The sequence below is a fragment of the Dioscorea cayenensis genome, unplaced genomic scaffold (genome assembly GCF_009730915.1).
Source record: "Dioscorea cayenensis subsp. rotundata cultivar TDr96_F1 unplaced genomic scaffold, TDr96_F1_v2_PseudoChromosome.rev07_lg8_w22 25.fasta BLBR01000162.1, whole genome shotgun sequence".
NCBI classification, from domain to species: Eukaryota; Viridiplantae; Streptophyta; class Magnoliopsida; order Dioscoreales; family Dioscoreaceae; genus Dioscorea; species Dioscorea cayenensis.
The window spans coordinates 8201-72755 of NW_024086553.1; the positions used below are offsets into that span (position 1 = coordinate 8201).

Sequence of the window (64555 nt, forward strand, 5' to 3'; positions counted from 1 at the left end):
GTGCTCCAAGACTGAAGTACCAAGTAATTCGGGGTTTCAATAATACAATAATGCTAAAAACTTCAGGGTTCAGCGTTGAACACTCTATTCAAAGGTTATCACTGATGTGTTGTTAGAACTCTCCACTTCACTTCTTTTTACCTAGCAAACTTTAATAGATTCACAAACAATTTCTTGTTGCAGGTGGCGGCTTCGCACAACTCTAAGGCAAGCCCCTTTCCCAGATGGCGCTCATCAAGCGGCTTTCCGCTTAGGAGGTAGCTCTTTCCCTATCTTTTACTAGAGTACAGTGCTTTACTTTGCCAGCATCTGAGGTAGCTTTTCTCTCATTACATGTGCATACAAAGGTATCCAGAGCTATCGAGAGTAGCTTCACGACTTCTAATAGGGGTAGTTGTTTTCATTTCTCATATTTTCTCCTTTTCAATAATTTCTTCTAAATTTTGCAAAACAAGATTTTCTGATTTAACTCACATGAGTACAATGAACTAAAATATACAAAAGTCACAGTCTAAGTTGTTACAATAGAAGTTGTGTTTTGTAGTGTATGAATAGCCAAAACGATTAAAGTGAAAGTGTCCACCTAACACATTACAAATGCCGGTCAGTAAGTCAAACTTACACAGTAAAAGAACAATGAATATTAAACCCTCATCCACACTAAATAATACATTATTGTCAGATGTGTGTGGAAAAATGAGCATCATGACAAGGTAAACAAAGAAATAGAAGGAGAGAATACAGGTAGCTTCTCGATTCAAGTGGAGAGTGCATTGATCATTGGAACCATCCAGTGCCTAGTTGTTGTCCTCTAACAATTGGGGTGGAGTCAAGGTCAAGAAATGACGAGTGAGCATCCCTTTGTAATTGAATATTGTGGGTGATTTGCAAATAAATCCTACAAAAGTATAAAGGAAGTATTAAGGTCAACAAAGATAAAACAACCAGACAAAAAGCGAAATCCACTAAAAAGTAGAAAAAGTAAGTGCAAAATAGGGGGTCCAACCCTTGCCAAAAGGCGAATACAAAGTCGAAAATAAAAATACCGAATAATAAAGAAAATAGAATAATGCTTGGTGAGCATCAGTGACAACTCGGGGATCGGTCGAGGAGGGTAGTGTGGTGTGGGTGGGAGGTGTAGGCAGCGGGTGAGGGATCGGGCGCGGTAGGGGCGGCGTGACAACAAATCTAATGCGTGCTCGAGGTAGGGAGACAAATTAGGCATGTGCTTCCATAATCTCCTGCTGGCCCCCTAGAGCTATCTAATCTTGACCCTCAGTTGTTGGATATCAAAACGATGTCGAGATAGGCCAACTGACACTTGTAGGTTGTTAGTAGCTGATGGGAGTGATAGTCGGCTGCCCAGGTCGTGTCATCTTATGCGCTTTCACAGATCTTCTCTAGGACGAGGATGCAGTGGGCGTTTGGGGTCGAGTGACCTCGGACCCCAGTCGAGTAACCCATCCTAATGGCTCTAGAGTGTCCATGCTAAGGGATGTCACTTCACTATCCCAGCTGATGACTAGTCCTGACAGCGTGAGTTGCATTCCTCGAATGAGATGCATGATATATGGCCTAGTAAAAATGGAACTCAAACGGGTGTGTTGTCTTTAATGTGTGAGAAAACTGCTGCGGTTAAACCCGAGATGAAATGGCGATGCTCCGTCAGTGCTAAATAGAGCAACTCTGTCTTCCCACAACCTCTATCTTTGTTAGCTTCTGTAGGCTAATGAGCGTGCCATCGCCTCGTGAATATACGTGTCATGTGAGACTAATGAGTACATGTGGCTTGGTTAAACCCTAGTTTATAGTTCCTCCCAAAGGCACAAATAGTTCTAAACTTGGTGACCATCTCCCCTAGGGGTAATCAATGATGGCCGGTCGTGAGTTACGAGTTGTGGTGTGAAAGCTTCGAGTGTGAGATCGAAAGACAAAGCAAAATTCTATGTAGCTCATGGTATGCTAAACTCCAAATAAGCGAATCGGATGGGAGCTTCCATATCAAAATTGGATCATACGATGATCCCATCTCAATAGTCCTCAAAACCTTGAATGTGACACCGCAATCGTATCCTACGCGATCTTTGAATAGTTGGCCCACATCACTGCCGGTGAAAAGCCTCCGAATCTCCTTGTCCAATCCCAATCATTCCAAAACTCACCAATCTGTGATCGTCTCGCTGATTGTTTTACGCCCTCGAAATGGATCATAATGTTCTTAGAAACATGGGTGGAAAAGAGTGATCTCAGCAGTGCACGGGGATGGCAAAGGGTTATCAGATCAAAGTGAGGTGCCATACTTTCCTTTACCTACTTCGTTGAGTCTGCGGTGCCCATGAGAGGTAGAACCTTCATGTCGAGCGCTTCTTTAGTGGTTAATCAGTTGCCCATTTAGTCTTAGTCATCCTACACAAAATAAACTTATATGATTAGTGTAGAAGAATATGCAAATTACCTAAAGAAGAGGGTTTGCTTCACGCTTACGGGAGGCTTATGGTAAATAAGCCTCACGGACACTTCTCCTTTAGTGCACTGACGAGTAAGTGTGAGCTCAAGTTCTAGCAGAGCTCAGGAATTCAAGAACAATGCTGGCAGAAAACAACAAGATGGCAGCCAAAACAAACAAACACCCAAATCTCACGAGCAAAAGTAGGAGATGCTGAAATAGTATGAGAAACAAAACTATATTCACCTCAGTGTCGCGTTGAGCACAACTACTGTGAAAAGCAAGGGAAGGGTTGATCCACTTAGGATGAGCAGAGGGACAGCCGACATACCACAAGGTAGCAGGAGATGACTAGCAGTTGGAGGTGGCGCGACGTGACAATTTCAAAAATTACTACAACCACCAGTAAAGTTTTATGTTTTGGGCTTATGGTCAGCTCGGCTTAGGTGCCGTAAGGGGAGCGAAATGTACTCATCAGAACTTACGGTGCATGGAGTGCACTCGTGGCGGTCCTAGAAAATTAGCCGGGGTTTCCCATGCTTTCACGATGATGAGGACATCATTCCCATGCCAGTTACACTACCTACGAAAGTGTCTTCTATTGATATGAAGAGGATGCATATCAAGGACCATTTACACAAAAGCAGTGCTAAACAAAGTCCAAAACCAAGTGAATGCTAACTTCAAGCTTATTCTTAAATTATATTGAAATGGTGGTGTTTCCAATTTCTTCTACTTTAATTGTGGTGTAGGATTACGGAGAGTGAGGACATAATTCGGACTTAGTCAAACAAGAGGATAACCAAGAGAAGCATTTGGAACTACGACACATGTGAGCCTCACACTCACGTGAATATCTCTTTTCTAGCTAATTTTATTTTTTTATTTTTAGATTGTTTTCTTAGTAAATTTTCGAAAATTCTAATTAGATTGATTCCTAACCAATTTTTAATAAGATAGTTTTCTTGTATACCAAGTTTAAGTTGTATAAATAGCCTTGTATACCTTCTCTTTTGAAAAGATAGAACTTTTGATTATTATTCATGAAATAAGATTTGTCTTACTACCATTGTTCTTATGAGTTCTTCAGGATTCACGAGATGAAAGTTTTAGCTTTTTCCTAATTCATGCTTTATAATTCCGGGCATTTTGTGTGGATTAGTTTTCGGTTTTGTGGTTTTTGCGATTGTCGGATAGTGGGTGGGAGTTCTTGAACTTGGATCTTCTCTCGTAACGTGCAAGTCCGTCCATCCCGGTTGTTCCACCCGATTAGTTATCCACTTAACCTAGATCCTCTGCAGTGAAGATCGAGGGCCATCATTTAAATCTCTTTTTCTTCACTGAGTTGGAGACCTATCACTGCAATTAAGCTCAAATATAAATATGACCTAAGCACAAAATAAGTGTTTAATAAGACAAAATGCATCTTTTCACTAGTTTCTGTTTACGAGCTAGGCGTGCGTGCACACGAATTGCACATGTTATGAAAAAGTCTCAACTCAAATCAAAGTGTCGCAAAAATAATACTTTTAGCCTTTTACCATTTACCTTAAAAATTGCCATGTTTTTGGATGCATTATCTCATTTGATCTACTGAGGAAACACTTGAGAGTAATGTAGTAAGGTCCCACGACCACCATGATTCAAGTTTCTCTTGAAAATGTTTCAAGCTAGAATTAAAAAGTAGCACCTGTCTCCCTCAAGCAGAAGGTAGGCTAGAATTAAAAATGTTTCTCTTTGTATAGTCTATGTAAGCACGAGAGTTCTCTTATAACATTTACGGGCACTCATCTAACTCATTTTATAATTCATTTAATGAAGTTTTCCTTTCTTTCTCCCAGTGGCTGACTAAATCAAAGTTTAAAAACCTTGTGGTCCAATAGACTCGATCCTCTAACTCAACTAGTAAATGACATGCTTTTCCCATAGACTGGCGACAGGCGAGGGTTCCTAACTATGTCTTGTAGGCGATTCTATAACCTAAAGGGTGTCATCAACCCTTGAGACTAATCTTTCCTACCGAGGGTCACTATTTTTCTCTAGAATTCATTTTCAATTCTCTATTAGAGAAATCTTCACTTGACCACTAGTTTGAGGATGATAACTGGTAGATATCCTATGAGTAACACCAAAGGTTTTTGAAAACCCTCTAGTTGCATCTTGCAAAAATGTGCCTCGATCACTAATGATTGCTCTAGGTGCCCCAAATTGGGAGAATAACATTTTTAAGAACCGGCACACACCTAGCATCATTAGAGGACAAGGCTTGAGGCCTCGACCAATCTCGAAACATAATCACTGCTACCAAGATGTATTTGTTGCCATAAGAACTAGGGAAAAGGCTCCATGAAGTCAATGCCCCAAACATCAGTGCAATTCATAATGGGATTCTAAGGCATTTTTCAAAGTGATGAAATGTTACTTGTTCGTGGCAATTGTCACAACATTGGATGTACCTTTGTGCGTCTCATGAAAAATGGATGGTCAGAAACACACCTCAGTACTTTTGAAGCAGGTTTTGTTGGCTATAATATCCTCATGCGAGTTCTACGGTGACATTACCTAATGATTTCCCACCTTTCAATATGTGAGACACGCTGTTACGATAACTTTGATCTGCACACACTTGAAACAAGTATGATCCTCCGATATATAATGCTTCACATTCGTAAAGATTTTCTTTTTAAGATGTGAGGTTATATCTTTGGGAAATACCTGAGCTACAAGATTTACAAAATCCGCAAACCAAGGTGTGTCAACTTTACCTAGTAAATTGATAAATGATGAATAAAGATGCGCTTCGAGGAAAAAGAGTTATTGGTTTCCATTTCCTCTCACAATTTCTCCTCCGGTGCTCTAGTGTGACGTTGATCAGCAGCTAAATTTTGCACCTCGCTTGTCCTTGGTCTACACATTGAACTCCTACAAAAGCAAAAACCCATCGGATTAATAGCGTGGTTTTGGTATCAGATTACGCTAAACAAGTAATGAAGTGCGGAATGATCTATGAACACTATAACTTTTGATAAAATAACATAGGGACGAAATTTTTCAAATGCAAACACAATAGCTAGTAATTCTTTCTCAGTGGTAGTGTAATTCTCTTGTGAGTCATTCAAAGTTTTACTAGCGTAATATATAGCTAGGTTGGAAGTGCTTGTCCCTTCTCTGTCCCAAAACAATCCCGACTGCATGATCACTTGCATCGCATATGATTTCAAATGCAAGATTCCAACCAGGAGCTATGACAATTGGTGATTTCACTAACTTCCCCTTAAGTGTCTCAAATGCCAACAAGCATTAAGTAGAAAATTTGAATGACACATCTTTTTAGAAGCTTAGTAAGGTGGCAATCTTCAAAAAGTCTTTGATGAGAAACACGGTAAAACACACATGTCCAAGGAAACTTCTTATGGTCTTATTTGAAGATGGGCGAGGTAGTTTTCTCGATAATATCAATCTTTTGCTCTATCAACTTGATCCCTTTCGGGGATATCTTATGTCCTAATACTTTCACTTCTGAACCATATAATGACATTTTTCACAATTTAGGATAATTATCAATCTCTTAAACTCTCAAAGCTGGTATTTGATCCTCCCCTCATAAAGCAAAAGTCAAGCTTCATATATATATATATATATATAACCATCTAATATTCAGATAAATCAAATTTATCATTATGTCATTTGTGTCTTAAGTTACACAAATGGATCTATTGCAATGTGAACAAAAAAAAAAGTTCCGATTAAATATTACTGTTTACGTACATAAACTTATAAGATGAAATTTTCAAATAAATTTTTATTATTCTATAATATTTATTAAAATAAATAAAATTCATTATTATTTTTAAATTTATATTTGTATAATAATTCAAAATATTTATTTTTATGTTGTCATTAAAGAGTATTTCTTGTTTTAATGTTTTTAAATTTTAATATTTATTTATCTCTTTTTAAAAATCTAAAAACTAGATTTGTATTTGAAGAAAGATATTTATTAATTTCTTACACTAAAAATATATAAATTTATATGCAAATTTATACGGTTGAGGAGTTAATATTTCATTCTTCTTCTAAGTCAAAAAATAGTGGTTTTGAATATGTGATTCGGTAGCATATTTTTTTAAAGAAGTAAAAATATATATACATACATATGGAGAAAGTTTTTTATCAATCTCTTAAACTAACCCAAATTATAATTTTATATATAAACATTTCCTTTTTTTATGATCTCTATAAGAGATGTATTTTATTTTCCCTTTAATTCAAAAACCAATATTAGAATCAGTGTTTTATCTATATTTAAAAAAAAAATATCATTTTATACCACAAAAATGTAATAATATGGTACACATTCGAATGAATAAATAAATAAATAATTTTTTCTAACATAATTACCATATTATTTTAAAGTGGAAAGTATTTAATAATTCCTCTTAAATTTGCTCTTTCACAATAAATTTCTATAGTTTTGAGTTACCTTAAAAGTCCCTCCTTTATTGGACGAAATTACTACATTCCAGAAACAGTGTTAAAGCTAGGGTTAAGAGCTGTGAAAATTACCACATTATCCCATGAGTGGAGAAACTTCTCCAGTCACGCAAAATGACAAAAATGCCTCTAATGTCTTGGGAATCGGCCACGATTGGATGGTTGAATTTATGAATGGTTGGGATTGTGAAAACCCTTTCTCCAACGGAGGTGTAGCTGCTCATCTTCAACTTATTGTGCAGCTGGTGGAGAAACTTTTTCCTACTCGTCAGTATTTTCTCGCTGACCATCATCCTTTGTCTTCTCTCGAATTCATTGCTCTCTTGTTGAAGGCCTTGATTTGAAGGTGATTCCGTGGACATCCTCCAGGAAAATCCCAGCCAAGAGTTGAGAACACATGCCTGGATCGGGCCTTCAAGCAACATGATGATAATGCTGTGTGTGGTGTACAATTTTAGTGTTCTGCTGGATGTTTATCTCCTCATAGCATTAGTCGTTTACGTGTAAAATGCAAGATTTTTGTGATGTGTATTTGGTTATGTTTCTCATTCTAGTTATCTATTTTTCCTATGATTATTATTTTTGTTTATGTGTACAATAAGGTGTTTGTGTTTTCGAGTTATTGACTAATTATGTGGCTTTTTGAAACTGATACGAAAAATGATGATGATGCTAGTAAATGCACAGTAGTTACCTTGCTCCTTTGGTGGAAATGATCTCGAGTTGAGAAAAGGAAATGAATCGGCGACATTGGGAGATACTCTGAGAATTCCTCTGGCCATTTGATTGATGTCACACCCGTGATATAGAAGAGAGGGTGATTGATGTCTTTAGCGCACATTTATGATGATCATAGCCGACGATTTCAAGATAGGGAGAAAGCATCTCTTTGCCATTCAAGGCAGAAAATGTGTCACTCATTCTTGGCCTTCTCTGCGATGGAGATATTGTATCCTTCAAGCACGAGAAAGTCCAATTCAAGTTTGAGTAGATATTTCTCAATAAGGTGCATAACCGTTACTGTGACAAAGAAAACCCTATTAAGGCTTGTATACAGTAAAGAATGTGAGGAATAGACATTTGTGAAGCTACTGGTGTTCTACTTGATGACCACTATTTTCTTCCCCCAATTTTTCTCTGAATACGCCAACATTCACAACAAGGTATGCTGATGATCTTGCCTCACTCAGCTGCTATGCTTAGACCTATGCCATTTATAGGTGGTTGATGGCCGATGTCCTAATGGCGATGGTATGTGTCTTGACTGCGATGTAAAACTACACCGACATGCTATTTGAAAAGGGTGTGTCATTGGCCCTAATTATCACGGTTCTATGAGGGTGACGACTAGTGTGAAGAAACAATGCCTAGGAAGGACACCACGATAATGTGTTATAGGAAAAGAAGTTTTCATAAAGGTGGCTCAATCGGGTCCTCCGTTGAAGTCACTTAAAAAGGAAAAGTAGTAAGTTTTATGTTTGCAAAAATACGCACAATAAGTTCATTCGTGTATATGATAATGTTTTAGTGTGTATTCTCAAGGCTTCTTATGTATACTAATGTTTATCTGTGTATAATAATATTAACCTGTGTATAATAATGTGCGCTTGCATTGCAGCTCTTTAAACTTGTTCCAGCTAATGATGAGGAAAATGCATTGGTTGCCATTGCTAGGCAGGAGTCACAGAAACAAGGATCTGAGAGGTCTTCCAAAGTGGGTGATAAAAAAATGACCGGGCAACGTTCCTCAACAACTCGGTCGACACATGTCCCCAATGGAGTCTTCTAGAAAACCAAGCTAAGAGCCAGCAAGGAAGCAACCCATGAGGATCCCCCCCCAATAAACTCTACGAAATTTGACCATCATCATTCACAGGGTGACAATGATGTGCGCACCCTATTGTAATGTGTATTGGCGGAATTTCATAAATTGTGAGCTTGTATAGACGAGTGCAACACAAAGGATGAAAGGTGGCAGATGGCCGAGTCAAGTTTACCACCGTCGGATTCTAATATCCAACAGGAAACAATGGATCCCGCTTCTTCTCCTTCTTCAAGTATAAGGTATAAGCGACTAGTGTTGTATTAGAAAGGCCGCTCTGGCTAGTATAGTGAGAAGACAATTGCGGATAAAGAAATTCCTCAACTAGTGGAGACAGAACTTTACCCGGAGGTTGACGTTCTACCACCGAAAATTTAAACACAAAGTTAGGAATTGGACACTATGAAAATGGCTGCCAAAGTTTCCTGATATTGAAGAAACCCGAGACAAAATACTGTTGATAAGTGCTTGTGTATAAGTAATACGAAGTATTCTTTTCTTACATTAAGCATCACTTTTATAAGATTTTATTTCTTATTCATGTGTATTTGTGTTCTTTTGTACATGTAGGGTTGAGGAGACAAAGTGGGATGAAAGAAAGCAAAAGTAGATCATGGACATGATTGTGGTGAAGTTCTTTGATCAAACAAAGGTGAAGACACAAGTTAGCTCAAGGACATGTGGGTGTGTGCCAACCTCCATTGTGCTCAAAAGAATACACGAAGTGGAGATGCACACAGGCAGTCACACTCATTTGTTCCGACTCGTGCAACATTAGCAAGAGCTTCATCAATACGGTTTCATTAAAGACACGATGTGATCTACTCCATGGATGTGTGCACATTCATGTGGCATCGTTGAAAAGAGCAAATTTGGGAGCATTTTGGCGAAGTATTGCAGCAGTTCACTGTAGTAAATTAATGTAGCAAAAGTACTGTAGCAGTTACTATTTGTAGCTCGTAGGAATCCGATTTCTAGAAATCCACATGGCCTTGTGGAAATTCCACACGCCCGTGTGGATGCCTGATTCCAGCCCCTATAAATACCGCATTTTAAGGATCTTTAAAGATCTTTTGCCCACCTTTGGAGGTGCTCGCTGCTAGTGTTTGGAGAGGCTTTGCCTAGGTTTTTGGAGTGGTTCTACGGCCTTCGATATTGTGTTCTTTTGGAGGAGAGTTATTGGGGAGCTTTCATCGGCACCGATTTGGCAAGGTGTTCCCTAAGCTTTACAAAGGAACCCTAGGAGAAGATGAGGTGGCTTCACAAGACCATCGGTGCGGACTACAAGGGGGTTTTATTCATGGATTGCATTCTTTTACATTCGATTTCATTGTTGATTGTATATTGCTCCATCGAGAGGTAAACCCCTAGTGGGTGCTTGGACTTGTAAACCCTAGGATGATTTTATTTCATTGACTCTTGTTTTGCTTCTTTAATTAATGTTTTAATTGAGTTTCAACCTTGAATGCTTGTTGAATTGATTTTCCCTTAGAGTGACACTAGGGTTGAGAATCTATCTTGGTAATCCTTGTGGATGAGTGACACACCAGGAGTGTTAGACAAAGAAAGGTTGGAGAGGATAGAGAGGGTGAGTCAAGAGATACCAAAATGTCCTTTTTCCCTTCCGATGTGATTTATCCTACCTCCAAATTCTAAGAGTTTTTTGCAGTCATGATAGAGTGAAATGCTAAGAGACAAACTGCACTGGGGTTTAGTTGTGCAAGCAACAAAGTGAAGTGTTGAAGTAATCCTTAGTGTTGGGGTTTAATTGTAACTAGGGTTCTTTCGCCTAAACCAAAGGGTTAGATCTATAATAGAGAATAGGTTTTATCACTTGGAGTCCATAGAGCTTCATGCAAGCCCACACAGTGTGAGGCGTCGAGAGTATCCCTTTCCGCCGGGGCATAGTATGAGGATTAGTCACGGTTGACCTTAGGTTTGGGACCGTGTGTCTTTGGATTTCCATGACTCATTAAACATCAATTAGGAGGCATAATTAGTAGTCTTGCAATTGAACCAATAGTCTTAGGGTGAGGAATATCCGGGTACCCCATTATCTTATCGATTGCCTCTCCTTGTCCCTATTGCGCTTTCCTTTTTTTTCTTTACTTTTATTTGCATTGATATTGTTTACTCACTCACAAATTGGTTTTCACACTAGTTAAATAGCATTACTTCTTGTTTCTGATCACTATTCCCTATGGATACGACTATCCACTCACCGAGGTACTTTATTACTTTGATAACCTGTGAACTTGTGGGGCACCCATGCAAGGGGTGTGTCAACTGTCTTCTACAACCCCTTACTGAAAATCCTATTACTAAGTCCCCGATCCTGCCCACTTTCACTGTCGAAGGGGGTAAAATTGAGAACCCCCCCTCCGCTAATGCGAGTAAAGCACCGCATAGCTAAGCTACACACAATTGAAGCTAGCCCTACCGAAGAGGCTTCCACCAAAAAAAAGCCTATGTGAGGAAGGCCCAACCAAAGAAAGCTACGCCAAAGGAAGCCACACTGAAGAAAGCTGCGCCGAAGAGAGCACCAACTAAGAGGTCCCTTGGTCTAAAGAATACCCTGCCGATGTAGGCCCAGTTTAACTGACGTTTTAGAGATAGAACTAGAGTCCTAATGAGCTGTCGACATACTTGTGGAATCCCTCACCGGTTTGAAGAATGGATCACCGAAAAACCACTCACTAGCAATAGTGTCATATAAGTTTCCATCATAAGCCAAGGTGTACCGTGAGAAGCAAGTCAAGCTGGAAACAAGTTTCCTCCCAGTAAAGAAGAACTATGCAAGCTTCAAAAGGCTGAACCAGTTCGAACAAGTAGCCATTTCGATATACTTGAACACTTGGGTTGACAGGTAAATTTATCTCTTTTAAATCTCCTATAGAAGAACAATAGTAATTAGCTTCTTCATATGTACGTTTACCATTCATGTTTAACACTTGTGTTAATGTTTAGTAGCACTATGTATTTTATATAATACATGTGTAATATACATACCACATGTGTAATATACATACCACATGTGTATTACAAAACTTTCCTGTGTAAAAATATGCTATAGATGTGTAATATAAATAAGTTATGTGTAGCAGTAACCTTTCTAGTGTAAATTGTGTTACACTTGTGTAACATTTGGATCTATTATATCTTGCACTTCACTAGTTTGGAGGGATGATTGCAGGACCCATGACAGCCTCTACATCTTTCTCAAAGGTAAAGATTAAGTCCTCGACGATGTCATTGATGTTCTTATCCTCATGATTCATGAGCAATTACTTACAAATCCCTTCGCATACAAGAAGCGTGCTATCGTCACGTGGCCTCTGGCTCTTGTAATACAGAAGATGCAATTAGACATGGACCAGGCTATATATATGATGGAGGATGTCATGTATGGCCACAAAGACACTAAACTTATTCTAATGCCCATCGTCCTGAATGGGCATTATCATTTTCTTACTCTTGACATACCAAATGAGAAGTACAACCACTACTCCCTTGAGTCGAGCATGTATGAATTAGATGCCATTGACATGGTAAGCCATTGTCCCATACTTTCTGATCACATTATCCATGTTATATACTTGTTACTAATGATGTGATATGAAATTTCAATAAGATCTCTTTAAACTGTGTGTGGAGATTAATACGAGCCACAACAAATTCAAAGATCTTCCTTTGGAGCTTGTGCGTAACTACCCTTCTAACACTCCCAACCCTCCCCCTCCCCCCAAGCAACTAGTTTTCTACGTTCGTTATATAGAGCAACTTTTGAATGGAGAAAGACTGGACTTACTATAGGGGGACATCCCATATCCGAGGTTGTGCTATGTCTCAAGGCTATTGTTCTATGGGATGCGCAGAAAGTAATACTAGCTGACGATGTGGCAAAGGAAGCTACCATAGAAGAAGACATAGCCAGAAGAAAGGAATATGACAAAGTGGAGATTAGCGCTGGGGAGACAGACGCTGGCAAGGAAGGAGACGTTGTCATGGAGCCTCTACTTGTGGCCAATTTTGCTGGGGAGACCGAACCTACTTGGGAGGAGAGAAATGAAGCCTGGGAAAAGGAGCCTATAGTCGCGAGAAGTGTTGCTGAGGAACCTAAACCTATCTCGTAATTGTGCCTGTAAACTCCAATTTTTCTGTAAATATGCATAACACACTCCCTTGCTAACATTCTAATGAAATATACACTGTTTAGGCACACAATTAGAAGCTAAATACACAAAAAGTCTATCAAATCATAGAGGAATAAAATTCTACAAGAAAACATGGGCATCAGAGACGAAAAATTCCGTCACTAATAGGTAAAATTTCTTTGGTGATAACTTTTACCAACGGAATATTCCGTTGGAAATTTCCGTCGCTGAAAAGCAAGTGGCTAATGCTATTCCGTTGGAAAAATTAATTCCGTCGGTGATATTAAACTATTACCAACGGAATTTTCCGTTCCTGAAGATGTTTATTAGTAATGGAAATTCCGTCCCTGAAGGTGTTTATTACCAACGGAATTATTTGTCACCGAAAGCATTCATTACCAACGAAAATTCCGTCACTGAAAATATTTATTACCAATGGAATTTCCGTCACTAAAGTGTTTATTACCAATGGAAATTCCGTTTCTGAAGGTATTTATTACCAACGGAATTTTCTGTCACTAAAGGTTTTATCACTAATGGAATTTACGTCACTGAAAGTGTTTATTTCCAACAGAATTCCGTCTATGATAGTCTTCATCACCCACGGAATTCCATCCTTGAATGTGTTTATTACCAACGGAATTTCGTCACTAATAGTTTTTATCACCCACGAAATTCCGTCCCTAAAAGTCTTTGTTACCAATGAATTCCGTTTGCGATAGTATTTTTTTTATATTTATATTATTTTTTTTTCTTGGTTCATTTCCTTATATTACATGTAATCAATATCATTTCACAAACTCTATATAATAAACAAAATTATTTATTCATAACAAAACACAAGTTCAATAGTATTGAGCAAGTAAGTTCAATCTTTCAAAATATCTAAAACATATTCATACACAAGTAAAACATGAATAATAGAAATCATATGTCAATGAAACTAGTTATGAAGCACCCAAGTTCTATAAGTCACTCTCTCATGATTCAAACTTCATCATCAGTGGTATCTTCTTCTTGGCCTCTATCACTCGTCCCAAATTGAGAAAATCCAGCATTCCGAGCAATTGTTGTAGGATTTAACATCTCAGTAATTTGAGACAAAAAAACCTTGATTTCATTCTGACTCTGCACTATATTTTTTTGAGAATCCTCCAAGCTTTGTAGTTTGTTCTTTACAACCGTCACTTCTTCTCGTAGATTATCAACTTCAGTGTTAGAATGTGGAGTTTGATCAACTTGTGGACTACAAGCCGTCGAGCATGCTTCCCCAATACTATTGGTAGGAGACAAGAAACTTTTTCCACGTGGTGTAGTTCCAAAGCCATTAAAGGAGATTAATTGGATGCATACAATGTTGGCAGTATGAGTTATACGAGAATGTCACGGTAGTGTGCGTGTTAAAAATTGAAGATTTTTCAACCAAAATCAACCCACTTAGAAAGTCAATTAACATGCCACCTAGACGGCAACAAGGATCACCTCCTCCAAGGTATGATAGATTGAGAGTAGAGAATTATCTCCTAGAGGAACAATTGCGTGAGGAAGGAGAAGCTCGAGCTGCTGATGCTGATGCTGCTGCTACTGTTGTGGACGAGCAAGGAGAAAATTCGAAAGTATCCCAAGAAACCTCAACCCCAACACTGACAGTTCAAACTCACGTATTAGTTCCACAGACACACCTAGTGGTGAGCATGAGACCTAGAAACTTTAGTACGATCATTGCATCTGAGTTGCGAGATATCTGCATGGAACAGTACCAGATAGAACTAGGGCACATGCCACAACTACGTAGATGGTATGGAGTAACCGGAGACATGGCGACAACCTATGATGATGCTCATGCAGTTCTTCAATATGGTGCGACAGTTGAGCAAAGGAATCGAAGAAGACGACACCAAAGGCAATAGGTTGAATTTAAGGCTTGTTTTGTAAGCATTTATTCTACTGGGACTACTGTTGTTGTTGTAGTTGTTGTTTTGTAGTCTTGTAGTCTTGTGTGTTTGTGGTTTATGTGTATTTTTTTGCTTAAAAAAATTTAGTTGGTAATCTTACAAATTTCGTTGGTGATAGTATAGAATTCTGTTGGTGAAACTACAAAATTCCATTGGTATTAGCATTGAATTCAGTTGGTGATAATGCTGATTTTTGTTGGTGATAATACAAAATTCCGTTGGTGATAATAAAAATTCAGTTGGTGATAATACAAAATTCCGTTAGTAATAGTACAGAATTCCGTTGGTAATACTACAAAATTCCGTTGGTGATACTATCGAATTCCGTTGGTAATACCCTAAAATTTCGTCTCTATGTTTTTCCAACAGAACTTCCAACAGAAATTATCACCAACAGAATATTCCGTTGGTGATAATATGAATTTTCGTCACTAATATGTTGTAAATTATAAAATCTTTTTCGTTGGAATTCCGTCACAAAATCCGTTAATGATATTGAATTTCACCAACAGAAATATTCCGTTGGAAAAATTCCGTCTCTAATGCCCATGTTTTCTTGTAGTGAAATGGTAAACACAAGATGATCATAAAGGTATTCAAATGAACCTATACAAAAACTAGAATGAATAAAACTAACTAACAAGTAAAAGATCAAACAAACACTTGGGTTGCTTCCTAAGAAGCCCTTGTTTTGCATTGCTAGCTTGACGTTCCTCTTCCTTACCTTAAGAAGGTTTGAAAAGAGTGTACCCCTCCTGAATATAGCTTGCATAGCTACCTCCCATGAACACAATTTTATCTTGCCGGTGATGAATTTTTTTTTGGAGTCTTGAACAATTTTACTTTAGGCCTTCAGAGAATTAATTTGGGTCGGGAATTGTTCAAGTTAATCAAAGGTGGGTCCTTGGATTGTTTGAACCTATTACCTACATTTTCTTCAATTCCCATAACCTATATCTTACATTTTGTTGGTTAATCAATTCCAAGGAAAGCTACTTGTTCCATTGCCTTGGGGTTTGCTTCTTTCACATTTTCAACTTGAAAGAGACATGGCTTCAACAAACTCTCTTCTACAACTTCATCCTCACAAGCATGTTTTTCCATTTAACCATTCATCATTCTCAAATTGGGGCTCTTCTCCCTCAATTTGATTCTCTATAACATCTTGTCCTTTCTCCCCCACTTTCTCATTGTTCTCGTATACTTCCTTGTCATTTCCAAAGGGAACTTCCTCAACAAGTTGCTTAGATTGTTTCTCTAAGTCATGAGCGGAGTCTTGTTGATTTTTTTATGAAATTTCAAAAAGCTTTTGATCTCTGTCTTCGATGATACGGATAAATTTAGCCAACACATCCTTTAAGTTAAAAATTTTTCCTCTTGAGATCTGCTCCAAAAAGGGAGCCACATCTCCATGAACATATCTTGCCAATAGATCTTCTAGGCTAGGCTCATGCTTTTGTGGTGGAATGCACTCTTCAAATCATAATTGTGGGTTTTTTCCATTGTTGTTGAAACACATTCCGTGAGAGTTGTGGTAGCTCCTATGATTTGGATGATATGTGTTACAGTAGGGATAACTTTGTTGTTATGTAGAGACAAATTTATTAATCTTTGCATTGAGAGCTTCAATTTGAATGGACAAAGCTATAATTACTAGTTCCTTGCACAAAAGAGTATAAAATTAGGTAAAATAAAATAAAATGAAACAAAAGAAAATAAATGGATAATGTGATGGAAAACACAAAGTGTACAAAGGAAGAATAAATAAGAAAGAAAAGAAATGGCTAAAGTGATCAAAATTCAAGTGTTCCTAATATCTCTATTCTTCTACGGCAATGGCGCCAAAAACTTAATAGAGACGCAAGTGTATGTGCCAATTGCGAAATAATAGTGTGCATAGAGCAAAATGTTGGTCCACAAGGAAAAAAGTGAATACTAGTAATAATCTTAACTCTAAAAAATAGTCTAAGTGATCGAGTAATGTGTGTGTGAACAAAAGAGAATAAAAGCAAGAAATATGGAGATAAAACTAGAGAGAAATCCAAAAAAGAAATGATGTTCGAGAATTGTATCCGTCTAGGGCTATGAATAACAAAACAAAGGTTGTCTAAGTATACAATCCTATTTGAACCGAGAAGCTTCCAGAATTATACTAAACCTTTCGAACGTGAAGAGTAACCGAATTAGTGCAGAGCTGATACAAATATCTACACAATAGCATTAACACTCTATGAAATCTCACTGTGAACTAATGACGATCTCTTGAGTAGACAATCTCCCTTATGGAGAAAGATTACTCCTAATCCTAATACAGAGTAGAGATGCGATTTATCCTTAAATATACTCTACATGATTGGAAAAAGCACAAAGATAATCATTAACTCACTCGGGAGAATTGACAGAGACGGAGTCTCCAAAGTATTCCCAGGCCTACTCATAATTTCCTCTAATTACGACATATCTATGCTAAGTGGGTATTTCTGCTCGTCACAAAGAACATCAAGTATAATAGATAGGGCTTTCATCTCATTAACAACCAAGCATTCAAACACGCAATTAGATTCAAATAGAGATAATTGCAAATAGGAGAACAATTAAATCATAAGATCCCACAACCAATGTCAAAAGACAAACCCTAGAGTTCAACTATGCCTAAACATCTAACAAATTAGCCCTCCATTAAAAGAGGGCAAGCATTCACTATACAAGATATAAGAGAGAACATGGAGAACATGAAAACCCCTTTCTCAATCATGTTGTAGGAGGATCGCCAGAGAAATCCCAGAGAAATCCTACGATCTCCAATCCCCTTGAATGTGGATACAAATCTCAATTTGATTAGATTCTTGAGCCCTAGATATTCGTCTCCTTTCAGCTCTAACTTTAGCTCCAAGAATAGAACAAAATAATTCTCAAGAATACTCTAAAAATCCTCATCATATTTATCTATACCAGTCTGCTTATAGGCTTCTTATGGATGTATAGACGTGCCCTTAAGGGAGTTGGAGAAGATGCTCACAACCCTTATGAGAACATTTATGATAGTAAGTCACGTTCGTAAGGTCTGGTGATTATATTATGGTTAAGCTTACAGTCGTAAGTGCTCAACTGTAAGATTCACTGAGCTGCTTCATGTGACTACTCTTAGTACATAAGCTGTAGTCGTAAACTCCTCTAGATGGTACTTATGGGCATCCTTATGGGTGTAAGCCTTGCATGTAAGGTCCTCTAGTTTGGCTTTGAATTCTCCTTACGGGCATAAACATGCCCGCAAAGTTCTCTAGAAAGTACTTACGACCTTAAGCTTGGCCTTAAGCTAGCCTTAAGCCACCCAGTTTACCTTGTCATTAGTCAAATGGTGCCAAGAGAGCTTCCTATTCTTTATTTAGGGTTTGTAATGTTCCTTTTTGTTCTCTGTCATCTATAAGTATTGCCTGAAGCCTGTTAATATGAAACACACTAGATTTAGCATCGAATTCAATAATATAATTCTAATACAAGCCAAATGAGTATACAAAATGATATGAAATATATGAATGTTGTACACTCATCACACGACAAGACCTTTCAACTGTGAAATATTTATCTATGTAACAGTGCACATTCGTGTATGTTTGCATAATCGCGACATATGCATGCTTGCATGGGAGCGCATGTACTTCCCATCTCCTGTAGGAGCACTTCCGGAACCGCAGGCTGATAGCACTATTGTGATCGTCAAACACTTCATAAGTATCACCATTAGATTGGCCCATCCTCAAAAAATAACTATCTTTGACAATTTGTTCAACCTTCTTGTGTATCTCAGGCCATAGGTATGTATCCCACTTGGCAAATAGTTTGCGATGTTCTACCAGAAAATTTGTAAGTTTAAACCTGCACGTTAATATGTGAAAACCCAATTAACTATGTGTAATAAACAAGAACAAAAAATATCACACATTAACATAGGAATATACACACAAATGTATACTAATACACAGATTGAAACCATTTTACACACTAGCATCGGAAGCTACACATGAATATATAGTAATAGACAAGACCAAACAACCTTAGTCGCTAACATAGGACTCTACATACAAACATTTACCAATACATAGAATAACTCACATATTGATGTGATCTAACCTTATGGAATCGACCATGCTCGTTACTGGTAGATGTCGTGCGTCTTTCATCCAAGAATTGAAAGACTCTGCTACATTGGAATGCATCTCACACCATCCCATACCTTTGAACAAATAGTTGGACCAATAATCAACGTCGTACTTTTGTAGCAACCAATCATGTGTTGCGGCCGATATAGATGCTAGTTCATTGACTACATCGTTGAACTCTTTAGATGTATAAGCGTACACAATTTTCACAATTACTACCTAGTATTGCTCTCTCAATGTTTTCTCGAGTCTACCATTAGCCTTCATGAAGCTCGCCTCTAAATAGTGCAGACAATAACCATGCGGCGATGAAGGGAAGACTCTCTCAAGTGTGCTCACAAGGCCCTTAGACCAATTTAAAATGAATGTAATAACTTTGTCATAGTTGTCTTAACTGTACAACACCTTCACGAGAGTAGCAAGTAACCATGTCAAATTCTCATTTGTTTCGTTGTTAACGATAGTGAACGCTACATGGAAGAAATGCTCATTGCCATCTTTGGTGGTTGCACCTAATAAAATCCCACCGTACTTGTCAAGTAAATGAGTTCCGTCAAAAAAAGTAATGATCTACACCCCTACTTGAACCCCAACAAACAAGCCCGAAAAAAGAAGAACGCGCATTTAAGCCGCTCAACATTATTCTCAATGATAACAACACTACTAGGATTCATCTCTGCCATTTTGTTCACATACCAGAGAAGTAAATCGTAGCTATTAACCTTGCTACCATGAATGGCGGCCCTGACAACCTCCTCCCCAATCCAAGCACACTTATACAGTAGGTAAGCACCATGGTCCCGCAATATGGCTTTCCATATGCCAATAACTCTATACAATGGGGCCTTCTTGAGTTTCTGCATTACACTGTGAGAGACCCATTTTTTGCTTGCTTTAGGGTGAGTTGTTATATCTATGCCTCCACCGCAAATGTGCGTTGCTTGTATTGTTTTCACTCTGAAGATGTTTATGGTTTCCTCTTTGGATGCATGCATGTGCCATTGGCAATCCGAAGCTGCTCACATGATGGTTACCCTTGTTTATCATTTTTTATAAATGTAAAGTCAAAATTTATCTTATGGCATTGCTGTGTAGGTAATCTTTGAACTAGTCTACATTGTCGTTGGCCTACTTTTAAAGTCGATCCATCAAATGTTTGTGAATACCAAGCTATATTGAGAACCCCCGCGGGAGGATATTAGAACATAAAAGTCTACACTTGGCATTCATGCTTTCTGAGAAGAAATCCCTACATGATAATGCATAACACAGACAATATCACTAACAACGCATATTATAGAGAAATCATAAAAACTATGCAGAAACATATATTCATACATAGTACTGTTGTATTTTAAAAACATAGAAATTGTACTACACATGAAGTAGTGGTACTACACAAGACACTAATTTAATACACATGAAAGCATTTTAATACACAGATACACACAATTTAAAAGTACTCATTATTGTATTACGATCAGATTTGGCCGTACTTTTTTTTCAAAAGGAGATGTGACATGTAGGAAAAAGTCCCTCCAACTTTTTGCTTTTTACACAAGGGCATTTTTGAAAATTCACACACACTAAACTGACAATTTCGATACCAAAGATTAAAAGAAATTGGGCTGGAAAAAGAAGAGACTATATGGAATTTGACAATATTAAAAAACTTGAAAAGAGAAAATGAAACTTTCTAGGAACTAGTAAGTAATTTTCACTATTTAAATTACATACATAAACAACCATATAATGTTTGAAAAATAAAATCAAGTTTATTATCATTTCCTACATAACCACTCAAACGAACGACTGTGACATGAGTGATACAACCGAGAAAAACATGAGAGTAAATGTTACATTTGCCCATATAAATTTACATGTTGACTTTTTCAAAAACAAAAAATTATGATATTTATTAAAGCAAATAAAATTTATTATTATATTCAAGTTAATGGTTGGCATATCGCGGATGTGATAGTCATGGCTTAACCAAAGAAGATAATTAAAAAGACTAGATATTTATTTATAATTAAGGAGGATAATTAAAATAAATTATTTAATGGAGAAAATAAATTATTTTATTTATAATAATTACAAAACTAGATATTTATTTATATTTAATTATTTTACATATTAACATATCATTACTTATATTAAGGGTATTAAAGTAATTCTATACAATTCTCTATCTCACTTTTCCCATTCTCAATATTTATTCTTTCCAACTAATTTTTTTTTCATTTTTATTACCATTATCATTACTATTATCTTTTTCATTATCTTTACCATTACTATTTTTTTTATTCCTATTTTGTGATCCAAATGGTTTCTATTCCGTGATCCAAACGGATTCTAAGTCACCATTATAACTGCCCGAACTATAAAGACAAACAAATGAATTTGTCCTTGTCAATCTCATTTTTTATTTTGTAACAAGAGAGGTGTGAATGAGGAAGAGATGGGATTAAATTTTACATTTATAAATTTACAAGATGAGACTTTTAAAAAATTATTATTTTATAATATTTATTAAAAAAAATAAAATTTATTATTATCATCAATTCAAATTATGGTTATCGTACTGCTGATGTGATTGTCATGTGACTATATTATCACTTAAAAATAATTATTATTATAGCTTGGACAATTATAAAGACAGACAAGAACCATTTCTTTTTAACAATCTCATTAATCTTTATTTTGCAACTTTAGCAAAATAATAATAATAATAATAACAATAATAATAATGCCGTTCCGCGCACAATAAATTAAGGATAGGGATGTAAGACTGAAAAAAAACATGTGATTAAATGTTACACTTTAGGGCCATTTAACCAAGTAGCCCCTTTTTTTTTTATTAAACCAAATGGCCCTAGGGCCATTTTAATTATCAAAATGGCCCTAGGACCATCACATCACCCATGTGGGTGATGTGATATGCTGACTGGGCGCTGACTCAGCGCCCAGTCAACGCTGATGTGGCATTTTTAAATAAAAAATCTTGATTTTTTTTATTTTAACCCCTGAATTGTTTTATAATCAATAAGTTGGCTTATTCTTGGGGTTTTTTAACCAAATTTTTTAAAAAAAAATTTATTAAACTTTTAAAATTTATTAAACTTTTAAATAAATTTTTTAAAAATATATAAGTGTGTTTTTTTAATTTAAATCCCTTATTTGTTTTATAATTAACAAATTATCTTTTCTCTTTGATTATTTAACCCAAATTTTATTTAAAAAAAATTATGTACTTTTTAATTTATTAAATAAATTAATTTTAAAGAATATATTTGAATATGAAAACACAAATTTTTTAAGGGAATAAACAAGGGAACTTAAAAATAATAAAAAAATACACAACATATGTGTTATAAGGGAATAAACAAGGGAACATATAAAACTGTGGTATTATATAGTTTATAATAATTATCTCATCTTAATTTAATTTTCCTCTAAATTATGTATTATTTTTTTTTAAGGATGAGTAATACTGAAGTAACTATGATTGTTTATTGGGGTGGACATTTACAAGAGTCTAATGAAAATGTTACTTATTTGGGAGGCTATAAAACTGTGGTTGGAGTTCGAAACAACAGTAATTTGAATGAGTTACAAGAAACAATTGCTGCAGCTATTAACTTCAATTTAGGCGACAATTATATGAACATCAAATGTAGCTGGCCTATGGATCGACACACTAGTACTATAATCAACATCGATAATGATAGAGAAACATTACTGATGTTGAGATTGCGTACACCAATATTATATGTGGATGAAGGAGGACCACGTGTAATCCCAACCACGACATCGATTGCGCATACATTGTAAGCTCATGGACTTATTACTTAATGAGATTTATATGTTCCCTTGTTTATTCCCTTATAACACATATGTTGTGTATTTTTTTATTATTTATATGTTCCCTTGTTTATTCCCTTAAAAAATTTGTGTTTTCATATTCAAATATATTCTTTAAAATTAATTTATTTAATAAATTTAAAAAGTACATAATTTTTTTAAATAAAATTTGGGTTAAATAATCAAAGAGAAAAGATAATTTGTTAATTATAAAACAAATAAGGGATTTAAATTAAAAAAACACACTTATATATTTTTAAAAAATTTATTTAAAAGTTTAATAAATTTTAAAAGTTTAATAAAAAATTTTTAAAAAAATTTGGTTAAAAATACCCAGAGTAAAGTCCAACTTATCGATTATAAAACAATTCGAGTGAAAACTGAAAAAAATCAAGATTTTTTTATTTAAAACGCCACATCGGTCTGGTAGGGCATTGAGTCGGTGCTATGCGATCAACAAGATATCACTATCGTGCCTTGGGGCCAGTTTTGATAATTAAAATGGCTCAGGGTCGAGGGCTACTTTGTTAAATGGCCCTACACTTTTACGTACCAACCTAAATTTTCAATATCAAAGTTTTATATTATTTTGCAACATGACTGTCATGAATGAGAACAAGATGTGATTAAATGTTACATTTAGCCATATAAATTTACAAGATAAGATTTAAAAAAAAAACTATTATTTTATGTTAAAAAAATAAAATTTATTATTATCTTCAAATTTATGGTTGCCATACTGTTGATGTGATTGTCATGTAACCACATTATCACAAACAAACAAACAAAATTAAAATTGTAGCTTAGGCATCTATAAAGACAAACAAGTGCTTTTGACTTTTTTTCAATCTCATTATTTTTTTATTTTTGTAATTTTTAGCTGATAATAATAATAACTAGGTAATGAACAAAATAGTTCCTATTAAGTTAAAGGTATTATCTTATGACTTTTGAATATTTTTTAGAGGGTCCTTTTTTTCTAACATGTTTAACATAAATGTAGGTGATATTGATATGATTAACTTTCAATTTTTTTAAACGAAAAACACATAATTTTAAGTAAAACTCATAATTTTAACTGGAAACTCATAATTTTAAACGATAATGTCAGATTTTAAGTGAAAAATTATGATCTTGATACGAAAACACTGCAATATTAAATGAAAACTATATATATTAAGCGAAAAATATACGTTGTAAGATAGAATAAACTAACGGAGTGAGCTGTATTAATTGAAAAGTAAACTGTTTGAAAAAAAAATTGTCTAGTAATTTCAAATGTCATAGGGTCTATTTCGAATATTTTGAAACTTTCATTGAGTTATAATTTATTTTTCTTAATAATAATAATAATAATAATAATAATAATAATAATAATAATAATAATAAATATGATGATAATGGAAGAATGCAGTTGCTCACAAAATAAATTAAGGAAAGGGATGTAAACCTGAAAAAAAAACATGTGATTAAATGTTCCAATCCACCTGCCCAATTTTATAAAATTAAAGTTTCTTAGCAAATAATAATAATAATAATAATAATAATAATAATAATAATAATGGAAGATGTGGTCCAGCACAAAATAAATGAAATAATGCTGATGATGATTAAATGAAGGATAGAGATGTGAGCTTGAAAAAAAACATGTGATTAAATGTTACAATCTACCAACCCAAATTTATAAAATTAAAGTTTCATGCAAGTTTTTACTCCCTCAATTCATTTTTATCTTTCGTGGTTAATCGAATCTCACATATCTAAAAGCTTAGTTATTTCATAAAATTTATAAATAATTATTTATATTTCTAAAATTATCCTTAATTTATATTTTTATATTCTCTTATATTTAATTCTAACAAGATAGTTGAATATAATGTTAAGTATAATTTTGAAAAAAATAAATAAATAAATACGTCTTGATGTTAGAAAATGACAGATAAAAAAACATGGATTTGGGATAGATAAAAAAAGAATGGAGGGAGTATTATTTCTATACTATTTATTCAAATAAAGAAAATTAACAATTATTTTGGACTAATTTAATGTAATAATTACAGTAAAAACTTAATTATTTGATTTGAAATGTAAAGCATTAAATGTATTGGTACAAAATATAAATTTATATAAAACATTTTTTTTTTTGAAAAGGTGGATGAACCACTATTCATTAAAAACAAGGAACGAGTACAGAAGAGGAGAAAACACCCAAGAAGGGGTACAATAAAAATACGACAAGGAGTGGAGGAAAGAACAAGAAGATACAGAAGACCAACCCGTAGAGAAAAGAACAATCCAATAGGGGTACAAAAGATACAATAGAACTAGATCTCGCTAGTCGCCCGAGGCAGGGGGCTCCACAGGGAGCAGTGAGGATCCGCGATCTCGGATGAGAGAAACTCCAAACTTCATTTAACCTTCGCTAGCGGCTCCTCAATTTTCGCCCTCTTAGTATCAGGAGCTGCAGAAAATCACAACAGAACCATACGCTCAATCTCTAAAATCAAAGCAGAAGGCGGGAGACAAATAGTATTAAAAATGCGAGCATTTCTTTCAAGCCAAATATTCCAAGTGATAGCCTTCACAAGCAAATCCCAAAAGTATAGCAAGGATTTTGGAAGAGACTAGCGCCATTCACCCCAAAGATCAAGAAGAGATCTAGGGATGCGACGGATCTCTAATAAATGACCAAAGAAGGTCCAAATATGGGTAGCCAAGGGGCAGTGCATCAGGAGATGCTCAGCAGTCTCGACCCCAGCATGGCACATCACACATGTAGACATAGGTAAAACATTACATCTACGCAAGGCGAGATTGTCTAAAGTCAAGATCTTGTTATCCCAAGATAGCTAGTTAAAGAGGTTAATCTTTTTCGGGCAATCACCCTTAAGGATGACATTGGTCTTAAGACAATGGATACCCCCATCGATTAAAAAGTTGTAGAAGGCTTTAACAGAGAACCTTCCATTTGGAGATAGTTTCCAACGCCTCTCATCAATCCCAGAAAAGGATTGGAAGTGGAGTGAGTTGAGCAGAATGCTTACTGCAGGCGAATCACCGAAGGTAAGGGGGGACCCACTGCTAACAAAATCATCGATTGTTTCTTCCCTAGACTGAGCTAAGAGGAAAAGATGGCGCCAAATGTCAGCAGGTGCACACCCCTTGACCCAGTTGTCAAGCCAGAAAAGAGTGGAGGATCCATTTTTGACAATTAACACAGAATTTTTCCTGAATGCTGGCAGGGAATGTAGGATACCATTCCAAAAGAAGGATCTATGTCTACATTGCTTGTGATATAAATTCCATGATAGGATACTTTTGAAGTAATTTTCCTTAATGATATTCTCCCCACATCAATGGCTCCCAGAGCTGATCTTCGACCACCATTTTCCAAGGAGGGCATTGTTAAAAGTTTGGAGATTCAAAATTCCCCACTCACCAAGCTCAGTAGGTCTACATAACCTCAAATATGTAACCAGTGGCATCATTGTCTATTTTGTCTTTAAGTATTATAGTATATACTGTAAAAGTTTTGTATTTTGTGAACAAATGACATGTGGCTACTGGGAATGATCATTTATGAACAAAGTGTTCTAAATCTGAATGGTATTTTGTATTCTACATACATATTGAATTTTTCTATAAGCTTTTAATTTCTGTAGGGATTTAACACAGGATAAAGCAATTTACCTTGTACATGTGGATTATTGCCTTATTTTAGTATCCAAGATGAGCACAAGTATTATAGCAGCTTACAGAGATTTATAGCTTCATTTATAAGCCAGAAAATTACAATAGAGAAAATTGAGGCCAACTTCACATTTGTATTCCACAGAGATTAACTTTGTTGCAAGGAACCTGCAAAACAGAGGAAAGGAATAGAAGAGAAGAAGAAGAGAAGAGAATGAGAGGAGAAATAAAGATTCGAGAGAAGAAAGAAGGATAATTTGGCCAAAGATGCCCTCCCTTTCATTCATGATTCCACTTATATGCAAATCATTACAAAATGGTAACAGAATTGAAACAAACTAATAACCTGGCATTTCAACAAACACGTTCTTTAGTAGAACATTATGCAAAACAATCCCAACCTTCTCAATTAACCTCTCTCCTAATTACATCATTCATCATTAACTATGTAATTAATCATTCCATTAATTACTGAATTCATCCCATCACACAGTCTTCATACATGTTGGGCCTCTTTCCATGATTCGAGCGCACACTCCTTCTCATAGCTGTGACAGTCCTACTGGTGGAGTTTGGGTTGTTCACCTCCTCGCATCAAACATTGTGGATGAACTCACCCAAAGCTCCTCCTCTCTTGATCGAACAAGGAAGAGGACAGTCGTTGTGCGTGTGATGGAACAGATTAGGGTTCGTGATGAAATAGGGGAAGAAAGGGCGGGAGTCCACATGGCATCCACGTGTGAACTTGTTTAGCTGAGTGTGTGTGACGTGGCAAGCCACGTTGGCTCCCCGTTACCGTCGTAAGGCGCGGTGACTAAAAAAACATAATAACAAATGTAAGTGACCAAATCTTAACTTTTTTTTAGGTGAGTGACTAAAACAGAAACAACCGCATAGGTGGGTGACCATTTGTGTTGTTTACCTTCTTATTATTATTATTATTATTATTATTATTATTATTATTATTATTAGTGAACTGAAATAGAAAGTTAGTCTTAAGTGGAGTTATTATTATTATTTTTAATATTTATAGATTTATTTTAATAATTTAACAATAGAGGGTATGTGTGGAAATTTCATTGGAATGGCGTCTCAATATGATAAACACGTGGCGCTGGCCTGATCTCTTGCGATGAGCTGCGCGATTGTAAAACTTAGCCTTCACACAATTACCTTATTGTCCTCATATGAATGCCATATTACACACAAATACATACTAAATAAGTGTATAAAATATTATAAAAATGTGTTTAATTATACACTTATCAGAGGATGAGGGTGGGATGGTTACCGACGATGATAGAGAGAAAAGAGTATGGAGATGATTGGGATAAATGAGAAAAGGGCAAACTAGGAATATGAAAAAGTGGGGATTTATTAGTCATTGTGAAACTTCTAGGCCTTTCTTGGTTAATTTGAAACTATAAAGGGTTGCTAATTAATTTTCCCTTTAAAAGCACAAGTAAAAAGTAAATTTCTTTTAATATAATTTTTATATTATTTAAATCATCTATGTATGTATATATAAACATAAACACATATTATTCAAAAGGGTCAAGTTTATCATCATACCTTTTGCTTCTTGAGGGCCTGTCTCTAGTGACCAGCCACCGATCTCTAGTGACCAGCCACTGATTTCTCGGCTCACCACCACCGACCACCACATAAATCGACCACACAATTAGGATGTGAATTCAGAAAAAATATGAGATTAAGATGAAAATTTTAAATAAAGTTTTGTCATTCTTTAACATTTATCCAAATAAATAAAATTCATTATTATTTTAAAATGATTTTTATATTATTATTAGAGTAAAATATAAAAAAAAAATTATTTTATTTTATTTTGTATTAAATGTCTATTTTTGTTTTAATGTTTAAATTTAATATTTATTTTTTAGCTTAGATTCATGTAGGGCTAAACTCTTAAGCTCAGACAAAATATAAATTCATATACAAATATTTCCTCTTGTACCTCCGTAAGAGTAGAAGAGATTTTTTTATTTTTTTTATTTTTTTATTTTTTGAAAAAAGAGTAGAAGATGGATGCTTGTATATATGATTTATCAATATTTATTTATTTTCCCCAAAATTTCTCATTTTACACTACAAATACATAAATGATATGGCACATTTGAAATTTACAAATAAAAGTTAATTAATTTCAAATGATATAACTTTTATATTATTTAAAATTATATATATACCCTCATAATATTCAAAACAATTCTGCGTGGAGCCATACAAAACATTCAATTTTCGGACATAAATTCAAGGAAAATGTGGGATTAAGTGTTACAATCTAGTCACATGAATTTATAAGTATAATATTTGAATTGGTCCCTCTACTTTTCTCTCTTTTTCCTTTTGGTCCCTCTACTCAGAAATGCGCCCCACTAATCCCTCTACTCTTGAAAATGACCCAATTTAGTCCCTCTACCCTTAATCTATTCCCATCTAGTCCATCTACTCTTGAAAAATACAGCCAATAATTGGCCTATTTTAGAGTAGAAGGGACTAAGTGGAACCATTTTCAAGAGTAGAGGGACTACTTGGGAGCATTTCTGAGTAGAGGGACCAAAAGGGAAGAGAGATAAAAGTAGAGGGACCAATTCGGGTATTATACCGAATTTATAAGATGAAAATTTCACATAAATTTTTATTATTTCTTAATATTTATCCAAATAAATAACTTTCAATATGATTTTGAAATGGTTTTTATACAATAATAATTACAGTAAAATTCAAAACTTTTTTATTTTGTATTATTAGGTATATTTCTTTATATTTAAGAAGATGTTTGGATTGAAGGATAGAACACTGTTAGAGTGAGATTAATTATAAATAATATATAACTATGTTTGGATATGTTATTATTAATTTGGGAATGGGTATTGTAGGTAATATTATTATATATAGTGAAGGTATTTCATTACCCCTAAAATTGGGGCCATAGAGGAGAATAAATACTATTGATAGTGAATTGATATTTTTGCCCCTCGTTAATATTTAATTAAATAATAATAATTAATTTAAATAACTAATTATAATAATTAAATTAAATTATAAAAAAATAAATTGAGCCATTTAAATATTATAATAATTAAAATAAATAATAACTAAAAGAATTATTTAATATACATATTACATTATAATAATTAAACTAAAATGACATGTTTGCCCCTATGTAATTAAATAACATAGTTAATAAAAATATCTCATTATGGTAATTAAAGTGAGATGACACTTTTACCCGGTTGATATTTAATTAAATAGATTATTGATAGTGAAATAACAATTTTGCTCCTAGTCATGATTTAGTTAAATAATAACCATTAATTTAAATAACTAATTATAATAATTAAAGTAAATTATATTGAACATAAATTGAGTTATTTAAATATTATAATAATTAACAAGTTTAATATACATATTACATTATAATAATTAAAGTGAAATGACATTTTTGCCTCTACATAAATTTAATTAAATAGAATAATTAATAAAAATATTTAAGTATGGTAATTAAAGTGAATTATTTAATTGGTTAAAAGTAAAATAATTATTTATTCTAAATATTTAATTATAATAATTACAAATACTATATATTTATTTATATGTAATTATTTTATATATCAACATATCATTATCTATTTTAAGAATATTAAAGTAATTTACATATAGTTCTCTATCCCACTTTTCTAATTCTCAATATTTATTCTTTCCAATCGAACACATTCTCATTCTCATTATCATTACTTTTCCATTGTCATTATCACTACCTTTCCCATTATATACCATTATCATAACTATTCCATGATCTAAACGGACCCTAGGTTTAATATTTGTTTTAATACCAAGATATACATCAGGAGAAGGGTATTTATCAATCTCTCACAATGCCCTAGAATATAAATTTTATACAATTTTTTTTTCTTATTTACCATCTCCACTATATTAGACTCCGTATTTTACTCTTTTAAGAGATTAATCGTTAACGTTCAAATCTCTGGTTTATCAACATTAAAAAAAAATATTCTCATTTTAGTCTACAAAGATGTAACAAAATGGCACTTTTTAAATGTGTGCATAAAAAACAAATTTCACCCACTACAGTATTAAATTATTTACATTATATACATATAAAACAAGTGGAAATTGCCAAAAAAACCCTACAACTTTGCCAAATTGCCAAACAAACCCCCATAGTTTGGAATACCCAAAAAAACCCCTTCCTTTTTCAACTCCATGATTTTGAAACCCCCAAAGTACATGAACTGGCATTAAAGCGGAGTGTATTTAAAAATTTTATGGACGAAAATGCCCTTATGACGGGAAGTCGTGGGTCGCACCCATTTTCGGTGGTGTGAGAGGAAGTGGGTGGGTTTTTTTCTTAGGCATTACAGTTTGCTTGTCTTCTCTCAACTCGCGACTCAAACTCAACTCGCGTCTCCAGCTCTTCTCTTCCCACCGCAGCTCTTCCCTTTCCACCCGTGCCCTCGAAGAAGAAGTCCCAGTGCAAGTATTCGAGCATTTCGTCACTTTGCGATCTAAGGTATTCATTATGGTTTTTTTGTTAACTATTCTTACTGAAGAGACATTTTTCGGTTTTTGGTTTGTGATTTTTTGTTTTTGTTGGAAGACATTGAAGCTTTCGAGGGGATTAATCGGGTGGGGTTTTTGTTAGTCTGCAGGGGAGATGTCTCGGCTAGGGTTTTTTTGTTTTGTTTTACATTTTCGTCTATGTATACTGATCGAAATGGTTTTTCCGATTGTTGTGCTTTGTGTAATGTTTATAATCTACGTTTACCCGTTCGATTGATATGGTTGCGATTGTAAAAATGAGGTCTCCGTTTAAATAATGAGCTTTACTCGTTTAAGTTAGTTCGTCTCCGTTTAATTATTTGTATCTCTCGTTTAATAGTATCGTCATCTGCTTAAAAATGATATCGGTGTTTAAGAACCCGAGTGTTTACCGCTTAACAAATTACATTTCAGCTAACAATGTGCTATTATTGTCGCGAGCTTGTGATTATGGCGGTCAATCTAGTTAATGGGCGATGCTACTTGACACCGTGAGTGGAGACCGTGGGTCGAATTGAAAGTTCACATGATCCCTCGACATCGGGAGATCATCCGAGGACACCGTTCACGACATTCATCGAAGTTGGAAGTCTGTATACCAAGAGCGGGCCCTTCTTGACTCTCATTGCGGAGATACGATAACCGCACCAATAAATTCGAGGATCGGGAAAGCATGCGACTTTCGGACCGAAGATGTGGCGATCGTTCTTGGCTGCGTTGCGATGGGGAGGCGATCGTGTTTCGAAGAAGAAAACACGGTCGACTTTCGAAGAGAGGTATTTATCGAAGACGTCACGAGAGACACGGAGACTCCATCGAGAGCACTCTTGACGAACTCGTTGGGACGAGAGGGAGAAGAGGAGAATTTTTGCCAAACTCATCGATGGTGTACCTCACGGGTACAATCCTCTTCCCAAATACCTCCTGCTCGGTTCCTAACTGGATCGTTGATTATGTCGATGATCTACCTGGAATGGGGCGCTACGCATGGGCGCAGCGACGCAAGTGGCTTATGGAGGACATACCACAGCCGCTACCCGAGTCGCAATCTAGATGCGGGGAAGAAGACCAACACCGGGTATGTTAAGGGTTTCACGGTGGCGCTTAACATTTGGTTTTTACTGGTGACCGGAACCGGAAAGAAAGTCCGTTTTTGCAAGATCCCAAGGATGTCTGTGCTACGGTGAAAAATACTTACCGAAGCAAGCGACTGATAGAGACGAGTTTGTCATCTCTCGAAGGAAAAGAGGTAATAATTCAAAAAAATATTTTTGTTTTAACTGTAGACGTTAACGTTTAACCATATCATTTACCGTTTAACTTTATTCATCTATCGTTTAAAATTATAACTTACCGTTTAACTTTGTTCAACTACCGTTTAAACTTTTTAGTTTAATGTTTAATTTGTTTGTTCTTGTTTAACACAATAGGTTATAACGTTTAAATATACTGAGTTACATACGTAAATATAGTTTTAATTGTTTAAACTAAATAATTTTCGCTAAGATTGTTTGCTTTACACATGCTAGTTTCTGAAATTTGGTTCCGTGAATCTTTGATGAAGAAGTATTTGTTCGGGACGACCGTCGGTCGGATGCTATTGCTCGGAACCGCTTGCTCAAAGGCAAGATGAGAGGCGACCTCTTCCTTGCGTACCGGACGTCGTTCTCCCGCTTCCGGTCAAAAGCGCATTCGTCGAGGGCCGAGAAGCCCTCCCCACCCCGCCCGACCGTGGCTTCCCCGACCGTGTCGGCCCCCGAGCGTGGCGGCTCCCTACGGCACTAGGCGAGGATGTCATCTGCAACTCTCATGCGAGCTTGCCGATTTTGATGACCGAGTTCCCTCGGCTGTCGCTCGGGTGGAGGCATTGGAAGGCCGGTCACGATCACAATCGATCGCGCCTTCCCTTCAAACAAATGAAGCACCGGGACGGATACGCCCGTCGGAGTTCGACGACGAGGACATCATCGGGGGTGGCCCTTCAAAGACGGCCTCATTCGAAGAAGCTTGCAAAAAGAGGAAAACAATAATGCCTCCGTCTCCACCCGTGCGGTCGACGATGAAATAATAGCGAGCACCATCGGCAGCGAGCACCATCGGCGGCTGATGTTGTTAACGTTGATGACATGCCCATCACGGTGGAGGAGATTGAAGATGGCGCTGAGTTTGCAGCGGTGGAAAAGATCGTCGACTACGTTGTTGGCGACATCATGCATCACGGTGGAACCCGGGCGTGTGACGATCGCGGCATCGAAAGATGGACACAATCCATGAAGAAGAACAACCCGGACAACGTTGTGTCTCCCATTGATGCTTCGCTGCCGTGGAACTCACGGTTGAGAAGGTCGTTGAGTCTATCCTCAGCGAAGTGGAATTCACGGTGGAACCAATCGGCCGAGCGCTGCGCATCGAGGCGCATACACGATCCCACAAGAACAAGAAGCATGTAAAGAAGTGTCTCCCCGTTGATGCTTGCCGTCGTGCCCCCATTAAAGGAAGCCCGATAAAAAAGTAGAAGAACTTGGAAAGTCTTCATTCGAAGAAAAAAATACGTTAGCCAATCCCGCCTCAATAAGTACTGAGCGAGGAGTTGATAAGGATCTTCCTCAGCGCCCTATGGACAAGTAAGTTTGAAGTTTTTATGATATTGTTTAAAAGCTGCTTTTAGTTACCATTTAAGTAGGAGCGTTAACGTTTAAAAATTCTGAGATAACATTTAACTTATAAGTGATACCCCTTTTAAATATTACTGCTTACGTTTAACCATTCAATATAGAATTTAAAGTTTATACTTTAACGTTTAATTTTATACTTACAACATTGTTTACATGTCTTTGTTCCGTTCAACCACAGCACTGTCGTGTGGAAGAATGACTCTATCAACACCACACGGGCCAATCTATTCGACACTGCTCGAGGGGAAGGAGATGGTCACGAGGCGATGTGATGGGACGCGTTCAGTATGTATCTTGCAAAAGACGATGAGCGTAGTGCCATATCGTTATAAGAGGCGCCTCCATCACACGGCCATCGGCCTTGTTCATGTCGAAAGCGAGGCGACGACGCACATGAATCCACGATGGCTATGATTGGAGATGCCGCGCAACTTGCATGAAGTGGACATCGTCATCCTCCCGATAATTATGAGTGGCCACTTCCATGTCGTCGTCCCTCGACAATGAAAAACAAGAATCTGGGCATTATTCTTCATGCCAAAAGCGAAGAATACGATAAAAACAGCGCTAGAAATGGTAAGTGCTTTAATAATTTGTGTTTGTGTAATAGTGTTCGGTGAAAATAATAGGCATTCTAATATGAACTTGTATATCTCAGCAGTGGAACCTATTCGACATCCGTATCGACATGGAGTTGGGCGAGTCGGCGACCGCAAAGTACCCGCTTGTTCACGACGCTTTCGAAGCCCCACGACGGAAAAAAAGGAAGTGTCGACCTGCGCGTCTATGTCATGCGGTTTATCGAGCGATTACTCACCGGTGAGAAGCTACGGTACAGCAGATCGACGTCCCTTATCTGCGATTAGGTATGTTTCCGCGATACTTAGGGAGGGAGGCAGTGCATCACGGCCCAGGAGGGAGTCTTCGCAAGCGGGTTCTTAGTCATTCTTTCTATATTTGTATACACGATTCTTTCTTTAATAATCCAGATTCATTGTTTAACATAGACTTTCAGTGTTTAAGTATATAGTTCATTGTGTAAATATCAATGTAATTGTTTAAACTCCGCTTTTCTCGTGTAAAAGCGAACCCGAGGGAGAGTGTGCATAGCGGGGTCATAGTCATTGTATAGGTGTAATAGTTTTCAAATGTAAACCAGGTTTAAAATTCAATTCATTTTTCGGAAAAAAACATGACAAATTTTGTCAATGTAAATGTACATGTATCTAAATTCAATTAAATTCATTCCGTTTTCGTTTTTGAGGTTACATTCTTGTTGGATGATATTGTAGTCCTGAGGTACATTATCGGGGTAGGGTTACTTTCATTTTCATTTTTCATTATCATGCTAATATCAACATTCATTTTAAGCGTATAATGATAACTTTTACCCTTTAACTTTCGTTTTCGCTGTTTAAGTTTAGGTTTCTCTGTTTAAATTTAATATTTTTCTGCTTTAAAATATCCTTATTATTTAATAATATCAATGTAATTACAACAAAAATATACTTAATATTTTTACATTTAAAATATCCTTATTACTTAATAATCTCTTATAGAGTGTAATGTAATGTTCCGATTTTTTATATGCGACGGGAGTGGAAAGCGCTTGGGGAACCGGCGTGTATTAATGCAGCAGGGGAACCGCTAGCACCATCCCGTTGTACATTTTAAGCGGATACAAATTTATTTTTAAGCGATAAAAAAATAATGATTAAGCAGAGAATAAAATATTTAAAAGCGTAAGAGATATATTTAAATATAAAGTTCAATATTTAAACAATAATAAGAAGTATATACACAATGCCTAGTCGGCACGATTTATTCCACGATCCGCGATTGTGACTCGAAAGCGTGGCAATGGCTACAACGCAACTTCTGCGGACCTCGGACGCTTTACGACTCGATCCTCTTTCGCTCTAGGACACCCGGGTTGCCTTCGTCACAGAGTGATCGCAAACGCGAGTTCGCGATTTTTCATCCATCGGCTGTCGTTTCATCCGGTATGGGGAATATAGCTTCCTTATACGCCATTTTTGAAGTCGAAGCTTCCTTCCACGATCACTCGGTGTTTCTCGTTCTTCGATAATTTGAAGTCAAAAATTCCTTTTGATTGCAAAATTCCTAAAGTGCGTCTACGAAATGTTCAACGCCTTCAAAACATTGTCAATATCCAACGACAACACTTGACTGATCGGATGAGGAAGGAAGGCATGCCACACCCTCGGGCTCGCCATGATGTGGAGCAGTGCTGCCGAGTCCCGAATTCCCTGCCAACACTTTAGTTTAAAGCGAACACGATCAATATTTAAAGCAGAGACACAAAATATTTAAAGCGATAAACATAAATCTTAAAGCGTGAACATTAGCATCGACACGGGAAATATCGAGACCCCATCGCTCACATATTTCATTAACATCGATTCCCAAGAAGTCGGGCTACGTGAACATTAGCACTCGTCCCTCCCCGTTGTATCTAGCAATAGCACAAAAACTCTCCATAATTTAATCGGAAGAGCTAAAATTGAATACACCAAATGAGAAGAAGAAAAAGAAGAAGAAGAAGAAGAAGAACAAGAACAAGAACAAGAAGAACAAGATATGAGTCTTCTAAACTTTGTTTGAGAAAAAGCAAGCAGGAGGCAAAAAAAAAAAAATTGAAAAACTATGCATAAAGAAAGTTATGATTGGGCGCCATTTTTTCCACCTTTTGCAAGGGCAAAAAAGGAATTTCATATCGTGGACCCACTTCAACTTACCGGCGGGGGGTTAAAAGGAATGTAAAATATAACGGAGGGCAGTCCCGGGGTGTGCAAAAAGTTGGAGGGTTTTTGGGAAGTTTTGAAAATTACGAGGGGTGAACAGTAATTTTCCCTATAAACAACCACACAATATTCTTAAATAAAAAAAAAAAATCAATTTCATTGCTGTCATGTCCTTTATATCTTATGCCACACAAACGGATGACTGTAACATATACATGAGAAAAACGTGGGATTAAATGTTACAAGTTACCTATATACGAAAAGAAATTTTTGAAAAAAAAAATATTAGTTTTAAATATTTTACAAATAAAAATTTTCATTATTATCTTCGAAGTTATGGTTACAGTTGGAACTCCCAGCCACCTATAAAGACAAATAATGACATTTGTCCTTTACAATTAAAAGGGCCGATTTACAAAAAAGACTACAAGTTATAGGGATGTCAATTGGTCCTGGCCCCGATGGGGAATCCGATTCCCTGCCCCGTTGGAGCCGGGGTCAGGAAATGTTTTTGGGTGTCGGTGCCGGGGTCGGGGCTGGGGACGGGGAATATCCTCCCCGCCCTGCCCCGGCCCCGAAATATTAAATATTTAATTTAAATTATATATATATATATATATATTATGTTATAAATATCTAAATAAAAATTGAAAAAATCTATATATTTATTTATTTAATTAACAAATTATTAATAATTAAATGAACATTAGGATAAAAATTAAATAAAATTCTAAACTTATATTAACTATATTGTATTTTTTAATTTTTTTTAAATTTGTAAATAATTTATTAGTGATTGTGTATGTTGATATTTCGTATTAGGTCGTATTTGTAAATGAGTTTCTCAATTATTAAAATTTTTATGGTTTTTTTAACAAATATTTTATAAATTTTATTTTAATTAAAAATAATTTTTTTAATTTATTAATCGGGGCCGGGGAATCCCCGAACCCGAAAAATCCCCACGGTGACGGGGACGGGAAAAAAATTCCCCTTATTCGGGTTTGGGGCCGGGTTCGGGGATGGGAGTTTCATTTCCGGGTCGGTGCCGGGGAATGTATTCCCCGGTGAATCCCCGCCCCGTTGACATCTCTAACAAGTCCTTGGACCTCACAGATTTTTCAAAAAATTTAAAGTAAGTATATACATATAAATAGAGGTGTAAAATAGGTATTGCCAGCTTGGCCTCGACATGAGAAAGGCGGTGCCTAGCCCAGGCATGGTGCTATAGTACCATACTCAAGTTAGTAATGTGCCGCATGCATATGCGGGTTTTCTTTAAAAAAAATTATTTTATGTTGTATATTTTCAATTTTTTAACTGATGAGGCCTACACTTTTATGTTTCTAAAATTCCCTTTTTCTAACAATTTTTTAGGAATATTTTGTGTTCTTTATATATTTTCAAGGGGTTTAAAAAAATACATTTAAGTAAAACATAGTAGCCCGGGCCCGGGCCTAAACCCGTTGCATAGTATCCGAGGTTATACTAGGTCCATGCCATGCTATGCTGAGAGGTTATCTAAGTTAAACATATCTTTTTAATAATATGGACCATATAAATTTTTAAAAAATAAATCTTCTAGTAGAGTATACAATTTATAGAGTGAAATTGAAAAAAAAATGTATTTGTTAGTATTAACAATAATATAAATATATATAATTTCAAAACTCATAAAAATATTTATAAAAAAAATTATTTTATTATTTTAATATTGTATTATAAAAAATTTATTTATAGTGTAAATTTATATTATATATATATAGTCCCACCGTACAAAATATTTGCATCCGCTTAGAATCCAATAGGGCTACTTTTATTTTCTAACTTTTTCAAATAATAATAGTAATAATATTATTATTATTATTAATAGAAATTAAACAGGATGCATGGTAGGTACCACACACCACTTCTATATAAGACTATGCACCGTGAAGCTCTTGGAAAGCACGAACAATGGCAGCACTACTTCAGTACTCCCTCCTCCTCCTCCCATTCCTCTGCCTCTTCCTTGCTCTGGCCTTCTCTTCCGGCGAGGCCGACCCCAAAGTTCCGGCGATCTTCATCTTTGGTGACTCCTCTGCCGACGTGGGCAACAGCAAGTATTTGCCCGGGGGCAAAAATTATTCCAATAATTTCTTACCATATGGAATTGACTACCCTTCAGAGAACGCTAGTAACCCCACTGGAAGGTACAGTAATGGCTACAATGGCGCTGACGTCTTGGGTGAGCTCCTTTCTTTGCTTTTTCATTTTGTTTACCGAATCAAATGTTATTTCTTATGTTACATTATTTTAATAAATTTTGCACCCTCTACTGAAAAGTTGGGAGAGATTCAAAGCTTTATTTTTATTTACTGTAATTTCTAACTTTTATTTATTTAATTTTTTGAATCATTAGGCGGTTAAGAAAGGCAGTTGCGTGTACTAACTTTTTATTTTTTGTTTTTTCATTTTATTTTCTGAATCAAATATTATTTCTTGTTTCACATTATTTAATAAGTTTTGGGCACTCAACTTTTGAGTCGGGACAAATTCGTTGCACTAACAATACTTATATCTTTGTTTACTATAGTCTCCAACTTTTATCTTTTTTATTTTTTTTGCCAAGATAAAAGACATGGCCATGCACAAGCCTCGTCATGTACAAGCTCTTCTCTCTTTGCTTTTTCATTTGTTTTCCGAATCAAATGTTGTTTTTTGTTTTACATTATTTTAATAAGTTTTGGACCCTTAACTTTTGAGTTGGGAGGAATTCAGGGAGCGTTTGGATCACGGATTGAGGACTTGGGAATGAGAATCTCATTCCCAAGCCCTTGTTTGGTTATCAGGAAAGGCATGAGTTGTCTCCATGCATGAGAAAAGGATTACTCCTAGGAGAGGCATCCTATTCCACCCAAAAATGGGAGGAGAAGTATGCCTTAATTATAAAATTACTAATATACCCCTAGCATATATAATTACATATTTATATATTTTAGTTTTATTTATTAAAATAATTTAATTAAATTATTTTGGGAAATTAAAATTAAAATAAATAAAATTTAATTAATTTAATTAAACGTATTTAATGATATTAACTAATTTAATAAATATATAATTGTTAAGTAAATTATTAAGATTAATTATATAATTATAATATATTGAAATATATATTTATATTATAAAAAAATAATTAATAATAAATAATGTTAAATATTTTTCATTAAACATAATCTATTATTTTTATATAATATCATATTATTTATATACAAGGGTATTGATGTAATTTTTACTACATCCTACCTTTTTCATTTTTATTCCTAATCCTTATTCCCTTAAACCAAACACATTATTCTCATTCCCCTTATTCCCATTCACATTCCTCTTCTTTTTTTTATTCCCCCTATTCTCATTCCTATTCCGCAATCCAAACGGGAAACCTTTATCTTTTGTTTACTATAGTTTCGAATTTTTAATTTAATTTTTTTATTTTTTGTGAAGATGAGGACTAGAGCGCTAAGAAAAACAAGTAGGAGCAAGGCCCGCTCATACATGGGTGCTAGGACTACTTGTATACAACCACTACTCACACTCTTAAAAATATACACTAACCAGTGATTTGAACTCTTACTACTTATAAAAGGTTCTAATGGGATCCAAATACCAATAGACCACTTGATTGTTGGTTCAAACTATTATCTTTGACTTAGTAGAAGAATGGGGTATCATTTTCCGCTTGTGAAGGTGTTCTCGGTTGATTTTTATATCATTATTATTGAACTTGTTATAAAATATAATAAAATCTCAAGTTTAAAAACCATGCAAAATAATTCCCATTTTAATAATAACAACAATAATAATTTGAAAATAAAATGGAGTTTAAAAAAATAAATAATTTTCAAAGATATAGTTTTTCAAAAAATTGGATTAAAGCATTAAAATGATAATTTCTGAATTTTTAAAAAAGAATTTTTTTTTTGACAAAATGCCCGATTTTTAAAAATTTAAAATGCCCAATTAACTGTTTGTTGAGTAAGCATTGATTTGAATTTCCCAAAACAATATTGGTGAATAAAATAGTACAAGGCCATTTTAATAAATCTAAAATAAAAAGAGGCTATAGTTGGAAAAAGATTTTTTTTATTTTGAAGTGTCAGATCGTGCTCGTGGACATGATTCTTATGGCAATTATCATAGAATCGAGACATAACACATCAATACCTATAAAATTAATATAAGCTACACATCTAAACCTAATATCCAAAATATATATAAGGGTAAGTTGGTTTTTATTTTTTTATTTTTCTTAACATTTAAACCTTAACACATAGTGATAAAGTTATTGTCTCTCGATTTTATGGTAGTTACTATAAAACTGAGTATATTGGATTATTGTTATTATTATTTATTTTAATATGCAACCAGACTCTCTCCGTTTTTGTTATATTATTGCTTGTTTTTTTTATTGGAATTAGCACAACTTATGGGATTCAAAGAAAGCCCACCACCTTTCCGCTCTCTTAATTGACAACAACACTTGCGAAATTGATATTACGCGAGCAATGAAGGGGTTAAATTTTGCCTCGGGAGGATCTAGACTTTTAGTGGTAATTTTTTTCCCTAAGATTTTTAGTTTTTTTTATCATTCTGTTTTTCTTTAGAGATGGCAGTGCTTTGGTCCCTCAAAATATATATATATATATATATATAATTTCTAAACTTACTCTCAAACCTAAAGCCGCCCCAAATTCTATAACTCATTCGGTTTAATATTTAAATTAAAATAAATGATTCATATGTCTATGCTGAATTAATGCTAATATATTTCAAATAATCAAACACAAACTGAATGAATTTCACTGATTGACAAAATTTTATGACTGAATACTGAGTAATTAAAAAATTACATAATCTAATATAGTTATATAATATAATTACATAATTTGAATTACCAAACAGAATCACCTTATGGTATTTCAAAAACTATAAATATTATTGACTAATTTGTAAAAAATATTAAAATAAATATTTAAAAAAAATAATTTTTTCCTGAGTTAATTAGTCTGAACAAAATTATAAAAAATACCCGAAACATTCAACACTTCAAACCCTCAATACTGCAAGAAGAAAAAAAAAACTTTTTTTTTTCCCTCTAAACTAAGGTTGAATATTAGAAAATTAATTTTCATAAAAATTCAATCATTGAAATAAGTATAAAAATGAGTAGAGTGCAAGTGCTTAAATTAATATGACATACATAAAAACTTCCAAATAATAATTGTAATTACTTAAGTATTATATATATTTATATATACATGTAGAGGTTGAAGTTTTGAGTACTTAGGATTTTAATAGTTTTCAAATAATTGATCTTAATAATAGATCTTAATAGTTTTCTTATAAATTTTGCTACTTTGAAAATTCTAGGAAAGCAGTGATGGCGTCATTTCCATGACAGACCAGGTGAAGTGCTTTCGTAAATTTCGGTCACAGCTCACTACACCTTACCCGCTGCTCTCTGAATCTCTCTTCCTCATAAGTATCGGAGATAATGATATAGGTGCCTTTCTCAACGAAACCTACCACAAAATGAACGACACCGATTTTAATATTTTTATTGAAATCCAAAGCTTCATTTCTAATCTTACTGCCACATACAGAAATCATATAATGGTAATTTCAACTCATTAATATAGTCACTATTGAAAATTTCGTATTTCTCCTCTCTTTTTAATTAACGTGGTTTATCCATTTTTTCAAAAAAAAAATAAAAAATAAAAAAAATTTCGTATTTCCATTTAATTAATTGACATTTTTTGACATTTTCTTTTACAGGATCTCTATTTACTTGGAGGGAGGAAGTTCGGTATTGTTAATGTTGCACCTACAGGATGCATTCCTGTGGTGAAAGATCGTTTGAACTTCACTGCTGGTGGTTGTTCGAATATAGTAAATGCAGTGTCATTTGCATGCAACTATGCGTTAGAGATTCTTATGAATAATCTGAGCTCAACATTGACGGGGATGAAATATTCTATTGGAAATTCCTATGCTGTTTTCATGAAGATAATTGATAACCCTGGAGCCTACGGTATGTAAATGAATTAACATACTTTTCCTTATGATTGTCGATCTAAATAAGCTCAAACTAGGAACTCAAAATAAAATATAATGCGTTTTTATTTGTTCTACTATTCTTACCTTTTTTAGTTTGTAAACAAATTAATGAAAATGATATCAACAAGTATAGAATAAATGAAGACAGTTCAAAAGGATTAATTAAGAACTCTACTAAGAACCAAGGATGCTTTTGAAAGTCTTGGTTCAGATGTAAATTATGTGGTGCTTTTATGACATGTAAAACCAAAGTTTATAAGCTACATTATTGTAAAAAAGAAGACACATTTTGCTTCATTATTATTCGTTTACTTTGTCCTTAATTTGACGGCTACATAGGCTTTTATTTGTGATTCTATCAAGCTCATTTATTGCCATTTTTTTTTGGATATGCCATCCTATTCATTGCTCACTGGCTTATACAAAAGACGACATCTTCATTGATTGTTTTTTATATGTGTGATGATAATATACTCTTATTTGTGATTCTTCTTCCTCTTTTGTTGGAATTTTGGCTTTTCGATACTTGTGGCGACTCTTTGGCTCCTAGATTTCATAATAGGTTTAGTTTATCAAAATGTTGAATTCTTCTTGCTTGTTTTAAATTTAAAGGAAGTAACTCTTGTGAACCTGAAAACAACTGCAAATGATTTCTGTATCTCTACATTCTACATCTTAGAAACACATGCAGTTGAAACAGTTGTAAAATTATCACAAAAATGTCTTGCTATCAAGGTCACTTCTTATCTTATAAACTGAGTTCATTTCCAAACATAATTTTCATATTCTGCTATAATTTTTCTCACTTTTGTTTCAGGTTTTAAAAATGTGACAGATCCATGTTGTGGATCTGCTCTATATGGTTGCAATAAAACTGCTACAGTATGTTCGGATCGTAGCCAGTACGTATTTTGGGATAATGTACACCCTACAAATGCAACAGCTAAAGTTTTTGGGAATTTCGTTTATGATGGCTCAACCGAATATGCCTCTCCTATCAACTTCAAAGAATTAGTTGAAGATTATAACGAGTTAACTTCAGTGTATTGAAATGGTTCCTGTGAAGGTACGTGGCTCATTCTGTGCGCTTCTGGTTGTGATTGTTATTATCACAGTCTTATTTGCTGTCTGAAGTTTATGTTTTTTATCCAGTTTATGTCTTTTGTGTGGTTTTCTGTCTATGATCTCCACAACTAGTGGATATGTATTGTGTGGTCTTCTGTCTATGATCTCCACAACTAGTGGATATGTATTGTTTTACCCTGTGTACTCTGTCTGGTTTGCCTGTCATTAATGTACTCTCCTTTTTATTACTTACGTGGTTTGCCCAACTATTCCAATAAATAAATTAATAAATAAAAATGGAAAAGTTTATTTTTCAATAATAATATACCTTTGTTCGCATGTTTAGTATCTAAATACTTGTTTGAAATAAGCAGGTTAAAAAAAATAATCTGAGAGATTTTTGACATTCTAAGTTTAATTATTATTATTATTAGCTTGTAATTAATGTTGGAGTTGAAAAGTAATTTCTGAGCTGGTGTTGTAAACATCAAAACATTTTTTTAGAAACCACCCTTTGAATATAATAAAAATTATTAGATTTGTAGAAATAGTTTCAAAGACCTCCTCTAACTTCTTGGATGATTTAAAGATATAATACTTGCAAATAAGATGATTTGAATCAATATATATCTTCATTTTAAACTCAAAAATTATTTTATTTTATTTATTTATTTATTTTTACAGATTTGAGTTCTATAAATATTATTAAAGAAAGTTAATATCAAATAAAAACATTATTTATAAAAATGTATTAATATTTCACCAACCATATTTTATCAATTTACTGTATCAGTGCATCTTTAGATGACTTACCATCTTCTCCCACCAATATTATAAAATATTTGGTTCTCTCGCAAATATTGTAAAATATATTTAACAATCCTTTCTTAAGGGTCATATTAAAATTCAATCAAAGTAATTAATTTATGCTTTGTTTTACGTCACCCAACATGCGAAATGACCATAATGCTCCAAAATTAAGCTTTAAGAAACTAATACAAAAATTCTCATCTCTTTTCTTTTTCTAGGACTTCTCTTCTCTAAGGTTTCAAGATCCATATTACTTCTTTATAATTTCATATATTATTGTCATTTAGATGAAATGCCAAAAATTTAAATTATAAGAGTAATATCTAATGTTTCAAATCAACAATATTAGAATGAAAATTTTTATAATATTTCATAACTTCTAAAAATTTTATCAACTGATAAGTTATTTACATAATTACAAATATTTAAGGGACTTATATATAATTTTGAAAAAATTAGAAATTTTCTATTAAACCTAAAGGCTTCGAGAAAAGATATCAAGAAATTCCATAAATAATTTATATTTTACATATTAGTTTAAACTCTGACTACATAAAAATTTGATTATTTGTAATTATGAATTTTTTTAATAATAATATTATTAAATATATATATATTCTCCTTCACTATACCAGACTATGATGATTACCGTACAAATTAGGATGAATGTTTGTAGATAACACACCCTCTATATATATATATATATCTTAGTCAATATAATTGTTAATCTTATCCTTTCACTTGCAAACTTGTATGATGTGTTTGTGGAACTATCAAAATTAATTATTGAACATCGATTTTTTAGTTAAAATACAAAATTTAAAAATAATTTATTTAAAAAATGCTACTAATTTTAATATTTGATTTCCCTCAATTAATTTTCTAAAAGTCACAACATAATCATGTTGCACTTTAAACATAGATTTAGAGGTCCAAAAATAAACATTTGATTTCTCATTCCCGTTAAGTCCCAACAATACTGAAATGACACTTACAATGCATTAATCTATACCAAAATTCCTCCAAAAAAAAAGATCACAATTTATTTAAAAAAATATACAATAAACTAATTAATTACATATTTACTCATAAGTTTAATAAATACGAAAAACAAAATAGTGAAAAAATATAAATAACAAATGTGAATATTCGGTAAAGCGTTTGAAAGAAACATTTGAATACAATGTCTTGATTGTAATAAGTAAACATGAATCAGACCTTGAATATAAATTGATTTTTTTTATAATATTATACACTAAAAGCACAAAAGTAAATTATGAGGAATGATATTTTATTTTATTTTTTTATTTAAAAAATACAACAAGTACAATAATTAAAGGTTTGTGTACAACAAAAAATTGATTATTGGGCGTCTTTACGTATAAAAGTATACTTTTGATTTATCTTCTGTTTAATTTAGGGTGATTTATCTATTTTTTTTAAAACATTCAATTAAATCCCATAATCCGTTATTTTGAAAAGACACATGTAATTAACTATTTATTAAAAATTATGGTATTATTTGATAACTTGTCAAGCTTAAGATTCATAATTAATGATGAGACATGCAATGCTGTGCCATTTGAATCTCTTTCTCTCTCTCTCTATATATATATATATATTTAATATATATATATATATATATAGGGAAACATGCATCAGGCGTCCTACAGATTTTTAAATCAGGGATGTTTTTAAATCTAACCGTTTGGCCGATATCATCCGTAGATGGTTGATTGATTATATAAACACACCTGTGCCTTTTTCTGCTCACGATCACAGCGTGACGTTGTAGGAACGCGGTTTTCTTTTAGGTTTATAATGATAGAGCTGCTCGATTTTTAAATCCGAGGTCATTTCTGTATGACGTCCCTAGATTTGAAATCTAGGGACGTCCCTAGATGATGGGTTCTCATATATATATATATATATATTTTCTTTGCTTTGCAGTATCATCTTTGGCCACAATTTGACTTTTTTTTTTTACTTAAATATTATTCATTCTTCTTGATTTTTATTCTACATTTTTTTTAAAATAAGAATTTAATAAAACAATTTTATTTTTTTAAATTTTATTTAATTTTTTTTAATTTAATTACAATTTTGATATCATTATTTCCTCACAATCTGGGAGGAGACTAGTTTCATATTGCATTTACTTTTTATTGCTTTAAATAGATTATTTAATACCATACCATAAAAACCTAAAATCATATTCATATTATGAACCTAAGATTCAAAGTGTCAAAAATGAAAACACTAACAAACAACCATTACTAAAAAAAAAATTAATAAACCTAACTTTGAAGATAAAAGAGGATATAGCAAAACAAATAATTATCTTTTATTTATCGCATAAATAAGCAAAGCATAAATAAGCAAATAAATTTAAGAAAAGGTAAAAAAAAATAATCTCGTGACCACCAATAATATGCATTTCTACATCTAGAGTTAGTTGAGTCACTTTAATTAGTTCTTCGAATCAAATGAAACCAAACTGTTGCCACCAATCTCCATAGGTACATAAGCACTTAAAAGGCTTCACCATCTTCGTTTATTCCCTTTATATGTTAATATCATTGAGGATATAACTTTTTGAAATATATATATTTTTTTAAAATTTATATTATCGAGATTTTGATAAAATATCTATTTTATTTAAATTAAAAAATTTAAATAATTCTGATTTTGTTTTTAAGATATTTTATAAGATACATAATCCTAGAAAAACACAAATAAATATATTAACCAAAAATTTTACCTCACACCGATTTTGAATCCTTAAAAATATAAATTTTGAGGATTGGGTATAGAATAGCAACTCGCTAAATATTTTTTTACATTGATTTTTATCTCATATTTTCATAAATATTTTTGAAATTTGAATACTTTTCTTTTTAATTTTTTTTTCGTAACATATAATATGTTAAACATGATTTACTTATTGGTTTTCTAAGGTTTTTAATTTGAGCTCTAAAAAAGAGATTTTTAAGACCACGGTGGTAATCTCATTTTTGTTACAACATTTAGTAGATATTAAATAGTTGAATTTTTCTTGAAAACAAATGTTCACACAAAAATAAAATAAAATTTCGAGTGGCGAATAACACTTTTGTCACAACAAATAAAAATAGTAATCCCAATAATATTTGCATCATAGTAACATTTTATCCCTACCGAAATTAATTTGGCACCATATTTTATATACTTAAAGGGTCCGTTTGGTGGACATGATAGGATATGGACGGATATGATATAATGACTGGATAGAAGTAGGAAAAGATATGGGCATGATAAGCTCATATCCTATCTTATGTTTGGTGCGCACCGGACAATCCATTGGATAGCATTTATTATCTTATTTTACGTTTGAAGTGGACTAGATAATGACAGGATATGAAATGAATGATATGTAAATAGACAAAATTACCCTTTATAATATAATTATATATTATTTTTCAAAATAGAATTTTTTTTTTATTTTTTTCCTTAATGATTTATTTATCGGTATCTTTATGAGTTTCTATTAAATTATTAAAAAAACATAATGCCCACAAATATATAGATCATAATATCACCAACTTGCAAAAATTATACTTCATACCTATTTTCTTGGAGAAAATCATACACAAATATATTAATATGGTAAAAAGCTAGAGTAATAAACCCATTAATGAAAAATAAAGTCCTATGATCAAGCACAAGATCGACGGAGAAAATCTTCAACCACTTTCGATGCGAAAAACCCTACTTAGTGAAATTAGTGTCCTATTTAGTTGTTGATAAGCTTTTTATCCCAAGCATTAAAAGATGGAAAGAAGGTATATAATCAAACCCTAGATGAGTTTAATAAACCAAAAATAGGGGAAAAAAAGTAAATTTAAAATTTTATCATATCCTACCTGTCTATATCCTGACTTCCCCCACAGGATTTAATATCATGCCCCAGTAGGATAAATTGGGTCAATAGGATAATTATCATATCCTATTAGCACACCAAACAAAGGAAAATAATAGGATATGATAGTCTATCATATCCTATGACCCTTATAATGTCTACCAGACGGGCCCAAAGTGTCAAAATTTAGGCACAAAAAGATTATGAGACTATTAGTATATTAATAGTGACAACGTAATTGTGCGAACTCCTAATTTATCACAATTATAATAGTTTTAATGACACAAAAAAATTATCACAATAAACTTAAACAATAGTGTTAATTATTTTTTTTTTGTCACAAAAAAACTCATATTTGTGATAAAATGCCAGATACTCATAAAAAATTTGCCACTAAATGTCTTAATTCTTGTAGTGCTTGTTAACGTGTTAGTTTAAAGAAAATATATGAGCCTAGGACTTTTGAAGAAGGTGCCATCTTTGGAAGAGCTATAAAGGGTAAGGATGGTCTCACTTGAAGGGTGAGCAAGGCTTACTAGCTATGTTTGGCAAGTTAAAGACCAAGGAAAATCTTAGCTATATTTGGCAAGGCAACTTGAAGCTCAAACATGTAGGAGTTATTTAAAGGCAAAGCTAAATATGGATTGAGCAATTAAAAAATATGACCTAAAGTAAAATTAAAGACATGATTGTGAACAACCAAACTTGGATGAATAGATAATCAAGTTTGGTAACTAAAAGATTGTGAAGACTAAACTTGGGTGATTTTGAGATCAAGTTTCATAAACAATTAATAGGGATGCAAGTGTACGTGCCGATCGCGTAATAAGTGTGCTTAAGTGCAGAGTGTCGGTCCACATGGAAGGAAGTGAATGTTAGTTATAACTCTAAACCTAAAAAATAGCCTAAAAGATTGAATGTTGTGTGTGTGAACAAAAACAAGTAAATGCAAAACAATATGAGAAATACTAGGGAAGAAGTCAAGGAAGAAAGCGATGTCCAAACATAGCATCCCTCTAGAGTTATGAAGTACATGACAATGGTTGTCTAAACATGCAATCCTACTTGAATTAAAAAGTTTCCAGAATTATACTAAACCCTGATTTTTCATGCAAAAAATAATTGAATAGGTGCAGAGCTGATATAGACATCCACACAATCGTATTAACACTCTATGAAACCTTATTATGGGCTAATGATAATCTCTTAATTAGATAATTTTCCCCCAAAGAGATATTACCCCTAATCTGAACATAGATCAGAAATGCGATTTCTCCTAAAATCAGCTCCACATGATTGTAAAGAGCACGGAGATTATCACTAACCCACTCGAGAGGATTGTTGGAGATAAAATCTCTTAAGTACCCTAACCAAATGTGTACTTACTATCCTCTCGAATTGTTGCAAGTCTATACTAGGTGGGAATTTCTTCTCGTCACTTAGCAATAACAAATATGATGGCTAGGGCTTTTGCCTCGTTAGTAATAAAGTATTCAATCACATAATTAGACTCAAACAGATATAATTACAAATAAAAAATAATTAAAGCATCAAAGATCCAACAACCAATGTCAAAAATATAAACCCTAGAGTTCAACTATACTTAGACATCTACAAATTAGCCCTCCATTAGTAGAGGACAGGCATTTAAAATACAAATAATAGGAGAAAACAATGAAAGCCATGAATATCTCCTTCTCAAATGTGCCGATGAAGAATCGCCGAAGAAAACCTAGGTAAGCTTCCATGCACGCCGCCAAGGTGAACTTGATGATGGCTACTATCTTCAATCCCATTGAATGTTGAGCCAAATCCCCCTTGAAATTGTTTTCTAGGTGCTGGAGATTCATCTCTAATCTTCCCTAACTTCGTCTCCAAGAATAGCCCTACTGCTTACGGGTTGTCTACGGGTATAAGGACGTGGTCATAAAGGAGCTCGAAAAGATAGTCGCGAGCCTTACAGGAACACTTACGGCCCTAAGTCATGTCCTTAAGGTCTTCTGTTTGTATTATGGTCCCGCTTACGACTGTAAGAGCTAGCCCATAAACTTTACTATGTTGCTTCTTGCGACTTGATAAATGTATATTGTTCATGTATTTCATATCTATTTGTATACTCATTTGGCATATACTACAACTATAATGTGGAATTCGATGCTAAATATCGAGTGTTTTGCATTAAATGTCTTAGGACAGTGATTAAAGACGAGGGAGATCCAAAACAAGTAATTTAGACTGAAAACAATGAAGTTAGAGCTCTCTCAGCATCATTAAAACAAGGATAAAGCAAACTGGGTGGCTTACGAGCAACTTACGGTCAACCTTACTGTCGTAAGTATATTCTAGAAGACCTTGCAAGTATGCTTATGCCTGTAAGGAGGATTCAGAGTCAATTCAGAGGACCTTACGACCATAGTGCATGCCTGTAAAAGCAGTCATAAGAAGTAGACAGTGAAGCTTACGATCCAATGCTTACGGCCGTAAGTTGGACCATAACACATTCAAAAGACCTTACGGATGAGGCTTATGGTTGTAAGTGTTCCCGTAAGACTTGTGACTATCTTTTCTAGCACGACCTAGTCTTTACGCCCTTACATAGCCCATAAGTAGTGGATTATAAATAAAACTTAAAAAGATTTTTAGGGCATCAGCTATTCTATCTCTTTATTCATTGGGGAGGGAGGAGATTTTTTTAGAGGTAAGTTCGAAAAAGGGCCGAATCTCCATCACATTGAGGAAAATTTGGAGAGGGGTTTGGCCCGGCATTCAAAGGGATTGGAGGTTGTAGCCATCAAGCTCATCTTGGTGGCGTGGTGGAATCTACTTTGACAACTCTCCATCCTAGGGTTTTAAAAAGTCGGTTTTCATGGATCTTATGTTCACCCGTATTCTTTTGTATTTTTGAATGCTTGCCCTCCATTAATGGAGGGCTAATTTGTAGATGTTTGGGCATAGTTAAACTCTAGGGTTTTATATTTTTGTGACTTTGGTTGTTGGATCTCTTATGCTTTAATTGATTTCTTCTTTTGCAATCATTTTCAGTTTGAGTGAATGAATGCTTGATTGCTTTTTGAGGTGAAAAGCCATAGCTCTCATATCTTGTATTGCTTATGTGATGAGAAGAAATTCCCACCTAGCATAGACTTATGACAATTCGAGAGGATAGTGGATGCCCTCTCGTTAGGGTATCCTGAAGACTTCATCTCCCACAATCCTTCCAAGTGAGTTGATGATAATCTTCGTTCTCTATGCAATCATGTGGAGTAGATTTTAGGAGACATCACATTTTTACTCTGTATTTAGATTAGGGACAATCTCTCTTTAGGGGAAAATTGTCTACTTAAGAGATTGGCATTGGCCAGTAATAAGGTTTCATAGAGTGTTAATGCAATTATGTGGATGTCTATATCAGCTCTGTACCAATTTTTTTACACTTTGCTTGAGAAATCGGGGTTTTGTACACTTTTGGAAACCTTTCAGTTCAAATAGGATTGTATGCTTAGACAACCATCGTCATGTATTTCATAATCCTAGAGGTATGCTATGCCCGGACATTGTTTTCTCCCTTGAATTTTCTCCTGTGTTTTTTCCCGTGCTTTCTAGTTTTCTTTCGTTCTTGTTTTCTCACACTTCACATTTTCATTAGGCTAATTTTTGGATTTAGAGTTATTACTAGTATTCACTTTCTTCCATGTGGACCAATATTTTGCATTTCAAGCATACTTTATTACACGATTGGCACGTACACTTGCGTGCATCCCTATCACTACTACCCTTATGGGTATATGCTGCGATCGTAAGATCCTCTGGATGGTCCTTACAGGCATCCTTATGGGCTTATGCCTTGCCTATAAGATCTTTTGACTTGGCTCTGAATCCCCCTTAGGGGCATAACTATGCCTACAAGTTTCTTTAGAATTGACTTGCGGCCTTAAGATTGACCATCAGCTGTCCGTAAGCCACGCAATTTGCCTTGTTCTTGTTCAAATGATGCCGAGAGAGCTCCAACTTTATTGTTTGAGCTTTGAAATGCTTCTTTTGGTTGTCTCTCTTCTTGAAGTGCTGCCCTAAGCCTGTTAATGTGAACCACACTAGATTTATCATCAAATTTCATAATATGATACATGCCGGATGAGTGTGCAAATTGGTATAAAATACATGCATACTTTACACTTATCAAAGATCTTTGAGAATGTTGAGGACTATCTTTGGTATGGAGAAAATGCACCATATTTGTGTGTGACCCTTAAGAGGACTGCGAAGTTTAGCTAGTTGCTGGTTGGTGGAGATTAAGATAAATTGATGGTATTCGACTCAGGCACAACTAGGAGGGTTAGAGCTATCTTGAGATCACTTGCAATGGAATTTAGAACTGAAAGATCATTAGGATGGTCATGTTGCAAGCTCGGTTACTACGGGAGTTGCAACAAGTAAATTTGGAAGATCCTACTCTAAATATTTAGGGTGTGCTACCAGAAGAGAGACCCAAGAGTATGGGTGAGAGAGTGGGCATTGAACAATCAAGACAGAGGATTCTTGTAATCTTTGGAAAGGATCAGTGAAAGAATTGTACTCATGTTTGTTGACCATTTTTGGTGGATTAATTTATGGACTTGGCCCCTAGACATAGACTATGGTTGAGCCAAACTGAGTAAATAATCATTGTCTTTTATCTTATTTTTGTGATTTGGTTGTGCGTTGACAACACCATTTGAGTGTTGACCGCAAGTGCACGGGTTTGTCGAAATAATAATAATCTGGTGAGTAAGTAGTCATATCCACAGAAAATAGTGATTAGAAACACAAAGATTGTTATTTAACTAGAATGAAGATGAATCAATAGTAATGTGAACAAAATCAATGCAAATAAAAAAAAGAAGTAAAAGAAGAAGGAAGCTCAAGTAAATGATAGGAGAGGCAATCGACAGAAAGTGGGGCACCCGGACATTGCTCACCATATGACTACTGTTTTAAGTGCAAGACCAATCATTATGTCTCTCAATTGATGCTTAATGAGTTGTGGAAATCCTAAAACATACGGTCCCAAACTTAAGGTTAACCGTGATTAACCCTACACTATGCCCCGGGGGAAAAATAGCTCAGTCTCGACGCCTCACACTGTGCAAGGTTGCTTCACTCTGTTACTCGCGCAACTAAGCCCTAGTGGAGTTCGTCTTTTAGAACTTTACTCTATTGTGACCGTAAAGAACTCTTGGAATATGGAGGTAGGATAAATCACACTGGAGGGGAAAGAGGACGTTCGGCTACCTCTCGACTCACCCTCTCAACCCTCTCTAATCTAGCATTATCTAACCCTCATGGTGTGTCACTCATCCACAAAGGTTGCTAAAAAGGATTCTCAACCTTAGTGTCACTCTAAGGGAAAATCAACTCAGCAAGCATTCAAGATTGGAACTTAATTAAAGACATCAATTAAAGAAAGTATAATAAAAGGTCAAAGAAACAATAACATCCTAGGGTTTACAAGTCCAAGTACCCTCTAGTGGTTTAGCTCTCCATGGAGTAAAGTACAATCAATAATGAAATCAAAAGTAAAGCTATGTAATCCATGAATAAAACCCCCTTGGTGTTCGTGTCGATGGTCTTGTGGAGTAGTTGTGTCTTTTTCAAAGGTTCCCTCGCCAAGTCTAGGGCACACCTCGCCGGATCGGTGCCGACGAAAGCTCCCCCAATAACTCTCTTCCGAAGGAACGCGGTGTCGAAGGCCGTCAAATCTCTCCAAAAGCCTAGCCAAGGCCTTTCCAAACCCTAGCCGCGAGCACCTCCAAAGATGGTGAAGAGATTGGAAAAAGATGGGAAAAGGATCCTCCCAATCGGGCTGCAATCATGACTTAAATAGGGCTAGAATCAGGTATCCACAAGGGCGTGTGGAAATTCCACAAGCCCATGAATTTCCACACGCCCATGTGAATCTGCAGGAATTCATTTTTTCAGCGGCCTATGAACAGTAACTGCTACAGTAATTTTCCCTGCAATGATTTGCTATAGTACCTACTATAGTACCCCCAAAACACTCTCGAATCCATACTTTTGATTGAGGCAACATAAATGGGCACACATCCATGTTGTAGATCGTGTTGCATCATCAAATAAAAACACATTTGATGACAATCTTGCTAGCATTGCACAAGTCGGACACGCAAATGTGACTGCTTTTGTGCTCCTCCAAACCATATAATTGCTTAAGCACATGGAGGTTGGCACACATTCACGCATCTTTAAGTACAACTTGTGTCTTCACGTTTGTTCACTATAAGATTTCATCAACAAAGTGCATTCACAATCTACTTTGGCTTCTTTCCTCTATACTTGACTCCACAACCCTACATGTGCAAAAGAGCACAAATACACATGTATAAGTGATAAAATCTGAGGAAAGTAATACTCATCGCAAGAAAAGAATACTTCTTATTACTAATACACAAGCACTTATCATGCATGCTTGTAAGAAATATTGAATGATCATAAATCCATAACACCCAGATGGATCTATAATATCACACATATTATTTTTCACAATATTATTGGTAAATCGTATAAAACATGAATACAACCTCGCTAGTTCTATCGGCCGGCCTTTTTAATTTTTGAAATTTTACTTAAAAATCCAAAAAATAAATCACAGAAGAAAGGATCAAAAGACCAAAAACTGCCCCAAAAAAATTGAAAAGAATAAATAACTAAAGTCTAGAAGGTTTTTTTAAATAATTCATAGTGTATTTAATTACCATTAATGTAAATTGACATTGGCAAAATATTTCAAAATTTGAAATGTATAAGCATTATTTTTCATTATATATATGTGTGTGTGTGCGTGTGCGTGTGTGCGCGTGTGAGTAATATGCCTTTTTCACATAATTTATTTTAAAATTATTTAATAAATTTGGTTAACTATATCTATTCTTTACTTTTGTCTATAAAATACAATTTCAAAATTTAATATGTGAGAGAGAGAGAGAGAGAGAGAGAGAGAGAGAGAGAGAGACTGATAAATCCTTTCACATACTTGTCATCTCTTTGCTAAAGTTTATCAATAAAATTAATTTATGATATAACCATTATTCATTTGTATGTAAAAAGTTATACAAAGTCTTCACTGGTTTATAGATAGCTATTTATTATAAAATCAAAAAAGCAAAGAAACACAATACTTAAAATGGAGGGAAGAGAAAAATAGTTTTCTTTTACTTTATTTGTATATATCATATGTGTATTGTATAAGATTACAATGCCTCTATTTATAGGCTAAGCTTTATATGAAAATTCATGTATATTAAACTTCATCATAAATATTATGAAAAGATGAATAGTATTAGAGTTTTAGGAGCTCAAAAAATGAAGAGGTTTAGTAGTTTCGGTAGATGAAGAGTTATGGGTTAATAGACATCCACTCTCTTATGTTTTATAACACTCCCCCATTGATGCCTACAATCAAAGGAAATGCCTCATTAAAACCTTACTTGTAAAAACTCAATGGGATAAAAATCTAATTAATGAAAAAGGGTACACTATCCTTAGTATACGCTATAATTCCTGCCTCATTAAGAACATTACTAGGAAAACCTAATAGCAAAAGGCCATGGTTAAGGGAAAAAGAGTACAACACATATTAACTCCCCCTCATGACATTATAAATTGAGATCTTTGAGTCGACAAACTCCAATATTATGAACTAACTTTTCCAATATTGCAGTAGGAAATGCCTTTTGGTAAACAAATCTGCTAGATTATCAATTGAATGCACTTGTAGAATATAAATATCACCATTCTTCTAAAGATCATCAGTGAAATAGAAATTTTGTAATATATACTTTATTCTATCCTCTTTAATATTAATATATCCTACATCTGCATAACCAATTAAATCTAATTTATGTAAATTTGTGAAAAACAAGCCCATATCCATTGTTCGTTAATATGTTTAATATGTTTTACTCCATTCCAATGTCTTCATGTGGAAGAAGAACTATATCTTGCTAATAAATTAATAGCAAATGTATATCAGATCTTGTGTGACCAGGAAGATATATTAGTGCTCTGACTGCACTAAGATATGGTACTTCAGGACAAAGTAGTTCCTCATCATTTTCTTGAGGTCGAAAGGGTCTTTATTTGCATCTACCGACCTTTCCACCATTGGGGTAGCCAATGGATGTGATTTATCTATATAAAATTGTGTCAACACTTTTACAGTGTAAGCTTCTTGATGCACAAAAATCCAATTTTTTAAATGTTCAATTTGTTACCCAAGGCAAAACTTTGTTTTTCCAAGATCTTTCATTTAAAATTCTTTATTTAAGTAATTTATTGCATTTTGAAGCTCTTTTGGAGTTCCAATAATTTTTAAGTCATCAACATAAACTGTGATTATAACAATCTCATTCTTTTCGGATCTCTTTATACAAATACATGGACAAATAGGACTATTTTTATATCCTTATTTTAATAAATATTCAGTGAGACAGTTATACCACATCTGTCTTGATTGTTTCATTCCATAAAATAACTTATTTAATTAGATTGAATAATATTCTTGAGAACTTGAATTGTATGCTTCGGGCATTTTTGAGTCCTTGGAGTCTCATATATATATATATATATATATATATATATATATATATATATATATATATACTATATATATATATATATATATATATATATATTTCACTATCAAGTGATCCATATAAGTAAGCTATATCAATATCCATCAAACGCAAATCGAGTCCTTCATACACCACCAGACTAAGTATCGAAAAGTATTTGCATCCACCACAGGTGAGTATGTTTCATGATAGTCAATGCAAGGCCTTTTAGAAAATCCTTGAGCCACAAGTTATGCCTTATATCCAACTGGCTCTATACTTTTAGGTGAACGAACTATAGGTCCAAAAACCTTTCTTTTCCAAGTGAGTTGAATTCTAACTCAATTGGATCTTTCTATTTTGGTCAATCATTTCTTTGATGCATTCTTCAACAGACTTTGGTTCATGATACTCATTATTTATCACATTTAGCGTATATTATATGCAAAAATATTGTTAACATTGACTTCATTTTGGTTCTATTTTATTCTATTTAGAACGTAATTTATTCATATCTCTTTATTTTCACAAATTTCAGGTACTTGTGTTTCTTCTACAATTGGGGGTGTTTTAAAGACTCTTCTAAAGTTATTGTATCCTCGATTTGGCCATCTAGATTCTTAGCTCCTTTTATTTTTTAAGAATTCTTATCTTTTGGAACCTATAGGTTAGCCACACTTCATCTGTGCTTTGGATTCATTTGTGATATTAATTTATCCTACAAGGACATCAATTTTGATTGGAGCATTAACAACGGTTATATGTGATTTAGTCATTTCTTTTGGGTTAGTAAATGCATATAGCGGTTGTTCAGTTAAACTTTTAAAATCAATTATCTTTTGAACTTCTAGTTTACATTGTTTAGAACGAGGATCAAGATAGGACAATGTTTCCAACTAATCACTTTTACCAGTTGTTTATTTTCTTCCCCGAATGTTGGGAAAACTGATTCATTAAAAGGACAATTAGCAAAACAGATAGCTTATTTTAGATGGAGACTCTCATACCTAACATAAATTCCTAACCTCCTATGAGGGCCCATCTTAGTGAGTTGTGGTTGAGCAATTGGAACATAAGTCGTACATCCAAAAATTCTTAGATGGAAAATATTAGATTCCTCACCAAAACTAATTGTAAAGGGGAGTACTTATGATAACTTGTTGGCCTGATGTGAATTAAAGCTGCTGCATGCAAAATAGCATGTCCCCAACAAGAAATTGGAAATTTTGTTCTCATAAGCAATAACCTTGCATTTAATTACAAATGCTTGATGAGTGATTCTGCAAGACTATTTTGTGTATGAACATTTGCTATAGGGTGTTCAACATCAATTCCAATAAAGATACAATAGTCAGTAAAAGTTTGAGAAGAACATTTACCAGCATTATCAAGGCATATTTCCTTAATTGGATAATCTGGAAATTGTGCTTGTAATCGAATTAATTGAGCAAGAAATCTAGCAAATGCTTGGTTGCATGTTGATAATAAACATACATGAGAGCATCTAGTTGATGCATAATTTAAAACTCTATAAAAATATCTAAATGGTCCCATATGGTAGGGATCTACTTTGGCCTCATAAATATCACCTTGTATACGTTCTAGAAATACAAAGAGACTCATTTCGTGTTTGTCGTAGGAATGGTCGAATAAATACTATTTTCTTTGAGAATAAGCCATCACATGGAAAAGCTTTAGATTAAAAGAATCTTTCTAGTTCTTAATGAATATGCATCACATTCTCGCAAATTAATTTTCACATCATAATTGATCTCTGAGATGGCGTCCCGATCTCATAACAAATACTCAAATCTCTATTATAATTTGTAAGCTCATGATTTATAGGTGCAGCATACTGGTACCCATACTAATATCACATATAGTACAAAACTCAGTAGGAAAATATACAGAGATCCAATATGCATTCTTTACTTGTGATCACACTTTGTAATATAAAAGATATTTTAATATTTCCTTCATTTGTTGTCTTGTTATGATATCCATTCGGTGGATATCCATGAAACTTGAGCAAGTTTCTTTGAGATCTTGTGAGGTGTAGTACATTATTGATATAAAATTATGTTCCTCTACATAATGACAAATTAGTTATTTGGGAGACATTTAATTGACTTTTAGTGCTACATACGATGAGAGGTAGGTGGTTTCTTGGTACTGACAAACAAGAGGTGTTATATCTTTAATGATGGTGTGAGGTGTCAGACTATTATATTGTGGGTACATATCTTCCTTATTGATGCTTCGTTGTTAATCAAATGGATACCGCCTCTTTCAATAAACACAACAAGTAAAAACCAACACTAGAAATTAATTAAAAATATAAAAATAAATTTTATAAAGTATATTATTTTTTATTAAGTCTAAAAGAAAACAATACCCATACATGACATAAAAAATATTTTAGATCATACTCCCATCACCAATTAAATGATCAATCTTCTCTACAAGCATCTACCCAGTCACAACATGCAAATGAGCATCATCATTGCATTAAAGACTTAAACAACTTTATAGAAAATATCCCATCTTTCTTATTTCTTTAGTGATTCTTAAAAAGATCAACAAGATGTTGGTGAACGCATATGACTAACCACCTCGGGCCACCACAACGTATAGTATGCATTATCCACATGTTCACTTGTTTTGCCTGCCTCTTTTTCCTTTTCATTTTTCTTTCTCATTTTTTCCACCGCGAGGATGAGTTCTCGAATGACAACTACATGAAACTTGATTGTTGGTTGACTATTCACTTTAGGAATTTATAGAATCACCCAAGTTGACTCATGATTATTCATGCAACGTACCATTATTTTGTTCAATTATGCAGAGAGACAAGAAAATCAATTCAAAGTATTCTTGCAAACCCTCCACGATATTCTTTGCTGCAAAGAACACATTTGATGCATGATGTGAATGTTTTCCTAGCAACGCCCATCTTCATGGCAGTGCTCTCCACATAATTTCCCGGAACTGAGAAATGTTTCGAATATTGCGTAGTTATGCTACCGCTGCTGCTTTAAAAATCATGTAATCTACAATACATCCAATCATAGTGAACTTTTAGAAAGAATTATGGTGGTGGTCATCTCCTTTCTTTCAATTTATTCTTGATAATATGTGGGTTTTTCTTATTGTGACTTATTCAATTTTCAATCCTTCAGTGTGAGTGGTGATGAAAGAAAAGAGCATGGGTTTTGGCCTTATGCTGGATGCTTTATTCCCTTCTTTGATTGCATGTCTCTCAAGACCATTTACATATAAATGATTCGTCAATATCTCAGCGATCGATGCACCTCGAGGCTGTGTGGAAAAATCAATCATAAGAATGTGCAAATAATGTTAGTAACTCCTCGCGAATACCACAAGTGTACATGGACTATCAAGTATTACCTCGTGGGTAGAGCACAAGGGTCAGTATTTCCTCCAAGAGCTGTGTGGAGAGGCTCATAATGGCTCATCAGTCACTTAATTAATCTAAACATTTTACGCTCATTTCTCTATAGCACTTTGCACTAAAACAATACGATGGAGAATTATTGAAAAGCACACTAGGAAAAGGAGTTAGTTAGTTGTATGCCAAGCTGAGTTTGTCTTGATTGTTGACTGGTATGCATTGAGTGTGACAATCATATTCTAGTATTGGAGATAGAAATTGAAGGCCTACTGTTCCAATCTCTTAGCAACTAAGTTTACAAATCATTAGAAACTTAAGACACAATCTCTTTTCTATCCCATCCTCCTATGTTTGCCTTAAGTGCAGGGTGTCTTCTAGAAAGTACCAATCAAATCCAAAACCTAAAGAGTGTCGATTCCCTCTCTGAAACCTGAGTTGCTTTTCTCTTGGCGCATGCATAGATCTAACTTGACATGTGTGTGTTCTAATGTAGGGCTATATCTTCCTCACCACATTAACAAAATAAATATTCAAGAACATGCAATGAATCACTTAAAATACTAGATAGATTTATTGAATAATCAATCAAAGTTTAAGCAATCATCAAAATACCTATACATACAATTCCTCAATTGGGGTCCTATGGATCAAGAATAAAGATATATAATAAAATAGATCTCTGAACAAAGAATAATGTATAAAAATTCTAAGCTAACTCTCTCAATATTCTGAAGGTTGATTTGAGAGTCCAGATTTGATAATATAATTGTAAAATCTCTTCGCTAGCCCCTCTAATGATGTGCGTCAAATTGTCTTTACCCACTCGGATCTCGGGTTTTGGCCTTTCTACCTTATTAGTAAAGAGTCCCCTTTGAGTAGAAAAACATGGGGTTTATGTAATGTTGAGTCCACTAGGATGCCTTGCCCATGGTGAGTAAATTATTGCTTGGGACTGAGTAATATCTTTCCATGACTTCTCGGCCATTGTTTGTAGATCATGTCATGATGGATTCATAATGGTAGTGAGGCCATTGTGGTGTGTTGCTTTATTGATTCCCTTGTTTGCGCGGCATGATTATGATAGTGATGAGGTGGATAATAGCCACGGTGAGATGTCACCTGCAGTTGTGTGATGGTTGTGAGCTCTAATTAAACAACTTAATCCATTTTCTTTAAATGCTCCAATATTCGCTTTTGGCTAAAATATAAATAAAGACAGTGGTGAATAAAGATAAAATTTGTACTAATTTGGTGCTAAACATGTCAAATCTCAAGCTAAATGCGGTGTTGATGATACAAAACATATGAACTTTTAAGCGCTTAGAGCACCCTTGATAGTAATTCTTCCCTGTGTCAAGATTTGGAAATTCAAGTTTTTGCAAGATTTGACATATTGATACTATCACATAAATATAAAATAAATCAAATCATATCAAATATCATGAAAGATTGAATTGTTGTGAGGAAATATTGAATATTTAAAGAGGCTGCATAGTCTATTACTTCTTTATTTGAAGATTTTATAATAAATGAGATCAGAATTTACCTCAAAATTGAAATGGTAGAGCTTTTGGTGTTGATAACATGTTATAAAATTAAGAAGAAACAAACACAATACATGAAATGGAGAAGAGAAAAATAGTCTTCTATTCATCTTCATTTGTGTATATCATCGTGTATATTATATATGTGTTGTACAATATTACAAAGCTTATTTGTGGGCTAAGATTATATGAAAAGTCACATCTGTTAAACTTCCTCATAAATATTATAGAAGATGAAGAGAGACGTGAGAAGATGAATAGTTTAGGGTTCGAGGGAGATTGAGGGTTTCGGGGTTTGGGAGATGAGAGTTGTGCTTTAATAGGCGCCACTCTATCATGTTTGATACTATTGGTTTTTATAATGCACTTGGATCACCATATTGGTGAGTCGTAGCTCTTCAATAGAAGTTTTGTGGGTACAGCATGAGTGTTATGACGATCAGCGAATAATGTTTTTCATCTAGTATTTTCACAATGTTTTTTAAATATGACTGGAGGTGAATAGTCTCGTATTGGATCATAGGACGATGGTCAGATAGGATAGTTCATATATATGTATATATATATGTGATACATTTTTTAGAAGGCACTTTAGAAATTTTGCCTTTAAAACTAAAAATCATTAACAACATATTTATTTAACTAAACTTTGCTTTCTAAGGTTTTCATAACAACATAACAAAAGCATGTATAATATAACAACAACATTAACATAACAATAACATATTATCAAAATATAACAAAAGTAAATATTAAGAAAATGTTTTTGAGAGCTTCAAAGAAACTTAGTTACAACAAAATAAAAACACATGATAAATGTTTTGAGATTTAACAAAGTAAAGACTTGAACTCAACAACAACATAAAAACATAACAAAGTATGTTACTTATAGAACTTTCAAATAACTTTTTGTCTGATGGTGGTTTTTTTTGCTTATCAAACCTTCAAACAATACCTTCATCACCAATGATAACCAAAGCCATTCTCCATATGGCGATAAGGTTGACGTGTATTGATTGGTACTGCTGTATGTCTTCGATGGCGAAGTATTTTAAGCTATCGGAGGTGGAGTCTCTAGCCAAATGAGACAAACATCATTTTGTAATGTAGTTGATGCTTCAAAATATAAAAGCAACAAGAATAGAAGGCGGTTCATTTGATTCATTCTTTTCTTTACTTTGTACTTTTTTATATTAAAAAATTCATTTTGAAATTGGGGTTAATTCTTTTTTTGTTGTTGCGTTGTTTGGGATTTGACCAATTCATCTTGGTCAATAAATAAATTGAATCGGGCAGTTACGGGCCGGTTCAAGTTTTGTCGGTATGACTAGTTGGTTCGGTCGGTTTTTAAGCCTTGCTTTTCAAACTAGTTGTATAGATGTAGTATGAGCATACAAGTTATACTGAAAATAACCTAAGTTTACAAATTATGTTATACATATGTATATATATATATATATATATATATATATATATATATATATATATATATATATATATATATATTTCATACTATTGACTAATAGATCGTTTTTTGCACCTTCAACACAGAATTAAAAGCAGCATTTAGTGGCCAATTTTTTTATAGTGTCGGCATTTTATCACAAATATGAGGTTTTTTTGTATGAAACAAAATTAATTAACATATTGTTTAAGTTTATTTTGATAATTTTTTTGTGTCATTAAAACTATTATGGTGATAAATTAGGAGTTCACATAATTATGTTGTCACTATTATAATAATAGTCTCATAATCTTTTTTTGTGGCTAGGGTACGACCTTTTTGGGCACTGGTGAGCGTGATAAGAGCCATAGGATGCCACGATGAATATCATATCCTATTATTTCCTTTGTTTGGTGTGCCAATAGGACCATGATAATATTATACCTTCAGCCCAATTTATCCTCACGAGACGTGATAATACCGTCACCGTAAGGGAAGTCGTGATATGAGCGGTGAGGAGATGATAAAATTTTAAATTTACTTTTTCTACTTTTATTTTTGGTTTATTAAACTCATCTGAGGTTTGATTATATGCCTTCTTTCATCTTTTAATGCTTGGGATAAAACATCAACAACTAAATAGGGCGTAATTTCACTAAGTAGAATTTTTACGCATCCAAAGTGGTTGAAGAGTTCTCAAATTGGTCTATTAGCGAACATAGGTTTTATTTTCATTAATGGGTTTTATTACTCTAACTTTTACCATATTAATATATTTGTATATGATTTTCTCAAGAAAATAGGTATGAAGTAATTTTGCAAGTCGGTGATATTATGATCTATATATATTTGTGGGCATTGGGGTTTTAATAATTTAATCGAAACTCATAAGATACCGACAAGTAAATCATTAAGGAAAAAAAATAAAAAAAATTCTATTTTTAAAAATAATATATAATTATATTATAAGGATAATTTTATCTATTATTATTAAATATTATCACTGTGAATTGCTCTGGTACACTTCAGCGTAAAAATAAGATAATAAATCATAGCAATACGTAACTG

At 34.0% G+C, this 64555-nt stretch overlaps 1 protein-coding gene across 1 annotated transcript; it reads left to right on the plus strand.

Moving 5' to 3' along the window:
• The first annotated feature begins 38533 nt into the window (after nucleotides 1-38533).
• On the plus strand, nucleotides 38534-44021 carry LOC120253681 (GDSL esterase/lipase At5g41890-like). The gene is made up of 5 exons (XM_039261961.1): nucleotides 38534-38836; nucleotides 41067-41198; nucleotides 42019-42264; nucleotides 42427-42682; nucleotides 43526-44021. Exons 1-5 carry the CDS (start codon nucleotides 38534-38536, stop codon nucleotides 43756-43758), a joined length of 1170 nt encoding a protein of 389 aa, XP_039117895.1. The 3' UTR covers nucleotides 43759-44021.
• Nucleotides 44022-64555: the final 20534 nt, after the last annotated feature.

Bases quoted from the DNA above. Each gene is read 5' to 3' on its own strand.
- LOC120253681 (XM_039261961.1), top strand. From the start codon at position 38,534: ATGCACCGTGAAGCTCTTGGAAAGCACGAACAATGGCAGCACTACTTC. The intron at 41,199-42,018 runs GTAATTTTTTTC...TGAAAATTCTAG, and splicing joins GAGGATCTAGACTTTTAGTG to GAAAGCAGTGATGGCGTCAT. The intron at 42,683-43,525 runs GTATGTAAATGA...CTTTTGTTTCAG, and splicing joins TGATAACCCTGGAGCCTACG to GTTTTAAAAATGTGACAGAT.